Below are 72,089 nucleotides of genomic sequence, written 5' to 3'. Positions count from 1 at the left end.
GTTACTTAAACTGTAACACGTTACCACACAAAGTTTTACGCTTAAGTTCGTAAATCAGAAGTTGTGAGGTATTACAACCTCTAAAAGTGAAATGCGTACATAGGCATATATGAAAAGAAGTTTAACTAGGAGCTTTGAAGAAAAAGCTGAACGAAACAAACAGAAGACTCATCGCATCGAAACGGTTAAGCGTAAAAAGGGATACATAACATCGTATAGTAAAGATAATGTATGTATATATATGAAATTCCAAAAAGATACAAGTAGCAAGCTCTTAACTCGACCTGCGAAGCAAAGGCCGATTAGAGGGTAATTATATATACATATATATAACCCAAAATATTTCCAAAAGACGAAGTAAAATCCTGTCTCTCTAAGTTAACCTCTAGGAGGGACAAAATACAAATATACACAAGGTGGAGGACCTATATACATATATACATATACAAGATACAAAATACAAAGCCCAAAAGTAGATCGATCTTCGCTTTAGCAGAGCCTTCAGCATGCTCAGCGAGGTACCTCGCGTCCTACATTTGAAAAACAACAATATATGTATGGAATGAGAATCGGGGGTTTTCAGTATGAAAAACGTGCTCGCATAGATAATAAATAATGTCCCGAAAAGTCAGAGGCATTCCAAAACTCCAACAACCCATAATCGTATCCTAAAGTTTTCACTAAACCAGAATTAAGGTGACTATGTCTAAGGGATCTAATATAATTTAACTCTTCATTTCCTTTCTCAGCAATCCTCCAAACTCTAGGTGGAACAACACTCATGGTCTCCTCCACCCGCCAGAGGAATCTCTCAAAAACAAACACAGGCAAAACAAATAAGAAAAGCAATTACAGCAGATAGATCAGATAGCAGTTAATTATGGTTAAGCAACTAGACAAGCCAAAACAAATGCAAACTCAAACAAAACATACAAATACATATGATGCATGCCTGCCCTATGGCTGATGAGTCTCATCTGTCAGTTATCCAGCCAAACCCGACATGTCCGGTAGTGAACCCTGGCCAGTCCCCGACATGTCGACCAAAATTTACAAGCCAATTCCACTGCATCTTCTGAAGCCTATTCTTCATCATCAGTAGCACCACCTCCATCAACTTTGCATAATTCTAGAGCATATTTCACTCATCCAACTGCTACATCAGAATCATCTGCATGGTTCTCAGATACTAGCGCCCCGCACCATATAACATTAAATTAGTCTAACCTCCTTTCATCTTCTGACTTTCAAGGTTCTGAACAAGTAGTATTAGGTAATGGTTCAAGGTCCTCTATTGCTTATATTGATTATCCCTATCTGATTTCTCATCTTGAAATATTGTTGCATGCCCTTAATATCTCTAATAACTTGATCAGTGTTTATCAATTTACAGTGAAAACTAGATGCTATTTTGAATTCCATTCTAATACCTGATATGTTAAATCACAAGACACCCACCAAATTCTGTTCCAAGAATGTCCTAAGCAAGGAGTGTATGAATTTGAAAGGATGGCTATAGCAAAAACACCAACTCTTACTTCTAATCCTCTAGCTTTTACAGTTTCTTATAAAGACAATTTTCATAAATTGCATCAAAAACATAGACATTGTGCTCTTAAAATTGTCTTTTTGATTTTCAATAAGTTTAATATTCCATTTGTTAAAATGAATAATGAAAATTTTCTAAGCAAATATTATTGTGTCTCTAAAATGCATCATTTACCCTTCAATCTTGATAATCATCAATTCTCTCAGCTTCTAGAAATAGTTTACATAGATGTTTGGGACCCTTCTCTAGTTCTTTTCTATCATGGCTTCTCTTATTATGTATCATTTATTGATGCATACACCGAATATTTGTGCATATACTTACTGTCCTCCAAATCACAAGTTTTTGCTGCCTTTTAGCAGTATAAGTTGCATTGAAAAGTTTACAGGTTTTAAAATAAAATAAATTTACTCAAATCATGGACAAGAATATTTGTCTCGCAACTTTAGAAAATTCTTAGCTAACAATGGTATAAGTCATCCATTCTCCTGTCTTTACATACATCAACAAAATAGACGAGCAAAGAAAAAATACAGACATATAGTAGAAGTAGGCTTAGCCATGCTATCTACAACATCAATCCCCCTAAAGCATTGGAACGATGCCTTTTATAATTTTATCTGCTACCTATGTCATTAATAGGTTGCCATCTACTGTTCTCTCCAATAAACCTCCAAATGAAATGCTTAATAAATATGTTCTAGGTTACAAATTTTAAAGGTTTATGGTTGTAAATATTATCCTCTACTTACACCCTACAATTCTGCTAAATTTTCTTATAAATCAGACTTTATGTCTTTTTGGGATATGCTCCCTCTCATAAAAGTTATAAATGTTTGAATTTAGAAAGAAAGTTTTTTATAACTAGAATTTTTATTGGATGAGCAATTGTTTCTGTACAATTCTATGTTTTCTACTAATATTACATCAACTACAAAGAAATTCACAACATCAACTATTCTACCTATTCCTCTCATTACTTTACCAACAATCGATTCATTTGATAATCCATCTCTACACCATCTTTTCCATCTTTCACTTTACAACCACTATTACGACCTGAAACACCTAACTTGCAATTCATTGATACCTCCAACACTAATTTAGATACGTCACCACAATCTGAAATTCCTCCTATACCAATCTCTGGTATTGAAATTCATTTACCCCTATGGAATCCAACTCTAATACTAATATTCATCATATGGAAACTCAGTCTAAGACTGCATCCCTCGGGTCCAAAATTTTTCAAACAAGCATAAAATCACCATCAGACTTAGTCAATGAAGTGTCTACATTAGTCAAACAGGCTCTAATAACAACCCGCTGGACACAGGCAATGGAAGAAGAATTAGCAGCACTGCATAAGAATCAAACGCGGATAGTAGTTGATCCTCCTTCTAGAAGCATTGTGATTGGATGTCGCTGGATATATGCAATCAAGAGGCATCCCAATGGCACTATTCTTGAATACAAAGCAAGATTAGTTATCAAAGAATTTCATCAAAGTGAGAGAATTGATTATGATCAGGTATTTACACAAGTTATAAAATCAGCAACAATCAGAATTATTCTCACCATTGTTATTACAAAATTATGGCCAATTTGCCAATTTGATTTTAACAATACTTTTCTTAATGGTGATCTTCAAGAGATTATCTATATGCAACAACCACCAACCTTTCTTCAAGGTTCTTCAAATTTCAACTCAATAAATCTATTTATAACTTAAAATAAGCTCCAAGAGTTTGGTTTACTAAATTGGCATCCATCTTATCACATTTTGGATTCAAAAATACAAAGTCAGATCCCTCTCTCTTCCCTCGAATTACTGCAGTTTTAACTATTTATGCTTTTGTTTATGTAAATGACATTTTTGTTACCTCTAATGATAATTCAGAAATTACAACTCTTATACATCAATTACACTCTCTTTTCGCACTTATGTACTTAGATGAATTCAATTATTTTCTAGGAATAGAAGCTACTAAAACTATTTCAGGCTCATATATCATATCTCAATCTAAATACATTAGAGATCTTCTCACTCGAGCTCACATGCAAGAAGCATGCCCAATGTCAACTCCTATGATCACTATTACTAAACTATCTATTTATGGCAGTGATATTTATTAGAATCCCACTAACTACCGCTCCATTGTAGGAGCTCTATAATATGCTACTTTGACACAGATGGATATAGCATATGTTGTGAACGAAGTTTCATATTACATGCACAATCCCTTACTGTCCCATTGGAAGTGAGTCAAATGCATATTGAGATATTTAGCTGTTACTAGTAATTAAAAAATTCTATTTCAACCCTGTACTGACTTAAAATTGTTTGCTTTTATGAATTCAAATTGGGGATCTGATTTAGATGATAGATGATCTACCACTAATTTTCGCATTTATTTGGAAATCAATTGTGTATCTTAGGCTAGCAGAAAGCAATATTCAGTGAGTAAATCAAGTACAGAGGCTAAATTTTAAAGCATTGTAGTAGCTGAAATTGATTTAAAATGGATCTTAAATCTTCTTTCTGAATTGAATATCAAATGATCCAATAGAGTAGTGATTTATAATGATAACATCAGTGCAGTTATGCTTACAGCTAATCATATTCTACACAATAAGACAAAGCCCTTTGATTTGGACCTTCATTCAGTTAGAGAAATGATCAACAGACAGCAACTAGTAGTTATGATTAGCCATGCTACCCACAAAATAGACGAGCAAAGAGAAAACACAGACATATAATAGAAGTAGGCTTAGCCATGCTATCCACAACATCAATCCCCTTAAAGCATTGGAAAGATGCTTTTTTATCTACTACCTATGTCATTAATAGGTTGCCATCTACTATTCTCTCAAAAAAAATCTCCAAATAAAATGTTTAATAAACATGTTCCAGATTACAAATTTTAAAGGTTTATGGTTGTGGATGTTATCCTCTACTTACACCCTATAATTCTGCTAAATTCTATTATAAATTAGACTTTGTGTCTTTTTGGGATACGCACCCTCTCATAAAGGTTATAAATGTTTGAATTCGGAAGAAAAGATTTTTATAACTAGAACTTTTATTGGATGAGCAATTGTTTCCATACAATTCTATGTTTTCTACTAACATTATATCAACTACAAAGAATTTCACAACATCAACTATTCTACCTATTCCTCTTATTACTTTACCAACAATCGATTTATTTGATAATCCATCTCTACACCATATTTTCCATCCTCCACTTTACAACCACTATTACAACCTGAAACACCTAACTCACAGTTCATTGATACCTCCAACACTAATTTAGATACATCACCACAATCCGAAATTCCACCTATACTAATCTCTGGTATTGAAATTCATTTACCCCCATGGAATCCAACTCTAATACTAATATTCATCACATGGCAACTCAGTCTAAGACTAGATCCCTCGGGTCTAGAATTTTTCAAACAAGCATAAAATCACCATCAAACTTAGTCAATGAAGTGTCTACATTAGTCAAACAGGCTCTAATAACATTCCAGTGGACACAGACAATGGAAGAAGAATTAGCAACTCTGCATAGGAATCAAACGTGGATAGTAGTGGATCCTCCTTTTAGAAGCATTGTGATTGGATGTCGCGGGTATATGCAATCAAGAAGCATCCTAATGGCACTTTCCTTAAATACAAAGCAAGATTAGTTATCAAAGAATTTCATCAAAGAGAGAGAATTGATTATGATTAAGTATTTACACCAGTGATAAAATTAGCAACAATAAGAATTATTCTCACCATTGCTATCATAAGATCATGACCAATTTGTCAATTCAATTTCAACAATGCTTTTTTTAATGGTGAACTTCAAGAGACTGTCTATATGCAACAACCACCAGCCTTTCCTCAAGGTTCTTCAAATTGCAACTCAATAAATCTATTTATGGCTTAAAACAAGTTCCAAGAGCTTGGTTTACTAAATTGGCATCTACCTTATCACATTTTGGATTCAAAAACACAAAGTCATATCCTTCTCTCTTCACTCGAATTACTGCAGCTTCAACTATTTATGCTTTAATTTATGTAGATGACATTTTTGTTACCTCTAATGATAATTCAGAAATTACAACTCTTATACACCAATTACACTCTCTTTTTGCACTTATGGACTTAGATGAATTTAATTATTTTCTAGGAATAGAAGCTACTAAAACTGTTTCAGCTCATATATTCTATCTCAATCTAAATACTTTAGAGATCTTCTCACTCGAGCTCACATGCAAGAAGCACGTCCAATGCCAGCTCCTATGATCACTACTACTAAACTATCTATTCATGGCAGTGATATTTATGAGAATCCCACTAACTACCGTTTCATATTAGGAGCTCTATAATATGCTACTTTGACACGAACGGATATAGCATATATTATGAACAAAGTTTCACATTACATGCATAATCCCTTAGCTTACTGTCCCATTGAAAGTGTGTCAAATGCATATTTTGGGATCTGATTTAGATGATAGACGATCTACCACTGATTTTCGTATTTATTTGGGAACCAATCTTGTATCTTGGGCTAACAGAAATCAATATTCAGTGAGTAAATCAAGAACAGAGGCTGAATTTCAAAGTATTGCAGTAGCTAAAATTGATTTAAAATGGATTTTAAATCTTCTTTCTGATCTGAATATTAAATGATCTAATACACCAGTGATTTATAGTGATAACATCAATGCAGTTATACTTACAGCTAATCATAATCTACACAATAAGACAAAACACTTTGATTTAGACTTTCATTCAGTTAGAGAAAGGATCAACAGACAACAACTAGTAATTATCCACATCCCTGCTACAGGTTAAATGGTAAATTTATTAACCAATCCTCTCTCCTCTCCTAATTTTAATAGGTTCAAAACCAAATTCAGGATCTTGTCCAAACTGACCATGAGTTTGCAGGAGGTGTTGAGTATAAAAAGTATAAGGGATGTAACTTAGTGTGCAAGAAATTCAAAAATGAAAAATGTACACTACAATTCTGTTAATCTGTTAGTTTCGGTTTCTATTAGTATTAGTCTTCTGTTAGGAACATTGTTGTATATAATAATATCTATCTCTTGTGTAAAGTTAAGTTCTGTTTGAAAAAATCATTCAATATATTTTTACTCTACATCTCTTCTTCCTTCTTAATTAGCAGAAAATAGACACCAAAAAAAAATTAGCAGAAAATGAATTCTGTTTGTTCTAATTTTTACAGCAATCTATTCTTCTATTCCTTGATTTCTGGTACCTATCAGATCAAATAATTTTTTATTTTCCTACGTAGTACATTCAAGTGGGACAATCAATCTACTGAATAATTCAATCCCAGAGAGTGAAATATTTGTCTCTCAATAATATTTTTTAATTGTTGCTTTGCTGTCCATGACAAATCTCGTACCATGGGTTTAGACAGCTTTGTATTTAATAACATTTTATATATATATATAAGTTTTCAAAATTCGTCCAATCTAAAAGTGTTGTTATTGGTTACGCGTCCCCCTCTGAATGTTCAAATCACAAGAGTCCCCAAATATATTTTTAATTTTATATTCCTATCTTTTAAATAGAAAATGTATGTACATCCGTAAAATTGAAGTCATTATTTTCAAAATTACATGTGAAAAAAAAAAAGCGAATCTAATAAGTGCCTTGAATTTCAAACACATGAATAAATAATGTAGTAAATTAATAAACACACCCCTCAAATTAAAGCTTTAATTAGTGGGTGGACCATTCTAGCTAGTTGGAGCTAAGAAAAATATATTTAGGTATCTCCATATTAAATGTGTATTAGCTTTCAAAGTAATTAAATGTAGCTTTCAAAGCACACTTGACAATTCATGAAAGTGACTCTCACATCATAAAATTTATAAACAATTCAATCATATAGCATTTTCACTTAGGCGTGTTATATTCAATTATTCACCTACTTTGAAATCAAACTTCATGCAGTAAGAAACTGAGAATCTAGCTATTGTAACTAGCTAGGTCAGATTAGATTGTATTATGGCTCTCACAAAATTAGTGCTACATTCACTGCTATTTAGAGTGGTACCAAACCAATCACTTACCACCACGGAGAAGGTATTAACGGTGCATTATTATTTTAATATTTGTAATATAGAAAAATAATATATATATATATATATATATATATATTATGATATAAAAATAATTTTTTTATCTTTTTTTCTTTTTATTAATTATCTAACATTCATATATACTAGCTAAAAACTGAGTTATTATTTATTATGGTATATTTGGTAAAAAATGAGAAAAAAATATATAAAAAATTAAATGTGTTATTTTAAAAATTAAAGTCATTTATTAACTTTTTATTCTATTTTTACCTGTTAACTATTTATTAGGATGTAAAAATTAAAATAAAAGGTACATAAAAATCTTCATACATAAATTTGTACATATTTTCACATATTACATAATTCGTCTATAATATTTTTTATCCAATTTTAAGATATATTGTTATTGGGAGAAGGGGATAAAAATGGAATAAAAAATTTTAATGACATAAAATTTATCTGTAATAAAATTGTTTTATTTTAAGCAACTGATCTACTTCATATCAAAGTTTTATTGCCATCTAAGTCCAATTAAATAGGCTTAATACTAACAAAAATCACTCTTATTAAAAGAGCGTGTAACACCCGTCCGAAATTCCAAATAAATGTTACCTCTCGTTTCGTGCTCTGATATAAAAAACCGTTCACATCTTCTACTCAAAATTTCAACAAAAAAATTTGAATTTTTTTTCAAAATCTCTCAAAAATCTTTCAAATTCTCTACGAAAATTACAGGAAAATTCGGTTCTGCATTTGAGATCATCAACAAAAAACATAGAAAAGGAACAACAAAAATTTCTCAAGGTACTAACGAAACTACTTGTTCATTATGTTTAATGTTCTCCTTCACATTTCTCGTATTTCTATTAGTTCGGTTTAGGATTTAGTGGAGCGAATTCGTTTATTTAGTAGATCGAGTTTCTCTGATTCAATTTTTTCTTGTTTTTCTCTGCAACTAGGGCATCGTAAATAAATTTAATGTATTTTTGTTGATGATTGAGTTTTTTTATTGCTTGTTCAAATTTGAACTAATTTCGGTTCATTTGTGAATTAACTGAGGTTCACTTGATGCTGCTGTTAAGTATTGACCAAATCTTTTATTCCTTAATTTTCTCTAGTACCATCATTAAATAATTTTGGTTTATTTCTAGTTTTTTTGAGATTCATTTGGATCCAGAAATGAATTTAATATGTTTTTGTTGATGATTGAGTCTTTTTGATTGCTTGTTCAAATCTGAACTAATTTCGGTTCATTTGTGAATTAATTGAGATTCACTTGGTGCTGTTATTAAATATTGATAAAAAATTTTATTCCTTACAGGTAAGTATCATTAAACATAGTTGATTCTCTACTTCTAAAATTAATACATATTAATAATTTTTTTCAATTGTAGAAACAAGTTGATGTTTTCAGCCATGAATATAGTCCAACCATTCTCTTGGACAAGATAAATAAATTGAGACAAAATCATTGAGGAATCTAAAGGCATAAGAATCTCAAAGCCATTCGTTGCTCTCTGAAATTCTTTTTGTAGATTATCATATGAAGATATAGAAAGTAAATAAATTCAATTTTCTAAATTGTAATGAATTTCTATTGACATTTTTTAACATTATTTTGTAAAAAATTATAAGAGGCAAACACTTGTTTGATTCTTTGTAAAAAATTTTCTATATATATATTTTTAAAAATATTTTCTTAAATTTCTTTTGATTTATTTGTTGAAAATACCTAGATTGTATTGAGATCATATTAATTTGAATGAATTTAGGTTCACATTGAATAGATTGAATGTGTTTATCAAATCTCAACAGCAGCAAAAATACAAATGAACCGAAATTTAGACACAAATGAACCGAAATTTATTTTAATAAATACCTAAACTGTTTACCACAACACAATTGTAGAAACTAATTTGAAAAATTAAAAAGTGACTATTCAATAAAACATAATACAAATAAGAAATTAACCCTCATTTTCATCAAGTGTCTTGAAAGTCATCTCAATTTTGGGACAAATTGTTCATTGACAACACACTTGGACTACAAATGAACCGAAATATAATTATAACAAATGAACCAAAAATTGTGCATTGTATAAATTCAAAAACTTCTGCCTTCTATCCAAATTCAAATTCATAAACAACACAAATTTTAGATGAGAATGAAATTATTCATTATCACTTTATTTAATTGCATTAGATTCCATTCCATTCCATTCAATTTGTCTTGAAAGTTATCTCATCTTTTGGGACAATTTTTTTATCAACAGCACACCTAGACTACAAATGAACCGAAATATGATTATAACAACACCATTGTGTAATAACAAATGAACAAAAAATTGTGTGTTCTATAAATTCAGAAACTCTTGCATTCTATCTAAATTCAAATTCATAAACAACACTGATTTTAGCAAAAAAGAATGAAATTATTCATTATCACTTTATTCAATTGCATTAGATTCTATTCCATTCCATTTAATTTAAAATTGTTGAAGAATGAAACTAGACAAAATTAAGAACGATCCAAACTTCGTCCACTTGATTCGATTCAGAAGAATAATCTAAATCACCCTCAGTCAACTTATTTAAATTTGAATCATTCATTGTTTAAGAACTCGCAAAATGTAAACGATTTTAATTACACTATTCGATTTCAAAAATAAAAATAAATGCATATAAAAAATATGAAGAAAAAGAGAATAAAATCCAAGGATAACACAAGAAAATTAAAGAAGAAAACGAAAATTTAAAGAGAAAGAGACAATAATCAAATAAAAATATAGAGAAATCAGAGAAGAAGAAAATGTTTCCATTAAAGAAGAATGAATAAGGAGAAGTTTATGTTAAAAATCTATTATAAACGACGCATAACTTTAAATCACTTGATTAAACTTAATTAGTGAAATCACTTGAATATAAAGTATTTTTGTTTAAGCAAACATATCCATAATAAGGACACAAAATGTGGAGAAATTACTATGAAAGAGACTAATATATAATTTTACAAGTAAATCTAATTCATAGAAGTTTTCATAACATTTTTACAAATGAACATTATTTGAGTTTGGGATAAGGGTGATATTGTCAATTCCTCAGCAAGAGTGAGAATGGTCTTTTCATGCATGAAACAGCTGTGATAAGGTCATTTTTTTCTACAGCTCAATTCAATAATATGATGAATATATGACTCTTTCATAAAGCAGCCATGCATGGTACAAGAATAATGCATTCTTCTATCCATACACATTTGATGCATGTCCAATAATAAAAGGTGTTTTTAAATTTAGGGGGGAAAAAGAAATTTATATAAATAGCATGCATCATACTCGATGAAAAGAAATTAAAAATTACTTGAAGGTAATTATTTTTAAGTGAAAACCAATCTATAAATAGAATATTTTTTATGACCGAATATAAATTAATTTTTTAAAATAAAATATATTTTTTGTAATTAAAATTTATGAAAAAATTTAAAAATATTTTAATTTAATTTAATTTTACTTTAAAACGTTTTGAAATAAATTTTATTTATATTCTTGTCATTAATTTTTACAATAAACATTTTTTTTTTCAATTTTATTCCGTCAAATAGATGAAAAAAATCAAAATTTTACGTAAAATTGAAATAATAAATTAAATATGTAAACCATAAAATTATAACAAAATTTAAATCATAAAATTATATTATTTAATATAAATATTATAAAATCGATTGACTCATTTAAAACAATAATATAAAAAAAATTGGTAAAATTATTTTAAAAGACCGTTAGAAAGAGTTAATTATTAAAAAGGACTTAATACTAAAATTATTAAAAAAGACTAAATTTTTTTATAATATTTATTTAAAAAAAGAACCAAATCTTTTTATAAAGAAACAAATATATCTTTAACTATTTTTTTATTTATTTTTTATAATATTTAATATATGCTGTTTAATTCTCAACGCTATATATATATATATATAATATTCACTTGGGATTAATTAATTAATTAATTTAAAAAAATTACTTTAAAAACTCATTAGAAAGATTTAATTATTAAAAATAATCTTTAATATTAAAATTATTAACAACAATGAAATCTTTTTATAATATTTTAAAAAAAAGACCAAATATTTTTATAAAGAAACAAATATATCTTTAATTATTTTTTATTTATTTTTTATGATTTTTATATTAACAATTTTTATTTTTTTTAAAATTTTAGTAATTTTTATTATTTATTTATTTATTTTACTTTTCTTATCTTTTGTCTTTTTTCGTTGGATAAATATCACAAAAATAAAAAAATAAATAAAAATAATTAATTAATTAATAAAAATTATTAAAATTTTAAGAGAAATAAATTTTATTAATATAAAAATTAAAAAAAAATAAATAATTAATTAAAAATATATTTATCTTATGATAAATTTTAATAATTTTAGTATTAAAAGTCTTTTTTAATAATTAAATCTTTTTAACGATCATTTAAAATAATTTTTCCAAAAAAATTAAGAAATAAACGAGATTTTAGCTATCATATCGTAAACAATCACTGCGATATCCACATTCATCTCCATCCTCGTCACTATCCTACTTCCACTGCCGTCACCACCACTATCAATCTTACCAACAACAAAAACAAATTGAAAACGACAATTAACAAACAAACACATGGCGGGGTTTCCGATTCTTCTTGCGGGATACATAGGAGATTTGTGGGTTGAAATTCTGTTTGTTGTAGTTGTTGATCTTGTTCTTGTTGGGTTGTGGTATTTGCATTTTGAGGGGGTGTGGTTTCTTCCATACCCAACTAGTTTGAGGGTATTACATACCCTTCCTACATGTTTCAATTAAGTATTGACAAATGTATTCATTAATTCCAGTCAGCAAATAATTTTTTAATTTTTAAAATTAAAAAAATTAAATTTAATACATGTATTATATACTTTATATATACATAACTTAATACACTCTACATACATTTTAACTCTGGTTAAATCAAATCACCATACATGGTAAACTTTAAATAAATTGAAAAAAAAAAGAAAAAAAAAAGAAAAAATTGGTTTTCCTCTTCTTCCCTAATCCTAATCCCTTCAACGGCACCAATTCCCCCTAACCCTAATCCCCTCAACGGCACCGATTTCCCACTGAGGCAGCAAGCCAACAACCCCTCCAGGTTCCAACTCCGCTGGCCGTCTCGTCGTCTTCATCTCGCCGGACACGGTGCGGCTTCGACGACCTCCCTGCACGTTGCGTTTTGGCTCGCAGCCTCGCAGGTCGTCTTCTTCATCGCAGCTCCTTGCTCTGTCGGTGCTTCTTCTCTGTCACTGCTGCCTCCCCTTCGCCATAGTCTGCTTCGCCGTGCTCGAACAGGTTGGTCTCCTACTCTCCTCACTTCTCTGCGTTGGTGAAGTGAAAGTGTGAAACCCACTATCTCTGTTTTTTTTTGTTATTCAACTGGATTTTAATTTAACTAAGCGAGTGAGTAACTGATTAATGATGTTGAATTGTTGATTATAAATCTGTTTATGTTATGTTGTTAATGGCAGATTGATGATGTTTATGTTATATCTGTTTATGAATCTGATTAATGATGTTGAATTGATGATTTTTGGCTGTGTAACATACATAGGTTAATGGGAGATTGATGTTTGTTTTCTGATTATTAGTGTTTATGGTTCATCCTCAGGGTAATAAACAATAGAATCTGGTAATGGAGGCAATGATGCTAGGCTGAGAACACTCTCCAGAAATGCATGTAAACAGTATGCTGAATATGTAACATGCTATCCACCTTCTTGAACAATTACAAGGCGTCCATCACTGTGCTGTTTTGCAAGATCATGAACAATCTTTCCAATTTTTCTATAACCCTCCATTGTTAAGCATTGCCTTCCATTTGGATCAAACTGAGGCACATAAAGTAAGTAAAGATTCTTTATTGTTAGATAATGAGGGAAATAGTAAAGATAATGTGATTTGACTACTGTTAACATTGTCATGTTCCATTCAATTGAAGTTTGTAGAAGGAAATTTTACACAAGAAGTATTTTTTTAATATCTTATTTAAAGGATTCAATTGTGAAAGAAAACTGACTTTACTTCTGCTGTAATTGATGAGAACAATCTTTTTTGTGATTGAAATGAAACAGATCATTTCTAAGGGTATATTTGGTTGAGGGGTTAACAATAGGTGAAAATGCTAACTATGACAAGAGTATAAATCATGAACCTAAAGAAAATGATAAATAGAACTTACTGCACTGGAGTCTAGTCCAATTGTCAAAACAAACATATCAGGTCCAAATTTCTGGATTGATGGAATAACCAATTCATTGAGTGCATAAACATATCCATTGTCCCCAGTTCCATTTGATTTTCTTTTTCCAATTTTTTCTCCTTCGATAGCATTAATTTAGAATTACAGAAACAAAGAGTACTTCAAAGAGTAGTAGAAAAAAAAATATTATAATATGTATTATTATACTGTTTAGTATTTTAATTTTTTAAAATATGTATTATTATTCCAATTAGAAATGATAAATTAAATAAAAAATTAATTATAAATAATAATAAAAATATAACTTGTAAAAAATTAGAATCTAAAATAATAATAAAAATAAAATTAAGAGTACTTAAAGAGAGTACTAAAATATGTTATTTTAAATATTTTTTAATTTAATAAATAAATATTATTTTTTACTATAAAAAATATTTAAAAAGTTGTCAATTTTTATGTGATTTTTAATTTCATAAATAAATATTCATTTTTATTATAATAATAAAAAATTATAATATACTAAAATAGAGTACAATAAAAAAATATTATATAAAAAATACTAAAAAAATATAAAAAGAATTAAATACACTTAAAAAAATAATATTACATTTTTTTAGTAATTAATTAATTATTTATCTAAAAGTAATTTTAACTAATATTATCCAAATAATATTTATTTTATCAAAATCAATTTTAGTAAAAATTACCAAACATAAATCATGTTAGTACAAAGTCACTTCTACCCAAAATTAATTTTACAAAATCACTTCTATTCAAACTCCAATTTGCCCAACGTAAATCCAAACACACACTTAATCGATATTCATATAAAAGGCTGTAACGTTCAAAAAAAAATTAAACATACTTGCTGTGTTTTAAAGATGCTAAAGCAAACACTCCCTTAATGGATAGATGCATAATTTTAAATCTGTCATGTGATTTGCTTCCGGAGTTGAAGCATAAAAGAATCAAGTGCCTCATAACTTGACCCACCTTTGGCCAACGATTTCAACGCACTCTCTTTGACCTCTTTGACTCTCTCTTTCACCGCCTTCCTTTCTTCATCCTCCATTACACACTCTCACCACTCTCCCTATTAATAGTACCTGTTATTTTGCTGGTGTCACAAAAGTCAAAAACTCAAATGTGATTTTGAAATGCTTTTAAGACTCTACTTTGAATAATGTGAAGATATATATGAACTAATAACTATATCACAAGGATAGGATTATTATTATCATTATTATTACCTGCTATAAGTTGGATGAACATGCCATGATCGTGAATTCAGGAGTGTTAGATTTGAGATTTGAATATTGTTCGAGAACATGAATTCAATTGTAGTAGTACGACTAATTTTATGGATTGTTATTCTTATTGTGTCAAATTAAGATACTATTGTAGTAGTACTAACTAATTTCATGTCTATTTTTGTATTAGTTATCTTTAGAATTTGAATGTTGGTTGTTCTTAAAATGTTGGTGAAGATATTATTTTAAATTTTATAAGTCTTTGACTATTTTTTATTTTTTATTTACGTGGGTCCGATTTTACTGGTTCAACCAGTGATTTATCGGTTGAACCAATAAACCAGTGAACCAGTAGCTTGATCGGTTTGATCACTGGTTCGGTTCTTACAACTATGAATATAGTTTTTAATGGGAAGTTTTGAAAAATCTAAGCTGCTGTTTTATAACTTTGAAAACTAAATATTGCTTAAAACTATCGTCATAAACTTATAAACTTAAAATTAATTAATACATAAGTGCATTTATCACAAATTTTTCTTATGTATATCTACATCTGTTTATTATTTTTTGATTACATTGATTGATTGTGTATTATTATTTATTGTGATAATATTTTTTTTTACTATTCAAATTTCCTTAGATGCAATTGAATAGTATTGTGCTCATTCATTTTTTTTACATTTTATGTTAATAATAGACTTACAACACAAGTATGGGGAGCGTTCACAAAAATTCAACAAAGAGTTCTGTTGAATTTGATGATTTGAGTTTTGAGTATAGTGGTTCTAGTGAAGAAAATGATATAAATATATCTCAAAAGAAGGGTACAATTGATGAAGCTATGAAAATGGTCGATCGTGGAGATGGATTTGGTGAAGTTGAGAAGAAGTTAACTGAGTTGACCAGGGATGACATTTGGGGTATTGAGCATGATAGTGTAGAGCAGTGTGTTCAATTCTACAGAAATTATGCCAAAGTACATGGTTTTGTTGCAAGGTGTGATGAAAAGGGTTATGATTTCAACGGCAACCTTAACATGAGACAAATGGTTTGTAATAGAGAGGGTACACGGAGAAAGAAGTATCTGGAGATGGAGAATAGGAAAAGAGACCACAGGCCGATAACACGTGTAATGTGTCAAGCGAGAATTAGATTTCACTATGATATGAAATTGAGGAAGTGGAAAGTTACTGCATTTGAAGAGACTCACAATCATGACCTTATCCCACCTAAATATATACAATTTGTCCCCGCATATCGCGTAATGACCGAGGCCGACAAAGCGCAAGCCAACAGTCTACATGATTATGGTGTGAGAACTTGCCATATAATGGGGTTCATGTTAAAGCAAAAGGGAGGACCTGGAAAAATTGGTTTTACAAAGAAGGATTTGTATAATCATTTCGACAAATCAAAGCGTGCTAAAGTGAAAGATGGTGATGCATATGCAGCATTGAGTTACTTGATTTCTAAGGCCGATGAGGATCCATTGTTGCAAGGGAAATTTACTCTAAAAGATAATAAACTTGAAAATTTAGTATGGGCTGACGGAGCTAGCATAATCGATTATCAATGTTTTAGTGATGTACTAGCATTTGACACAACATACCAGAAGAATAAATATAACAAGCCATTGGTTGTCTTCTCAGGAACTAACCATCACGGGCAGACATGCATATTTGGTTGTGGCTTGCTAGCAGATGAGAAGCATGAGACATATGTATTAGTTTTGAAGATGTTTCTTGAAATAATGGGTAATAAATATCCAACAGCAGTGGTGACAGATGGTGATCTTGCAATGAGAGGAGCAATTAGAGAGGTGATGCCAAATGCAACGCGTGTGAAGCTATCAAAAATTCTGAGTTTCTTCATGGATTGAAGCACCTCATGTACGGGAATTTTTTTCCGGATGAGTTTGAAGATAAATGGCATCGCTTGGTATCAAAATTCAAGCTTTCTGAAAATAAATGGGTGAAAAAAACATACGAGATCAAAAGGATGTGGGCTTCTGCATATTTGAACGACACGTTTTTTGGTCGAATTAGGACTACGTCACAATGTGAAGGAATTCATTCGTTGATAAAGCACTATATTGGTAAAAAATGTTATCTTTTGGATTTGATGCATAATCTTAACGAGGCAGTGAGGCAATATCGGACAAATGAGCTATTATCTGATTTTAAGTCATTGTTCTCAAGTCCAGTTTTAACTACATGTTTCGAAGACATCGAAAAGGAAGCAGCCAATATTTTTACCCATAATATGTTTAAAGAGGTAAGAAATGAGATACTAGAAGCAAGTAAACTAAACGTTATCGGCCATTCAATTGACGCTAATATCATTGAGGTGAGAATGAACAAATATCAAGAGCCGGCTATTGAATATAAGGTTCGGTACGATAGAAGCACTAACAACTTTGCTTGTGATTGTCGATTATTTGAGAGCCGTGGTATCCCTTGTTCCCATATTTTTTGTACTATGAGACATGACCATATTGTCACTATTCCTAATACTCTTATTCACAAGAGGTGGAGGAAAGATGCTAAAAAAGAATACATTAGTTCACTTACCGCCGAGGATATTGAATCTGAAAAGATTGCTGGTGTTAGGTACGGTGCTCTAGCGACGCTTTGTTTTTCACTATGTGATAAAGCATCGAAACATCGAGATGACTTCATGGAAATAAGAGAAGACATTTTTGGATTGATTATGAAACTCCATAAAAGACACAATCCAAATGAGAAGCTTCCTTCTACCGCCAACTTGGTAGGTGACCCAAGTGTTGTGAAGACAAAAGGAGCCCCACGTCAAACAACCAAGACTGCTAAGGCCCGTAAGTGTTCGCATTGTAAACGGATTGGTCATACGGTTCGTAGGTGTCCAAAACTATATGGTGGAGAATGCTCACTAAGTTTGAACGAAGATAAATTGAATACTGACAATGACCAATCAAGTACAGAATCAAATAGTGTTACGGTAATATCTATTATTAATTTTTCTTTGTTTAGGGTGCATTCTTTTCTGTACTACCTATTTCTTTTAAAATTTATGTGTTGTTGGAACATATTGTATTACAGGATATGTCTGCTGAGGAAACAATACACCAATTTAACAAAAGACGTAGTGATTTATTTGAAAATATCCAGAAAAAAGTGAATAAGCCTCATGTCCAATCTACAGAAGTTCAAAGCAACCACTACAACGATAACAGAACAGAAAAGCCTAGTGCACAAACAAAAATAAATGCACCTGAAGCTGCTTTTGAGGTATATAACTGTGTATTATAATATAATTTGAACTGCTAGAGATTTTTTGATAGTTTTTATAATTTTGCATGTAGGACACAAAGAAAGATAGAATTTCAAGTGTCCAAAAGAGTAATAAAAGAAAGCGGTTAGATAATAATCGCATCGAAAAGGTTTGTTTGCCATGTTGTATTCTCATGTATTGATGGAATAGTTTATGAAAAATGTTTTTAATAATTTATTTTTTTTATATTTATTTAGCAGAGTAGAAAACCAAATAAAGAAGATCATCAAGAAGTGTCCACCGAAATTGGAACTTATGGTGCCATATCCTCTACAAAGGGTATTGAGAATTTTCAATACATGAATGGATTACCTATGTACCCCAATTTTAATGGATATCCCATGCCACCTTGTTATTCATACAGTGGAGGTGGAACACCCATGTTCCAGATAAATCCATCACACGCTAATGTACCAAATTACTACTATTATTGGAATGCAAGAGTTCAAGATTTTAACAAGAAGAAGAATTAATGCATTCGTCAATAATTATAAGTTGTGACTTGTGTTTGCTATGGAAGTGTATTACTGTACCCCAAACAAATTTTATGTGTAAGATCCCGGATTTACGAAAATTAAATAATACGTTATTTTACGATTTATTCTATTTAATCAAGAATATATTTTCAGAGATTTTTAGGCTTAAATATCAAGTAATTTCTTAATTATAATTTAAAGTTTTAGTAATTAAGAAATTGAAAATTTTATATAGCGTATTTTGAAATATTAGTTTCGAGCTTATTCTATAAACAAAGAAAAATTTATTTATTTATCTATAATTTTAAAATATAGTATTTAATTATAAATAATTTACAAAAAAAAATATAGATAACATTCTTAAAATTAATTTTATTGATTAAGTTTAGTTTTCAACTCATATTCTATTTCAATCCCTAAATTCCCAATTTAAACCCTAATTTCACTAACCTTAACCCCCTATCACTCAACTCACACACACCTAAGCCCCAGCTGTTTACCCCTTAGTGAGCCACGCTCACTTTCCACATGCCCTTTCCCTCTTACCCACACCCACACAAGACACACACATACACTAACAGTGGAAAGATGAAAGAAAGAGAGGGGAAGTCTGAGAAAAGGAAAACAGAAGAAGAGAGCTTTCGAAAAAGGAGGAGGAATGAGGGTGAAGCTGTTGCTGTGCCGTCGCGTCCAGCTCGCCATCGCCCGTGGACGCACCGCGTCACCGTCGAGAGTAGAAACGCGAGAGAGGAACGCGAGCCCATGGCTGCAGAGGGAAGCCCACTGCTGCGACGCCGGAGATGCGGGTCAGGGCCGAGAAGGGAGACGACGCCGCTGAGGCAACGAGCTCGACGCCATCGCCAAGGCTCTGTCATCGCCGTCACGCCGTGACCCGGTCGCCACTACCAAAGGCTCTAGTGCTAGCCGCCATTGTCTGTTGCATGTGCGAAAGGAGAGAGGGGATTTGAGTACAAGGAAAGGAGTCGTGTGAGGCTGGTGCCGAGAGACATAGGGTTGTTCAGCCGCCACCGCTGCTGCATCGTCAACGTTGCGGTTTCAGTGAAAAAAGGGGAAGCCGTCGAAGTACCTCTGATATGGTCTAGGTCCCTTCCTCTAATTTGCTCTTTTTCCATTCTTGCTCTACTGCTATTTTATTTGTTACCCTATTCTCGTTTTATTTAGTTTCAGCACATATAGCTATGATTTTTTATAATGTCACTGCTGTGATTGATGATGTTGTGTATTTTGATGTTAGTACTTGTTGATGATGATTTTGAGTATGGAATATTGAGATGGCTGCTGGAAATTTATTTGATGAATCATAACTTGAGATGCTAAAGAATGGATGATGTGATAATATGGTTATGTTGCACCTATGATATATTGAATTAAGAGTTCTTGGGCAAGTTTGGTTAGTCAAAAAGAAGTTAGAAATGTGGTTTTAGATAAATCCTAGGCTTGAATATATGATTTGGTATATGAGGTTGTTGGAAATATTTTGTGCAGAATTTCTGTAGAAATCTGCATAACTGGCAGCAGAAAGAATGAATTTTTGGGAGCAGTCCAGACCTAATTTTTAGATGAAATTATTTTTCTGTAAAATTTTAGTGTGTCTTGAATATTCCATAAAAATTTCAACGCACTTTGGCCAAGTGGTTTGGAAGATATGATTTTTTGAAGTTTAGTGGTTGCTGCAGATTTTTCTGGTTTTATGGTTCTGCAGTACCATCTTCCAGACGCTATAACTTTTAATTTAAATAGAATTTTGAGTTGATTTCAAAAGAATTTTAAAGATACATTAGTCTATTTTAAGTGAGTACAAGTTACATGTTCATATCAATTTTGTAGACTTAGATAAATCACTTGGAAGGTAGGTTGTTTGCTGGAAACTCTGAGATGGTTTACGAAAACAGGGCTGCACTTCCAATTGATAATTAATTAATCAAATGAAGTGATATGAACCTGAAACTTCTGGATTCTGAAACTTAGGGATGTTGACCATAACCTCACCAAAACTTAGAAGCAACGGATTAGAATTGAAATTATTATGGAATTCATAAAAAACATGGCTGCTGTCTGTTTTCTGAATTTTTTTAAATGCAACAGCAGAATTTTAAAGCTTGTATAAAATTCAATTCATACTGAGAACGTGTGGCTTTGTTCTCACTCCCAAGGTTTTTAAAAAACCTTTTCAGAGATACAGACAGGATGGCTAATCAAAAAGCTACGGACGAATGGAAGGCTTGTTTGCGTAGTTGCTTCTGGGTTTATTTTTCCTCGCCCTTGATGTTGTAAAGTGTTGTATTTTTAAAGAGGGGTAGGTTGTATTTAAGTCTTGTATGAATAATTATTATGTATTAATATTAATTACGTGAGTATATGTTTATCTGACATAGTTGAGTTGAAATATATACCAAACTAAAAGGAATTTTGTTTTTCTTAAAATCAGAGGACCATTTAACGTGTAGAGTTAAGCTGTTACATTATGTTTCGCCCCCAATTCATTAACCCTCAATAGACTCTACCTTACTCTCTGTCTGTCTTTCTACATAATTTCATTTGGTTGAAACCCTTTGCAAATGACAGCTAGTCCAATTGCATGTTGAAAAACATGTTCAATGAAAATTTTTTTGACATAAATAATAGATTTTTATGATTGAATCCATATCTTATCTATCAATACGATAATTTTTATACTTGATTTGTGGTTTATCACTAAAAATAAAGTTGTTTATGTTCATAATATAAGTGAAATAGTAAAAACTTAGAGATGGTCATATGACGAAGATAAAGAAATGCTAAAAAAATGTGATTAATCCTATGGCGAGAAAGCCTTCAATAGTTAATTCACAATAAACTAAAAACATGAAAAAGAATCATTGCAGTTTACAAATTCCTAACAAATAATATATTTTATTAATGAGGATTAAAAATACAACTTTGTATGATATAACATAAAATAAAACCAGGAAAACTTGCTATGTGGGTAAAGTTTTAAAGAGCATTGATGTAAATTATATATCAAATTTTATGTGCTTAATATCTTTTATTATTGAGGTAATTATTAATTAATGTTTTAAAATACTATGATACTTGTGCTTCTGGCCGTTTAAACGTAAAGTAAAATTATTTCTAAATCATTTAATTATATTTAATAGAATATTATTTTTTAATTAGACGGTATAAAAAATGTATGCTGAATACCCTAATCACAATTAAATGAAGAGGATGCAGAAGCAACTTTTGGACGTCTCTTCTCACCCTATAGTATGTTTTCTATCTTTAACTCATCCCTTTCATCTTCCGTCTTTCACCCCATAGTAAATTTTCCATCTTGTAATCACTCCTTTCATCTTCCGTCTTTCCTTTTTCTTGTTACAGAAATATGAGAAGTCAGGCTTTATGAAAAATTACTTCAGAAATAATTGATGCGAAACCCATATACATGATGACCTTTCATGTATCCAATTTCCAAATTTCCTATAAATGGATGAAATTATTTCCAGTTATCACCGTGGAATTCGAATGTCTTACAGACATATATGCATATTGCTTTTTCTACTTGTAATTATGTCTTCAAGAGGAACTAACAACTCCGTTTCAAAAAAAGTCATAGCTGAAAGCAATCACACACCTCAATCACCATCTGATGACATTGGGGAAAACCTTGGCAGCGCTCAACAAAAATCAAATGTAACAAAAGCACAAGTGAAGAACACTCTGATGGAGGCCATCGAAATTTCGTCTAGGTTGGAATACACTTCAATTGATTCTATGAATTTTAAATTTTTTTCCGTATTTTTCTTAAGAATTTTGATATTTACTTATGTATTTATAATGGTTTTCAGTCTCAATGAGGGCGTCAAGACGGTAGAAAATAAGGAGGAATTAAAATCTAAAGAAGTGGATGTGCCAGGTGAAACCATCTTTAACAAGGTGATCTCTAATCTCTTCTGAGATTGTTATGTTGAATTCACTTAGTATTGGTCAGTCTTCAATTAATTCATCTGATAATTAGTTGATTAAATGTCTATAGCATTTCGTGGAATACTAATGTAATCATTTTCTTATCACTTTCCAAATATTTTGTAGGAGAATAAAGGTGAAAAATATGATGCGCTCAACTCACAAATCATAAAGATGCAAGAAGTTGTCACTAACTTGCAAAACATGGCCTCTGTCAATCAATCTATGATGCCAATGATGCCTTACTTTCACCCCATGCCGTCACAATTTTATAATCATTTGGGAGGATTTAACCCAAGCTCACCTCCTTATCCATCGCTTTCAATGCCAATGACCATGTCTCCATATGCAAGTCCCTTTGAAAACCTTTCTTCTGAGCAAGCCATGACAGACACGATAATAAAAAAGTTGGCCACTCCCCCGGTTAAAAAACCTTCTTTTGACAGAAAAAAATCTTTTCTCGGTGTGAAGAAGACTAATCCTAAAATTTCTAGAGCCCAGTCATCGAAAAAATTACATGGTAAACAATTTTGTGTCTCAGAGACTCCATCAACTGATGTTGTCAAATCATTGCTGAGTAACGCATCTCCTACTGGTTATCATATAAATCAGAGGATGCCAGGGTTTACAAAACTCCAACCGAGAAATCTTGGGGTTGAAGCTCCATTTGTGAGTGTCAATTGCTTAAGTTTTATTCGTCCAAACACTTTTGAAGATTTTCTAATTCTTGAGTTATTTTAAATTTCGAGGCTTAATTTTTGTTACCTTTTATTTTTCTTAATAGTGGCTACCAGTATTGTTTGCACCGCCAACTACCATGGAATTAGATGACACTGAAATCATGGTTGCAACCTACATATTTGGAACAAATAAAGATAATGAGTTTGGGAGGTAACTTATTTTAAAAAAATATTATTTTTGTACTTTGTCATCTTACGATCATATTAGAACAACAATGCTAAATTATTTTTTTTATATTTAATCAAATTGTAGGCAAGAGATATTAGCAAAAGGATGCAAATTTGATGCAACCAGAGATTCTTTTTTTAACTTAATTCCAAAGGGTTGGATTGACCAAACTGTAAGTTATTTTAGTTGATTTAATTTTGGATATCAATTCAATCTCATTATTATTATCATTATATAACCATGTCTAATATGCATTTAGATACTGGACGTATATGCTCATATGCTAAATGATGAGGAGAAGACTACTTCCGGAGTTTTAAGACATTGGTATATGCCCACAGTCTTTTCGGTAAGCCACTTGTAATTTATAATAAATTTTTTTAATCAACATTTCAATAATTGTTAATATTTGTCACACTTGCTTGTATAACGTAATATAAGTGCTCCAAATGCTTATATTATATAAATAACTTGAAATTTTTGTACCAAAAAAAATATATAATTTTCATCCTCATTCTGTGCAATATTTATATGTAATATTAGTTTGGCAATTTAACATTGATAAAATTATATTTTTCTCATTGTATAGCAAATGGCATTGTCGGGAACTATCCCAAGTAGTCAAGTTCGAGAGGATTATAAAGAGGCATTTATGGGCAAAGTGGAAGTCCTTAGAAAGGTAAAATCATATGATATAATTTCATTTCTACTAAATAAATATCTGTTCCTCTATTTGTTATGCATGCTTAATAAAGAAAATAATTATCTTTGGTTTGACAACTTTTTTCATCAACATGTAAAGTGTTGAATCTTGTGATAATAAGTTTGTTTTGGATAATAAGTCTTATGACTATATGAGACTTCACATTGAAGTCACTCCCGTGATAGAAATTTTAATACTCTTCATAAATAGAATTATATTTTTTAACCATCACACTCAAAACATAATAATTATTTCTTGTATATATGTACAGATTTATGTGCCTGTTAATGAAGATAATCTTCATTGGTATCTTGTTATCTTCGACATGAATCAGTGTCAAGTAATTTTGTTGGATTCCAACCCAGATCCTAAGAAGAAAGCAAGTAAAATATTCAGCATTAAGCAATTGGTATATCATTTCTGTATTCAAACATTTATGGCATCAATTTTACATCTTCATTTATACTATTTTTACCATTTATAAAAACACTAATTCAATGTTAACCACTTATTAGGCTTTGTACCTTGAAGGGATGCTTCAACATGACTCTTTCTATGATTTTGAGAGTACAATTAGGCCTAAGGTGTCTGAGTTTCCCATTTTGGAAGCTCTCGGAATAGGAAGACAAAGAAATGACTCGTAATTTTCTAGCTCTTTATTTGGTTCGTCAAGCAATCTTTTTTCTTTTGTCACATTGTCTAACTAGTACTTTTTTTTTTCCATATAAAATTTAACATAGCTTTGATTGCGGTATTTGGGTAGCAACTTGGATGAAGAACTGCATTTGGATTGATGATTACAACATTTATGTAAGTTACATTACATGATAAATTTCTAATTGTTTAATTTCTAATTACATAAGTGTGACTTACTACTGGTTTTATCATTTGAAGGTTGATGATGCAACTAGGATGCGCATTGCTATAGATTTGATCATGAAGTCATACAATCTGAAAAAAAACACCATTATCAAGGCAGCTAAGAAGAACTACAAAAAATTTGAGGAAAAGAACAAGAATTTAGTTAAAAAATAAGAGTATATGTTACTTCTGATTGCATCAGTTGGAAAAATTCTAAATAAATTATGTTAACTATAAATGATATAAATAAGTCATTTTGGTGCTAGTACTTTTGTAATGAGACTTTTTTTTGTGGTAGCTATCTATTGTTATAGAATCTTTCTATATATAAATTAAAATCTATAACAATCCTATATATTTATATTTTGGAATATTGAATTTTCTTTCTTTTTGTAAGAATGGATTTTGTTATGACAGATTTTTTTATAGAATGTTTCAACCATTTTTATCATTCAAAGAAATTTCTATTGATTAAAGACTATAAAAATCAACAACAAATAAGGGTATGTTTACAAATTTTTAATGTATATATCACTTTAAATTTTTGGTAAATTTGTGTACCAATTTTTATTGATTGGTTAAGCTGCTCGAAATGAACATCACATCTATATAATCAAGTATAAACTAATAAATCATAAACAGGAGATTATAATCATCAATACCGAAAATTTTATATGAGCTATAACCTGTATCTATGTTGTACGATTATTAAGAATTGTTACTATTAATTTTTTTTTCTACTACTCTTTGAAGTACTCTTTGTTTCTGTAATTCTAAATTAATGCTATCGAAGGAGAAAAAATTGGAAAAAGAAAATCAAATGGAACTGGGGACAATGGATATGTTTATGCACTCAATGAATTGGTTATTCCATCAATCCAGAAATTTGGACCTGATATGTTTGTTTTGACAATTGGACTAGACTCCAGTGCAGTAAGTTCTATTTATCATTTTCTTTAGGTTCATGATTTATACTCTTGTCATAGTTAGCATTTTCACCTATTGTTAACCCCTCAACCAAATATACCCTTAGAAATGATCTGTTTCATTTCAATCACAAAAAAGATTGTTCTCATCAATTACAGCAGAAGTAAAGTTAGTTTTCTTTCACAATTGAATCCTTTAAATAAGATATTAAAAAAATACTTCTTGTGTAAAATTTCCTTCTACAAACTTCAATTGAATGGAACATGACAATGTTAACAGTAGTCAAATCACATTATCTTTACTATTTCCCTCATTATCTAACAATAAAGAATCTTTACTTACTTTATGTGCCTCAGTTTGATCCAAATGGAAGGCAATGCTTAACAATGGAGGGTTATAGAAAAATTGGAAAGATTGTTCATGATCTTGCAAAACAGCACAGTGATGGACGCCTTGTAATTGTTCAAGAAGGTGGATAGCATGTTACATATTCAGCATACTGTTTACATGCATTTCTGGAGAGTGTTCTCAGCCTAGCATCATTGCCTCCATTACCAGATTCTATTGTTTATTACCCTGAGGATGAACCATAAACACTAATAATCAGAAAACAAACATCAATCTCCCATTAACCTATGTATGTTACACAGCCAAAAATCAACAATTCAACATCATTAATCAGATTCATAAACAGATATAACATAAACATCATCAATCTGCCATTAACAACATAACATAAACAGATTTATAATCAACAATTCAACATCATTAATCAGTTACTCACTCGCTTAGTTAAATTAAAATCCAGTTGAATAACAAAAAAAAACAGAGATAGTGGGTTTCACACTTTCACTTCACCAACGCAGAGAAGTGAGGAGAGTAGGAGACCAACCTGTTCGAGCACGGCGAAGCAGACTATGGCGAAGGGGAGGCAGCAGTGACGGAGAAGAAGCACCGACAGAGCAAGGAGCTGCGATGAAGAAGACGACCTGCGAGGCTGCGAGCCAAAACGCGACGTGCAGGGAGGTCGTCGGAGCCGCACCGTGTCCGGCGAGATGAAGACGACGACACGGCCAGCGGAGTTGGAACTTGGAGGGGTTGTTGGCTTGCTGCCTCAGTGGGAAATCGGTGCCGTTGAGGGGATTAGGGTTAGGGGGAATTGGTGCCGTTGAAGGGATTAGGATTAGGGAAGAAGAGGAAAACCAATTTTTTCTTTTTTTTTTCTTTTTTTTTAAATTTATTTAAAGTTTACCATGTATGGTGATTTGATTTAACCAGAGTTAAAATGTATGTAGAGTGTATTAAGTTATGTATATATAAAGTATATAATACATGTATTAAATTTAATTTTTTTAATTTTAAAAATTAAAAAATTATTTGCTGACTGGAATTAATGAATACATTTGTCAATACTTAATTAGAACATGTAGGAAGGGTATGTAATACCCTCAAACTAGTTGGGTATGGAAGAAACCACCTTTTGAGGGGCTTTAGATGGGTAGTATGTGAGGGTTTGAATCACTCATAACATACATTGTTTTGAGTTATTGAGAGAGGAAGAGAGAGTGAATGCGACAGCTCGTTCACTGTGATTCACTATATACCTAATTTTTATAAAATATATATGAGGTGTGGGTAAGGTAGGGTACACCCTAAACCTGTACTCTACCCTATCCGCAAGCATACCCTGATCGTACCCTATCATATTTGTAGCGGATTGGGTAGTCTATCCTACCCGAACGAATTGGACCGGATTGAATACATGCGGGTAGGGTATGAATTGCCAGCCTTAACTGTGAAGTGTGAAGATTTATTTTTTTGTAGTTTGGGTAAAAGAATGGCTTTTTTTTTCATTTAAATAAAAAAATGAGAAAATTCCACTCCGCTTTCCTGCGAAATGGTAAAATGACACTCTCATCCTCTCTATTTATAAAATGTACATTTTTTTCCCTTATAACTTTTAGAAAATCTCATCTTTAATCTATTTTAAATTTTGTGTTAACTAATGTTAACTTTATCTATTTTTCAAGAAAAAAATTATTTTTTACAAAAATACCCTTTAGCAAAAATTTTATTTTTTTGTTATTAAATTTTGCTTACCAAAATACTCTTTAATAAATTATTTTTTTATTAATTAAATTATATTTTTACCAAAATATTTTTTAAAAAATTTAATAATTAAATTATTTTTTTTTAAGATATCTTTCTATAATTTTTTAATTATTAAATTATAATTTTATCAAAATTTTTGTTAACATTTTTTTTATATTTTACTATAAATTTTTTTATATCAATGTATATTATTTTAACATTAAATAAAAAAATTTTACCATTGTTAATATGTATAACAATTAATATTGAAAAATAATTTTACTAAAATTTTTTTAATATTATAATAATATATATTGATATCAAAAAATTAATAGTAAAATATAAAAAAATATTAACAAAAATTTTGGTAAAATCCTAATTTAATAATTAAAAAATTATTGAACGGTATCTTAGAAAAAAATAATTTAATTATTAAATTTTTTAAAAATATTATGATGAAAATATAATTTAATCAATAAAAAAATTTTTATTAAAGGATATTTTGGTAAGCAAAATTTAATGACAAAAAAATAAAATTTTTGCTAAAGAGTATTTTTGTAAAAAATATTTTTTTTTTGAAAAATGGATAAAGTTAACATTAGTTAACACAAAAAAATTAAAATAGATTAAAGAGAAGGTTTTTTAAAAGTTATAAGGGAGGGGAATGTACATTTTATAAATAGAGAGGAGGGAATTGTCATTTTAGCATCTCGTAGGAGAGTGGAGTGGAATTTTCTCTAAAAAAATTATTTATCCATTTAAATTGGAATATTCATTTGTATATTTAGTTTTATTTTTGCAGTAAAAGACTGCAAAAGCTGCTAGTGAAAATAGATAAAAAATTTTGTCTCATATTTTTTTATTACTACAAGTGAAAATAGAAAAAAATTGAATCTTTTTTCTTTTTTACCATTTTCGTTAGCAGTAGTTGAAAAAATGTGGGAGAAAAAAATTAATCTATTTTTTGGTAATAGTATGTGTAAAAATAAAAAATTAAATCTATTTCATTTTTGCTGACAGTCACCAAAAATTATAGAAGAGTAGTTAAGGACGACATAAAATGCAATGGTAATAATATAAGTAATAAAAGAAAAAAGATATAAATATTTTTAAAAAAATATAAATTAGTAAATAATTAATTTATTTTAATTATTTAAAAAATCAAATTAAATATTAGAGGTATTTTAACAATTTTAGGTAATTTAAAAGACAAAAATATATTTTACTCTTATGATAATTATTTTTATATATTTTTTTCATCTCTATTATTTAAAAATAGGATAATGTATATTTTCTATCATTTAAATTTGGTGATTGATTCGATAAATTCATACATACCGCTACGAAAAAAATTTAAACAAATAAAAATAGGATATATGAAATATATTATCCATATCAACATTTAATTTTTTTTAAAAAAATATATATTATATCATTATTTTTACGAAAACATCTTTATAATTTAATAGAAATAAAAATATTTTTATTTAATTTTATAAAAAAACATAAATATCTTTACTTTTTTTATTAGACAAAAATACTCTTTTAAATCAATTAAATTTTAAAATTAAACCAAATATATTTTTAAATTTCAAATAATTTAAATAATAAAACAAAAACATATTTGAGAATAAAAAAATATCAAAAGATTGTTCTTCATCTAAGATTCTGATGGTAAAAAAGAAAAAGAAACCCTCTCTTTAAACACCATCTCAAAAAAAAAAAATCAAACATTTTTCTTCATTTTCTCAAGGTTTTCCTGTATTATTCTTCTCTCATCTTCCTATCTCTCTCCCAGGAGCTTGATCTCTCTCATCTTTCTCACTGAAGCGTCGCACTCAAGCTCTCTCCCTCTCTCGTCCCCAGTCTCTTTCTGTCTCCGTGACGGAGGAAAAATGTCGGTAAAAATTTTTACAAAAATTATCGCGTTGTAAGTATAGTCTAAATCGACAATTAAACCTCAATCAATATTTTAAATTGTTTGTCACTTAAGCAAACTCAATAAAATTAACCGAAGTATTTAAACCTCAGGTCGTCTCTCAAAGAATTGCAGAGAAGTGTACTTATAACTGGTTATGGAAAAGTATATTTTTGAATTTTATAATAAGAAACAAGTAATGTAAATAATAAGGAAATAAAATAACAACTAAGAAAAAATCCTAGCAATGATTGAGAATTAGAATTCATATCCTCATTATCATCATCAATTATGATGGTAATTACAAATTGCTCTTATTTAGTTAATCTCTAACAATTGAAGGTAAATCAAGTGAGCAATTCAACTTGAGCTCACAAGTTTCATCAAAGATAAGAGTTAGTGAATCTCAAGCCAACTAACAACTTTCAATCACCAATCAACAAAAAAATTTTGATAACTCAAGAGTCTCTAATTGATGAATCCAAATTAAGAACATAAAAATCTAATTTAAAATCCAACCAAACATTTTATCAAACACTTGGAAAGCATAATATAAAAACACAGAAAACTAACAAGACATAGCAAAATCTAAGACTAACCAAAGCAAGGAAATAACAATAACAAGGCAATTGAACAATAAGAACCGTGAAACATAAATTGCATTAATACATGTTGAGAGTAACACGAGTTCATAAACTAAATTAGCAAAATAAAGGAATCAATAAGAGAAGTAGATAACTAAAATGTTGGAACAAATAAGAGTAGAAAAAAACTAAATTAAAGCAAGGTAGAATTCTGAAATTGAAAAGAAACAAGACTAAAAAACTCTAAAACCTAGAGAAAGGAGAGAACCTCTCTCTCTATAAAACTACATCTAAACCTAAAATTATGTGAATGAAAGTGTGAATGAATGATCCCCCCACTCTGCAGCCTCTAATCTTCATTTTCGGGCTTGAAACTGGGCCGAAAACACCCCAGAAATCTCCCCCAGCGTCTTCTGTTTGATGCAGCATGTGACACTCTGTCACGCGTACGCGTCAACTACGCGTACGCGTCAGTGAACAAATTCCTGGTCACGCGTACGCATCGCCCATGCGTGCGCGTCGTTACCAGATGCTGAAATTCTTGATTTCTTGTGTTCCTTCCACTTTTGCATGCTTCCTTTCTATCCTCTAAGTCATTCCTGCTCTGGAAAACCTGAAATCACTTAATGCACATATCACGGCATCGAATGGTAATAAGAGAATATTAAAATTAGCAAATTTAAAGCCAAAAAAGCATGTTTTCAATCATAACACAAAATCAGGAAGGAAAATATAAAACATGCGAATTATATGAATAAGTGTAAGAATAATGGATAAAATTAATTCAATTCAGTACAAAATAAACCGTAAAATAGCGGTTTATCACTCCAGTCTCGCACTCAAGGTCGCCATTGCTCTCCGTGTCGTCAGTCGTCGCCGTCTCGCATTCAGAGGAGGGATTGGAAGCAGCTGAGGTACTTAATCAAACTCTTACCATCATTGGTTTTACTCCTTGATGACAAGAGTTTGATTAAGTACTTCAACTGCTTCCAGTTTCTTCTTCTCCTCTCATTCATCCTCCTCCATGTGTTTCATTACTTCAACAGCTCCTCTCAGACGCACAATTTCCAATTCCAATGCTTCTTTTTCGTCAAGTTGTCATTATAGTTCATGAATTCTTCTATCCAGTTTTTCCTTTTCCCTCTAATATTCAACTCCCAAATGGCACAATGAATAAATTGGACACACGAAACTGGATTAACAATAGTAGACATCCAAATGTATTTAAAATGAGAAAGGGAATAACCTTCTGTTGTTCGGCCTTACGCATCATTTTCTCATCAGCCTTGTTTTTGCTCCATTATAGCGTTGGTTTCTACTGCAGAATAGTATTTCAATTTCTGTATTATATTTAACATCAAAGAACCTTAGTCCTATGAGCTCACCAATAAGACGTATTCTTTACTTTTAGGTGCATAAACGACAATTACTGTGTATAATTGAATACATGAATATAAGTGGTGTTGATTCTTTTAATAACTGGTAATATGAACTTTGAAGGAATGGAAAATCTGATAAATAGAAACTCATGGATTATATCAATTTAATGGACATTAAACTACAAATGCTTGACATTGCATAGGTGATTGAGAGATATACATTTATGCAAACTATTGAAAATAATTATTGTAATTGCACAAAGATGAAATGTGCAAGTTGGGAAAGAGTTACATTTTCCTAGACAGATATTCTTCATTTCTTCTCATCTAATATTAATCCTAACTAATTTACAATTTATATCCTTGTCATGATGTAACCTCCTGTTTGTAAATTGATAATCAGTTAACAATTTCATGATCCATTTTCACAGAGAAGCCTACTTTTAGACTTTGAAACTCAACTAGAAAGTCTTCTGGCCACTGTTTTCAAGAATTATAAAAAGAGAATATATAAAATCAACTAAACTAACCAGCCAAATAAATAAAAAAAGATCATGCAAACTATAAATAAACAAAATATATGATGCAGCTTCAACATGAGAACTCTATTTTGTGTTAAAAAATTGGTGGGCACTAAGGGAACTTTCAAGTAAATATATTCAGCAAGAGAAGCTCTCTTAACATTTAAAATAATGGTATAACTTCAATATATTTAGAGTTATATATACAAAAGGAGTGTGAAGATAACATAGGTGACAATCTACTAGAAAATCAAAGATAATGCTACCATTTTATGCTATCAACCACAGACTAAGGTCTTAAACATTCTTGAACAGATGCACTTATTAGATTCTTAACCTTGTAAGCAAAGCATGTTTTCATTATGTTAAAGTCAACAAGAACAAGTTTTAGAGACAATGAATGTGCAAACATCCGGTCCTAATTTGGAACTAGCAAGTCGACTATATTCAACAATAAGTGATATTAGAATGCTGTCTTAACCTCTTTACTAAACTAATTTATAAATCACCTTCAAAATTCCACCAAAACTAACAAGGCAAGAGAAGCCCTCATCTAAGAACATTCCAAACCAAAAAAGCAACTCACAAATCGATCGAAGGGCTCTCTATCCTTGATGATGATGAAGGTTGGCAGGGCCTCAATCCTGTAATTGTGATCGCAGTTTACTTCTCAGAATCAATCTTGACTACCTGGATCTTGTCCTTAAGGCGAGTGCTCACTTCATCAAGAATGGGAACCATGAATTGACATGGACCGCACCTAGTATAAAACCATGCCGTAACTCAAGTCACTAACTAGTAGTAAGGAAAGGAGGAGAGAAAGAGATCACCTCCTCAACATCCATGTCTATTTCAAGTCATTTCAATGCTTTAACAATAACTTCCAACTTCACCCAATTCAAGTAAACATCAGAATCATCTATCAACATACATATATACTGAAGTGGAGATCCAAGGTGATTATGGGTACTTACATCTTCTTCACTAATCTATAGTATACTTTAGAACAGTTTAGCATTCAAAAGCAAAATAAAGAATACAAATTATTTGAGTAAGACAGCAACAAATTCAAGGTCCAGTGATGATAATCAGTAACAATTTCATGTCAGTGATGATTTTCAGCAACAAATTATTTAAGGTTCAATGATAATCAGTAACAAATTCATGTCAGTGATGATTTTCAGCAACAAAACCCTAGTTCAGTGATATTTTTAGCAACACATTCAACGTTCAGCAACAAGATCAGAGTGCGGTGATAATTACAGCAACAAAACTGTAAAAGAAAGAACAGGTAAATTTGTTGGAACTCACCAAATCGGAAAGCAGCTTCTGGTTACGCGAAGGACGAAGACCGCGGGGAGGAAGCTGACGGTGAGGAGGAAGTTGACGGCGACAACGACGACCAGCCTGGGACCTGCTGCTTCTGCCGCCGGCGACGACGAGCGCCACAAAGGCGCGCGACTGAGTGCAAGACAACGATGAGACAGAGAGCGACGACGACCAGTCCCGGGACCTGTTGCTTCCGCCGGCGATGACGAGCGCGACTGAATGCGAGCATTCAAACTGGATGTGCAGGAAAAAGAGGAGGAATTGGAAGCTATACAGTTACTAAATCAAACTCTTGACACTCATAGCTTCCAATTCCTCCTCTGAATGCGAGAGGGTGACGACACGGAGAGCGATGACGACCTTGAGTGACAGACCGGAGACAGAGAGAGACGAGAGAGGAAGAGAGCTTGAGTGCGTCGCCACAGTGAGAGAGATGAGAGAGATCGGGCTCCAGGGAGAGAGGGATAGGAAGAGGAGAGAAGAACACAGGGCAACTTGAGAATATGAAGAATGTTTGATTAGGGTTTCTTCTTTTTTACCATCAGAAACCTAGATGAAAAACAATCTTTTGCGTTTTTTTTTTTTGTCGGATATGTTTTTATTTTGTTATTTAAATTGTTTAAAATTTAAAAGAATTTCGCTATAAAATTAATTTCAGATATAATTATTTATAGTCAATTAATTTAAAAACATGTTAGCTACATAAAAAAAAAATAAAACAACTTTTTACTATTTTTATTTTTTAGAATTTTAAAATTAAAAACAAAAATTAATTAAATTAGCTTATGCTATAATTAATTCTTTAAAATTTTTTAATTTAAAAATATAAAATTAAAATCGGTTGAATTTTAAAATCTGATTAATTTAAAAAAAATATTTTTGTCAAATAAAAAAAAAAGAATATTTATGTTTTTTATATAAATAAAAAAATATTTTTTATTTCTATTAAGCTATAAAAATATTTTTGTAAAAATAATGATATAATTTATATTTAAAAAAATAAATATTAATGTGAATAATAAATTCTACGTGTCCTATTTTTATTTGTATAATTTTTTATTGTACCAAAATAATCATCTTTAAATTTTCATCAAGTTTTAAAATTATTTAAAACGAGAAATTTTAGATAGTCATTAATATAATTTTTTTTATTTTAAATTTAAACCAATACTAACCAACTATTTCGTATATTTTTTTGGTGATATTATATGTATAAATATTTTTGTAATTAAGTCTAATTCCAACAAAAAAAATGCGCGTATGTATCACTATTTTTCTTTTTTTTTTTCACTTTTTTAGCACCAAATTTTTTGTTGGAGAATATTAAAATTTATTGACGTACCACAAAAATTTTTACACGACACACAAAGTTTTATACATAGCACAAATTCATCGATATAAGATAACAGACAAATTTTACACATAATACAAAAATTATTGTACATAGCACATAAATTTTTGCTCTGAATGTATGTTATTAATTGGGTGAGTCAATTGTAATCTTTTAAAAATTTATGTGCTGAACATCAAATATTTATATGCTGTTCATAAAAAATTTCTATGTTATGCACCAAAATTTTGTACTATATGTATTTTGTTGGTTAGGTGTCAATACTTTGGACATATAATCTTTCAAAAATTATGTGCTATGCATTAAAATTTTTGTGTTGTGCACCAAATTTTATGTGATATATATAGGGCTGGAAGTGAGCCGAGCTGAGCCGAGTTAGACCAAGCTCAAGCTTGGATCACGAAAATTGAGCTTGGCTCATGGCTCGACTCATTAACAATCGAGCTTATTTCTTAAGCTCAAACTCGGCTGACCAAAAGCTCACGAGCTGGCTCAAATAAGAGAAACATATATACATAATCTATAATTTTATATCAATAAATTATAACTTATATATTTTTAAAAATATTTGAAAAGATCAATTTTATATATTGTTTATCTATTAATAAATTATAAATTTTTTATTTATGTCTTATATTAAAATTACATGTAAAAAATAAATATAAATATTAAATAATTAAGATTGTTATAATATATATATAATCGAGCCAGCTCACGAGCTAATGAGCTGAGCTTATCCAAGCTCAAGCTCGACTCATTTAATTTATGAGCTCAATTTCAGGCTCAAGCTTGGCTCACCAGCTCACGAGCTTAGCTTATCGAGCTGTTAACGAGTCGAGCTTGAGCTGGCTCATGAGATGGCTTGACTCACTTCCAGCCCTAGATATATACCAAATTTTCTGTGTTGTATGTATTTTGTTGGTTGAGTGTCAATACCTGAGTATGTGGTCCTTTAAAAATTTGTGCTGTGCACCAAAATTTTTGTGTCGTGCATCAATATTTCTGTGATGTGAATAAAAATTTATGTGCTCTAGTTTTTTCAATATATATAAAAAACGAAGAAGATGAAGAAGACGACGATGATGTTGATGATAATAGAGGAGGATGAGGAGGAAAAAGAAGGAGGACAAGAAATCAAACAATGACGACGATGACGATGTCGTTGTTGAAGAAGAAACACAAAGAAGAAGAAACGTGTGTATAACAAGCGGACTTAGTTTAAAAATCACTTGGCCGTCTAGTCGTATTGATATTTCTTATCCTAAAAGCGTTGATCCCTAATAAATAGAGGAATCTTAATATAAGGAGCAATAAAATGTATTAAATTATATTAATAAGTACACACGGATGTAAACTATTGGTAAATATAGGCACAAATTGTATTGATCTTATTCATATGTGTAAATTTTAAAAAATACGGATGAAAATTATAATGTGTTGATTTATATAGGTGTAAGTTGTATTTTGTGATGGGTGTAAAATCTTATAAATGTTAATTCAAAGGTAAATATAAAATGTTAACATATATTTTAGGAGAAATTTCTTAAAATACTCATTATATATTATTAATTTTATGGTAAAAATCTGTTATATGGTATTTTTAATTGCAATTAAATTGAAATTTTATCCTCCAAAATTAAAGAGATTTTTTTTCCTTCTCTTATTTATTTTTTTCCTCTTCCATTTATATTATTACTAGTTACTAATTTAACAACTAAAATTATCATATGATATTTTTTCGTTATAATTGAAATTAAAAGATATTATATATTATTAATTTGACAATTAAAATATACCACAATAATGTATTATTTTCATTATAATTAAAATAAAATATTTTTTTTTCAAAATTAAAAAATTATCTCTCTCTTCTCCACTCACTTTATTTCTTTTGGTTTTTGAACCAATATGCTACAATTTCTAAAACTTATTACTAAAATACCACTTGTTCTGTGGGTTACCTGAAACGTTGATTTGGGTCTGAACGTGAGGTCCAGATCCTTTTGTGTGGCAGCGCCGGACTTGATATGCCAAGGTGCCGCCTGTTCGAGTTCCTCGTGAGGAGGTGGGGGGTGGTATCTGCAAGAGATTCCGATACTTAAGTTAGCAAGGACTTTAGGCAGATTTTTAGTAGAGTGAATTTGAATATACCTGAGGGGTGTGAGTATATTTATAGTAGAATAGATAACCACCTTTTGGAGTAGTTCCACCTTTGTTGGTGGATAACCATTTCCTTTACCTTGGGAGTTGTTGAGATCTTCTTTTGTGTTCCAACTTCATGTAGAATGTTGCCCTTTGTTTTTCTTTATTTATGTCAATGGGAATCATGGCTTCTGTACCATGTGCATGTCAAAGAGAGATTCTTCAGTGGTAGTTTGAGTTGTTCCATACGCTTATAGTATTTGTGTGAGTTTTGAAAAGTCTGTCAATAGAAGCTAGCTTGTAATATCTTTTTGCCGGTGACCTGCCCCAGATAAATTCCACAGATTTCAATTTGATTTTCGTCTAGAATCTCATATATTTGAAGTTGGGACGCACTTTGATAGAGGTATTGAGATCCCTCTTTTATAGAGAATATTACAAACTAATTAAGGTATAGTGCTGAGCTTCTTTCATTAATCTCCTCGCGTTCCTTTATTCTTGAAGAAGGATGTCGAACTTGATATATTCAACGGTTGGAGTTATCCATCCCTAAATTGTGAGGATGTCCGTCTTGTTGACTTCTTTTGACATTGAAGGTGACTGTAGTGTTTGTTAGATCAGGATTTTATTATTGTCCCCGACTTTGTACTGGCTAGCTTGAAGATTTACTGTTGAAGTAGACTGAAGTAGACGAGCAGAACTAGGTAGGAGATGAACTTTACTCTTGTCACAAGAATTTTATGAATTCTTCGAAAGCTTGTTTACATTCTGGGTTTACGACGCCATGCCTCTTTCATAGTAGAGCTTTCCCCTCTTGTTTTCTTGCTACTTCTTGATTTTGTGTTAGATCTAAGTATTAATGGTTCACTGAATCCTACTATAGCCTCTGTTGGATAAGACTTGTTAGGCGATTTCTTTCTCCAGCACCCTTCTACTGTTGGAGTATATTCTTTGTGGGATAATATTTTTTTCGTTATATCCTTCCTCTTAACAGGTTGACTTTCTTCTGATTTTTTCCTTCCTCTTGATGACTTTGATGCCTCTTTCATGAAAGTGATTATCCACAAGGAAGATTTGCATTCATGTTGTCTTCAATTTCACTGTCATTGTTTTGTTGTGCGATTGCATTTTTTTGTGCTAGCAAATCCGTCAAACAAAGTCCTTTTACAAGACTTTTTTTTTGTAGATTTTGCCATTAGGTCTTTAATTAGACTAGTTTTTTCTTCTGCCGGAGTAGCAGGAATCTTGTTTACTCTTTTTCTTCTCACATATTTTTTCTTGCCAATTGAGTTTTCTGTTAGTTGAATATTTTTTTCTTCAGTTGGCTTTCGAGTTTGTTTTAATTTGCTTTCCACAATGACTTTAGGACGGTGTTTTCTTCTCCTTTGTTTTGGTTATGGTGTGTTTTCTTCCTTGATGCCATCCATTTTGATTGGTGTGTAAACATCATCAAATTTTACAACAGAATTATTATTATTTTTTTATTGGCACTGATGACATGGAGGAAAATTGAAACGCAACTTGAGCGGGAGATCCCGGATTCGAGTAGAGTGAGTCGGTCCTTGAACATTTACGATTTCTTTGCGTTTCTTCAGAGTTGTTCAACCTAAAGAATCGAGAACCTCCGAGACCATGGAGGAGGCTTAGGAGCGTCAAGGGCTGAGACGCCGTTGTTGAGGGGTCGAAGAACCAGCTCTTCCTCTTTCCCGAATCCTCATTCGTGGACGTCATCTCGGAGCCGACAGTGTTAGCTTCCTCCTCAATGGCTCCGTTAAAAGGAGACGAACAGATCAGGAAGCTTGATTGCGTGTGACGCGGTTTGATGGCGTCGAAGAGAAGGGCGACCATCTTGCGGTCGTCACTGAAAGATGTGCAACCAATGAATCCCATGAGGATTTTCGATGTTATTCACTACTCTGTTTTAGTTAATCTGTGAATCCAATGAAAAAAATTGAATTCATCAATTCATTGTCCGATTGGGTTGCATTCAAATTAGCTGATGTCGCATTTTCTGGCATAAGGTAAGAAGAAAGGTTTCATTATTTTTACCAATAATGTTTTCCATTCCTCCTTTAATTACTTACCAATATGGGACATTTTATTTATTTATTTATTTTTCATAAATTAGAACATGCAACTGCTCCATTACCATGAGTGGATATCATGATTCTTTCCGAGGTTGTAAGTCGGCACAGATGTCATTGTCCATCCTACTCCATGAGGAAATTGGGATCAGTCTCGTACTCTCGTTCCCTTTTCCCAGCCCCCTTTTTATTTTTACGACGGTGATGAATTTGCAGTTTTCAATCCACCATGGTTGGTGTCTATGAGTGCATTATCTTCGTCTCTGCCGTTTGGTATATTTAATCCAATTTAGCTGTAGAAGAAGAATCATCATCCCTATTTGATATCCTCTGTCTATTAGGAGAAGTTTTTACGAGATTTCTGGTATCCATAGAAACTGTATTCCAGCTTCTTTTTAATATACTTGCATCTTATTCATGCCGAGTAGTTGTCTGACCATCTTGTTAATCATTCGCCATTATCAAGGGTTGAGCTCCAGGTCTCCGGCAATGGTGCCAATGTTCCGTGGGTTACCTGAAACGTTGATTTGGGCCTAAACGTGAGGTCCAGATCCCTTTGTGTGGTAGCGTCCGACTTGATATGCCAAGGTGCCTCCGACTTAATATGCTAAGGTGCCGCCTGTCCGAGTTCCTCGTGAGGAGGTAGGGGTGGTACTTGTAAGAGACTCCGATACTTAAGTTAGCAAAGGCTTTAGGCAGGTTTTTAGTAGAGTGGAACGTGAATATACCTGAGGGGTGTTTGTGAATTTATAGTAGAATAGATAACCACCTTTTGGAGTAGTTCCACATTTGTTGGTGGATAACCGTTCCCTTTATCTTGGGAGTTGTTGAGATCTTCCTTCTAGATAAATAGGAGATATCTTAGGAGTCAGTTACTTATTTAGATAAGTGGGATCGAACTCATGTTGTTGTGTCTGACATCTATGAGGTTAGGTAGGAGTAGATCGAACGGTGTCTGTATGTTGGGCTTTATTTATTTTGGACCTGCCAGTGTATGAACACCACTTTTTTCAAACAATTTATTCAAATACTACCATTTTGCCATAGTAACACCTTTTTTTTTATCCTAACTAAAAAGCGCCTATTCAAAAAGTGGTTTTAATAAAAAAAAATGTTAACCTATAAAGTGTTCACTATATAAGAATAGCTAAATCAGAACACAAATTTCATATCTCTTTTTTTCTTTTTATTTAATAAAATTTTTAATATTTATTATAAAAATATTAGATATTATTAATTTTTTAATTTTTTAATTTTTTAATTTTTTTTTTTGAAAAAAAGGAGCTCAACACACTAATGTGGAGCAAGTAGGTAATCAAGACAAATGAAATTAAGAACATAAACACGGTACAAAGAAACTAATCCGTTGTCATCTCCGGCATTGCCATCAACAACCAAACGGATCAACCCCGCACCATTCCCTGTAACTCAAAAACGACCTATTCTTAATAGCATCAACTCCTGTCACAGAGTTCTGAAAAACTCTGCGATTTCGTTCCAGCTAAATATTCCAGACAACTGCAAAGAATCCTACCAACAACTTCTTTTGTTCAGAATTACCATTAGGCACTTCATTCCAACTCTCAAACAGCTCTTTGACCGTCCCTGGAACTGTCCAAGCTCTATCAGCACTTGTCAACCACGCACACCACACCTGCCATGTAAACTCACAGCCAAGAAACAGATGATGCACAAATTCTATTTCCTTTTTACACAAGACACAAATGTTATCATTATGATGTATAATGCCTAGTCTACTCAGTCTTTCTTTAGTGTTGACTCTACCTACTAAGACGAACCATGCAAACAGTTTAACTCTTGAAGGAACCAATCCTCTTCATATGGTACTAGTGAAGCTGTAGCTCGTGATATCCTCCGAAAAAGTTTCTTTCTGCAATACCTGCATAAAGGAATTAGTAGAAAAGACACATGTCCTGTTAAATTTCTATATAATTGTATCCTCTCTATCAGATGCTAGTCTGACTAGCCGTAATCTATCATGAAGTTGATTGAGTAACTCTAGCTCCCATTGGAACAATTCTCTCCTCCACTGAAAGTTCTATATCCACTCTAACCCATCCCAGAACCCACAGCCTCCTATGACAGATCCTTGTTGATTTGAAACAGAGAAGAGTTTCGGAAAACTACCTTTCAAGGAGCCACTTTGTAATCAATCATCCTGCCAGAATCTAATACGTCTGCCATTTCCCAACTCCATAGACAAACCACTGATCATCGTATCTCTTACTTCTTATTCTCTAATATTAAGTTGGCAAATATCTTTCTACGGGCCACCTCTTGACGGTAAAGGCTATTTTGACAACATTACAGATGGGTTCAGCTGATTACATGAACAAACAACCTTCTTCCACAACGAGCAATCTTCCTTTGAAAAGCGCCACCACCACTTGAACAGAAGCGACACATTTCTAATTAAAGCATCCCCCACCCCTAAACCGCCCAACTTTTTTGGAGCTTGCACCAATTCCCATTTCACAAGAGGTATACCATTATTCCCATCTTCTTTACTCCATAAAAACCTTCTTTGTAACCCTATAATCCTTTCTGCAGCCGCCTTTGGCATTTTATACAAGCTTAAGTAGTATACTGGCAAGCTATTAAGAATAGATTTTATGAGAACCAACTTACCAGCTTTGTTGAGAGACTTCGCTTTCCATAGGCTTAGCTTATCTTCCACCTTGTCAATGATGGGTTTCCAGGTTTTCACCAACCGAGGATTTGCCCCTAGAGGTATTTCCAAGTATCTGATAGGTAGAGTAGCTTCAACACATCCCAACAGACCACACATATTCGTCATCCATTCCTTCTCACAGTTAACCGAAATCAAGCTTGACTTATCAAAGTTAATGCTCAGGCCAGACATCAGCTCGAAACAACGCAGAAGTCTCTTATAGTTCACTAGTGTCTCCGTTTCCTGTGGGCAAAATAATATGGTGTCATCTGCAAATTGGAGGTGCGATAACTCTATGCTGTCACTCCCCACCAACAATGGAGAAATGCGACCATTCCTGACTGCCTTGCCCACCATCCTGTGCAAGACGTCAACGACAAGAACGAACAGAAACGGAGAAAGAGGATCTCCTTGTCTAAGACCTCTCTCCATCTTGAACGGCTTGGTTGGTGACCCATTAATCAACACTGACATAGACATTGTAGTCACACATTCCTTCACCCATGTCCTCCATCTAAGACCAAAGCCCATCTTCTGTAGCACAATATCCACAAAGCTCCATCTCACCCTGTCATACGCTTTCTGAAAGTCCAATTTGATAATTGCCGCCTGCTTCTTGCGTAATTTCAGCCAATGGACCGTCTCACAAGCAATGAGAGCACCATCATGATTTTGCGACCTTTTACAAATGTAGACTGAGTCTCTCCCATTAAGCCTGGCATCACTGGACGCATCCGTCTCATCAGTACTTTGGATATCACCTTATAGACACATCCAACCACGCTAATCGGCCTTAGGTCTTTGATTTCCTTAGCTCCCACAAATTTTGGAGCTAACACTACCCATGTTACATTAGCGTCTGTTGGTAGCTTTGCACTTTGGAAGAACCCCAACACAGCTGTGATAAATTCTCTACCAATCTCATCCCAACATTTCTTTATGAAGTTCATATTGTATCCATTACTACCCCGCATTTTGCTAGACTCACAATCCCAAACTACCTCTCATATCTCCTCCGGTGATGGCATCACTTCTAACAATGCTGCATCTTCGTCATCAATCAGCTTTACCAACCCATCCTGGATCCCAATCCTAGGAGCAAATTCCTGCCGATACAACTCTTTATAAAATTCTGTAATAGCAAGCTTTATTCTGACCTGGTTTCTCACTAATCTGCCATTAATTACTAGGGAATCGATTATGTTGTTCCTCCTTCTAGCCGATGCTAGGTTATGGAAGTACCTAGTGTTCTTGTCCATATCTCTAGCATGTTGAGAGCAAGACATTTGCTTCCAATTGATCTCCTTTCTGGCATACCACTTCGCACAGCAAGTCACAAGAGCCTTCCATCTGGCCTCCACTGTTCCGTCATAGCTACCAGCACTAACCATATCATCAATCTTCTTAATCTCCTCTTAAAATTTCTTTATCCTGTCATCCATCCCACCAAAATTGTCCTTATGCCATCTCCTCAGCGATATCATCAAGGCCTGCAGCTTATTAGTGAAATGAGCCTCACTCAAATTCTGCCACTCATCCTTCACCATCCTCAGAAACCCTTCATGTGTAAACCAGGAATCCAAGCTTCGAAAAGGTCTAGGACCCGCATTTAGTCTTGTATCTTCTAGAATCAGCGGGTAATGATCTGATAGACCTCTTGGTCCCCCTTTCAATCGAGTATCTGGAAACTCCTCAAGCCACTCTATACTGACAAGAATCCTATCAATGCGGCTACAAGAACGACCTCGAATCCATGTGAACTGCCGATCAGTTAATGGTAAATCCACTAACTGTGAATCTTGCACCCATCCCTTAAAATCTTCCGCCGTAGTCGGCAAACTAACAGCGCCTTTCCTTTCCTCTAACCTTAGTATCTCGTTAAAGTCCCCCATGAAACAAAACGGAACTTGACATAAGCCCACAATGTAGCTTAACTCCTCCCACATTATCAGTTTCTCCCTTCGCGTATGTGCTCCATACACCAAGCAGAATGCACAGTTCAAGTTATTTTTTGTCAACAAACCTTCAATGCATAGCCAACCATCACCTTTATAACAGTTCGACTGTTTAAACAACAAATCGTCCCACATTAATAATAAGCCACCAGACGCACCTACTGATTCTACATAGTCCCAACCCACTGTGTCACAACCCCACAAACGTACTACATCAAACTTAGTCATTACCTCCCTCTTAGTTTCAATCAAACCTGGCATATTTAATCTATACTTTTTCTTCAACTCTTTCACCATACTTAACTTCCCATCCCCTCTTAGGCCTCTAACATTCCAACAACTATAAATCATTTAAACGAAATTTTACACATCTTGTTATGTTGTTTAGGCCTGCTCCTCCTAGCTTCCTCTTTCTGTTTTGCTATCTTTCTCTTTGCTGCAAGGTCTTCATTTTGGCTTTGTAAAATCGCCATAATGTCTTCTTCTTCGTCTTAAAAAACCGCACCAGATTCCATGGCTAACTTCCACGTTTCCTTATTTTCGGCCATCTGTCCTTCCTCCGTAAACCCCTAGTCAGCAATTTGATTTGTGACTTCTGCTCCTGTTTCAGATCCAATATCCTCAGTAGCCCGTTCTTTGACGTTCTCATGTTTCATGGCTTTGTCTTCACCTGCTACTACTACCCCATCGTTCTCCTGCTCTTGCAATTGCAATATTTGGCCCCTTTGGTTTGCCCGGCCCATTCTTCCTTCAGCCAATTCCTCCACGTCCAGCCCTTGGTTGTACCCTTTCACCATGTTTGGCACTACCAACCTCTCCTCCATTATAGTACAATTGCCCCCTGCTTAGCTTCCAAGCCGTGCAAGCCTTGAACACGCATCACGCCACCTCGCAGCGCTAAAGAACGTGAGGAACTATCCTTGGTAGCGGCGTGAACTTGGGCGCGTTAGGGATGGAGCGCTACGCTAGTGCACCGTTCAGCATTCACTAGGGAGGGCCCCACCTGCACCGAACCGGATCCCATGAGCAGCATTCGAACCTGCCCACCTTCAGTAGATCTATCTTGTTGAACGTGCAGGCCTAATTGGTTATGCTACGGTGGCCCACCAACCTGATGGCCCAGAAGGATCCTTGACTCATAACATTCCTTTTGAGCCTTGTTATTTGTAAAACACACACCCTTCTCTTCCTGTCCTTTGATCCTGACTTCAAAATTCTTGGACCCACTTCCTTGATCAAAGCAAACCTATGTAACCATTCTTTCCGACTCAATCTCCGTACAATCTTCAAAATTCTCACAATCAGCATCCCCATTAATTTCTTTAATTCTGAAAGAATCCGTTATCCTCTGCAATTGATACGGATTTAAATGCTCTTGATTGCATTCGTTCAAAAAAGTATATGATGTTACCATTCTACCCTTATCTTCATCACTTTCGTTAGCCCGTGTCATGATTAGCTCAGCCACCGGATCCCACATTGCCGCCATGGCCACCATTTCATCACCATGTGAACTAGAGCTTCCACACGTCGGCCCAGTGAGTGCATCTTCCGTCAAGCATTTTTTCCCATATATCTCACATCCCACCTCCTTTACAAAGACATCAAAGTCACTAGTGCCCACAGTGATATGTACCCATTATTTAATGTTGTCAAACACACAAGTGTCAATTAACACTCGGCCAACACTGAAAGATAAGGCGGACTTTGTCATTTCATCATATTTTACTACTTCCCCCCATAGGCCGCCTATCTTGTTGAATGTATCCACTTACCAAACGTGTAGGGGCACTCCATAGCATTCTAACCAAACTCTTCTAGTTTCACTGCGTTCTGATTCCTCCCATCGCCAAACGCTATGAAAAAATTGCAAAAAGCTATTCATTTTGAAGGTATACGCTTCCTCTGCGTTCTTCACAGAATCAAAAACTAATAAGGCTTTATATGCTCCAAGTTCTCTGACCTCAACAATCTGAGGGAAGTTCTTGCTGATCGCTCTTTCTAACGATTTGAAATCAATGGCCGTCGTCGTTCCTCCGACCAAGCTCCTCAGCAGCCAATCGAAATTCTCTTTTGCTATTGGAATTTCAATCTTCTTCGTCCAGCCATTCTCATGCGGGTCTTTGACAGAGGTATCCTTCTTCGTTTCTTCCACTCTTATAAGACTTTTTTCTCTCTGAGGTTGCCTACTTTCTTCAACAGATCTTGCAATGTCTTCCTTACATAGCCCAGTGTTCTTCCCTTCCATAGGCCTTCTATACTTAGACTCACCTACATAGATTGTCTTTCCCCTTATGCACGCTTGATGCATTTCTGATATAGCCTTCACAGCCCCCCTTTCGTTGTATAGCGAACAAACGCAAACAAAAGAACCTTACGAGCAAGATAAATATCATTGATTCGTCCTGTTTAATGGAACAAGTGATAAAGTTCTTTCTTCGAAATATCTTGTGGCAGATTGTTGACAAAAACTTATTATGAATAAAAATACTAGTTGTTAAAAGTATCGTTAATATAAAGACATTTAACCATTTAATCTATAAAGTTCTTTTTACTAATGGTCATTTGCATAAATTCTATTCAAGCCCACAAAAATATAGAACTATAAATTCTTCATTCAGGATTGGGGTTCAGCAAGTAATTGATCAAAGGTGTAAGACCCTAATAATAACTTTTAATATGTAAAGCTTTATTCTATTCTGATATACATAAGTTTCACCTAATTTATCACTTTCAATTAGTTTATTATCACATTAATGTTTTTAAAATGAGATAATTATCGTATAGCATTATAGACATTACAAAACAAACCAATTTTTTTTTAAAATAAAAGGAGCTCAACACAATGAAGTAGAGCATATAGGAACAAAGAGCACAATAAAGCACGAGACACTAAACACAAATAAAAAGGTATAATTGATTGTCATCTCTGACATTGCCATTAACAACCAAACAGATCAACACCACTTCATACCCTGTAACTCAAAAAAGACTTAGTCTTAATTTTTTAAACACCTGTCTCTGAACTCTGGAATATTCTGCTATTCCGTTCCAACCAAATATCCCAAATAACTACAAAGAAACCTATCAGCCACTTTTTTTGCTCAGACTTACAATTTGGTACTCCAATCCAACTCTCAAAAAACTCTTTAACAGTCCCCGGCATGGTCCAAGCTCTACCAGCACACGTCAGCCAAGCACACCACACCTGCCACGTAAACTCACAGCCAAAAAATAAATGATGCACAAATTCTATATCCTTTTTACACAAAACACAGATATTATCATTATGATTAATAATTCTAAGTCTACTTAGTCTCTCTTTCGTGTTGACCCTGCCAACTAAAATGAACCATGAAAAAAGTTCAACTCTTGGAGGGACTAAGCCTCTCCATATGGTACTAGTGAAGTTGTAACTTATGATGTCCTCCGGGAGAGTCTCTTTCTGCAGCACCTGTACAAATGAGTTAGTGAAAAAAATACCTTTTTTGCCAAATTTCCATATAACTGTATCCTCTCTATCAACCGATAATTTTACAATCAGTATCCTGTCATGAAGTTGGTTGAGCAACTCTAACTTCCATTGGAATAGTTCTCTCCTCCATTCGAAGCTCCATACCCACTCTAACCCATCCCAGAACCCACAGTCCCCTATTATAGATCCTTGTTGGTTTCAAACAGAGAAAAATTTTGGAAAACTATCTTTTAAAGAGCCACTTTGTAATCAACTGGTGCGAAATTTATAACCCATAAACTAACCGGCAAGTGCACCGGGTCGTACCAAGTAGTACCTCAAGTGAATGAGGGTCGATCCTACGAGGATTGATGGACTAAGCAACAATGATTGAGTGATATACTTAGTTAGACAAGTAGAAAAGAGTGTTTGGGTTTTAATTGCATTAAACAGTAAATTCAGGAAATTAGAAAGCAAGCAGTAAACGAGTTATGAAATATATGAGTAAAACAGTTAAGGTTTCAGAGATGTTTATCTTCCAGATTAACTTTTCTTACCAACTATTTTAATCATGCAAGATTCAATTCATTGCAAACTATGTGACTAAACCCTAATTCCTTAGACCTTTTTAGTCTCCTCTAACCTTCATCAACCGCCAATTCTTTGGTCACTTGATTCCGGTTAGAGGGTTAAGTTTAATTCTAGTTTATATGCCACAGAAACCCTAATTATCCAAATATAAGAGGATTATATGTCACATATCTCGTTAAGTCCAGATAATTAGTGATTTAGGAGAGTTTGTTTTCAAGCTGTTGTTTAGGTAAATTACTTTTCCAAGGTTTACAAGAACTCAAATAGAATAAGGGTCATACTTCCTTTCCACCCAGATTTATAAGATGAAGAACGAAAACAAATTCTTGAAATTGAAATCAATACATGAATTAAAATAGAAAAGCAATAGTATCAATCCATACAATAGACAGAGCTCCTAACCTTAACAGTGGAGGTTTAGTTGCTCATGGCTCAGAGAGAAAACAAGGATTCTGAAAAACTTTCAATTGCGGAATGAGGTCCGAGAGAAGAGAAGAGCCCGAAGGGCTGATTCTTTTCCCTTTTATATCTAATCTTAAGTAATGTAAAATATATTTTCTAGAACTAAATAATATCTTTTCCTATTTATAAATAAATTAAAGTTTTAATCAAAATTAAATAACATCTTCGTTGCTTGCTTCAATTGGCACTGGGACCACTTGGTTCTCTTAGGCTGGCGCCTAACTTCACAAATGTGAAGTTAGACTTGGATGAGGCAGCACGCAAAAAGGAGCTTTAACTTGCATCTGGCACCTAACTTGGGAAATTCCAAGTTAGGCGCCACCTTGGTAGCAAGCATATGGAGCTTTAGTTCTTCTTCCGGCGCCTAACTTGAAAAAAGCCAAGTTAGGCGCCAGTATGGCCATGTATGCTGGATAAGAAGTGTATACTATTATACATCGTTAAAAAGCTTTGAAAGTTGGCTTTCTAATGCCACTAGAATCACGTCAATTGGATCTCTGTAGCGCAAGTTATGTCCTTTAGAGTGCAAGGAGTTCATAGTTGATAACATCATTCACTTTCTTCTCTTTTTCTACAAAACTTCGTTAAATCCATCCGAATGCTACCTGAAATAAATAGAATTACACACAACTCAAAGGAGCATTCAAAGTGACTAAAAAGTATTTAAATCTTGATTAAACTTACAAATTCAAATGCAAATTTACTAGGAAAAGATAGGAGAGATGCTCACGCATCACAACACCAAACTTGAATTGTTGCTTGTCCTCAAGCAATCAAAACTATTGCAACTTAGGATGTGAATATGTATGAGAAGTGAGTATTCAATTAAGCTCCTGTCTCTTCTTAAAGTGGAGTTTATATACTGCAATTTTGAATAGGTTTGACATCTCACTATCCTTTGAATCAGAGGAATGTCACTGTCATTTGGAATTAGAATCAGGATAATATTATGAATTCTCTGGCCTTTTTACCTTGTGTTAATCCTTGAACACAGCAAAATTTCTTTTATTCTCTTTTCTTTGGTGCTTTGCACCTTGAGCCTAGCCGTGATTTAAATGCTCTGTCTCAAGCTTTACTTCACACAAATAATCTCGTTGCAAGTATAGTTTCAAACTGACAAGTAATGCTCAATCAAAGTTTAATTTTGTTTGTCACGAGTGCAAACCAATAAAAATACCGAGAGTATTAGATCTTGGGTCATCTTTCAAAGGAATTGCAGTGAGGTGTGCACATTATTGGTTATGGTATCCAAGGGATGGTTTGCAAATAAGGGGACAAGAAATTAAACGGCAAGAAAATAAAGCAAGTAATAAAGAGAGACATTCATGGCAAGGATTGAGAATATAGGCTTTCTATCCTAGTCATCAATCATAATACAATAATTAATAAGAGCTAATCCTATTTAGTCATCTCCAACATTGGAAGAAGGTATAATGTTATCTTCACATGAGAGAAAGTCAAATAAGACTAGTTAATCTCAATCCAAAAGTCCTAATCAACTCACTAATTGAATTAGCAAGAGATTAGAGTCAATATAAATAATATTAACTAACAACTCTAGATCACCAATCTAAATTGGATATTGATGACTCAAGAGCACCTAATTTCTCTTTCCAAGCCAAGAATGCTCAAAAACTACTCTAACATCCAACCAAGCATTTTGTCAAACACTTGGAAGGCATAAAAAGAAAGCATGGTAAAATTGCAAGAATAATAAAATCTACCACTACCCAATGTAAGAAATTAACACTAACAACTCAAGAAAGCAATAAAAGACATGGAATTGGTGGAAACATAAATTACATTAAAGAAAATCCAATCCAACATAAAAGAGGCATAAAAAGGAAAATTAACACTATAAATTAAGAGAATAAAGATGTAGGAACAAGAAATTGTAAAGAAATCAAGATAAAAACAATAATTAAACCTAAATCTAAAGGAGATCTAACCTAATTCTACCCTAATTCTAGAGAGAACAGGGAGCTTCTCTCTTTAGAAAACTACCTACAACATGATGCTAACCTAATCTAATTGCTTCCCCCTTTGTCCAATCTTGAATTCTGCATGAAATAGCCTTAGAAATGAGTTGGACTTGGGCCTGGAAAGCTCAGAAATTGCCCCCAGCGTATTCACTTTAATGAGGTCACGTGATCAGCGTCACGCGTGCGCGTGGTCGACGCATGCGCGTCGCTGGTAGATTTCCTCCTCACGCGTACGCGTGGGTGACGCATGCGCGTGGCCATGAATATCCTTCTCATGCGTACGCGTGAATGTACGCGTGGTCTTGAATTCTCCAAATGCTCGTTTCTTCATGAATTCTCCACTTTGCATGCTTTTCTCTTCACTTCTTCCATCAAATACTTGCCTTATGAACCTAAAAATCACTCAACAAACATATCAAGGCATCGAATGGAATTAAAGTGAATTAAATTTAGCTAATTAAAGGTCTAAAAAGTATGTTTTCACTCTTAAGTATAAATTTAGAGAAAATTACAAAACCATGCTATTTCATTGAATAAATGTGAGATAAGTTGATAAAATCCCCTAAATTAAGCACAAGATAAATCACAAAATTGGGGTTTATCAAACCACCCCACACTTAAACTAAGCATGTCCTTATGCTAAACTAAAAAAAGAAACAAAAGGTATCAATATTTATTCATTGCAAATAAACTATCTGAATGCATTCTATTTAAATGCATGCAATTACTTGGTCAAAATAAATCAATTTCCAAGAAAGCATATATGAACATGAGGGCTAAAGGTATTAACAACCAAGTCAAATCCACAATTGAATTGAGTTATTAAGAAGAATTTACAAACTTGAAAGAAAAGAGATAATCATGGGTGAAAACATGTAATTGAGCAATCGAACCCTCACCGGATGTGTATCCGCTCTAGTCGCTCAAGTATATAGGGTTGATCCTCTCAATTCTCCTCTAATCATGCTTTCTAAGATTTGTTTTTCATCTAACAATCAACAATTATTCAATGCATGCATACAATTATCATGAGGACTTATCCATAGGTTGTAATGGGGCTAGGGTCAAGGTAAGATTGTATTTGGTTAAGTGAGCTTGAAATTTGAATTTTTGATTAACCTAAGCTCTTACCTAACCTACAACCTATACAATTCAAAGCTAACCTAATTACCCATTCTTCACTTTTTCACAAAGTCATGAATTCTCTTTTTTATCACAACACATATGCATTGATTATTATTGAACTTTACTTTGGGGCATTTTGTCCCATTTTTATTTCTTTCTTTTTCTATTTTTTTTCTATATTTTTTTCTTTTATTTTTATTGTTTTTCTCATTTTTTTTCAACCAAAATATATACAAGAATGTCAATGCATATGGTTTAACATTTAATTAATACATGAGTATGTACCCCATTCTCAAAATTTTGACAAAAATATAAAAACACACTTTTATCTCTACCCAATGCTCCCAACTCTCCCACAATTAAATGATAAATATTCTCACTAGTCTAAGCTAATCAAAGATCCAAAAAAGGGACATTTATAGTTTTTCGCTTTAAGGCTTGTGATGTGCTAAAATTAAGAACAAAAGGGGTTTAGCATAGGCTCAAAGTTGGCTAACAACGGAAGATAAAAGGTAGGCTATTTGGGTAAGTGAGCTATTTGAAACAATGACCTCAATCATATAAGTGCATTCATACACAAAATAATGGACATAAAGAATCAAACAAATCAAAGATTACAATCATAGAAAGAGAATAATACATACAAGAATGGAAAATAAAGGTTATATGATGTAACCACACAATTAGGTTCAAAACTCACATGCTTATGTGTTCTTAGTTCAAAACATGTTCCACAATGTATAATTCAAGCAAATTCTAAATTTTTTTTTCAAATCAATTGGGGTGTCCTATAGATAAAATCCTTGAAAAATTTTATTATTTTGACTAAGTTTATTATATATATATGCAAAATAAGAAGATCGATGCAACAAAAAAAATCCTAAAAGAGCTAAAAATAAAATGCAAAAATATTGGGATTAGAAATTTGTCACCCATAAACGCCCGATCGGTCGGGTGACCTCCCCACACTTAAAACTTTGTACCGTCCTCGGTGCATTCAAAGATGAGCAAGGGGGTACGGCAACTTTGCGGATTGCCACCTTCAGCTGGTGGATCAACCGGTTGCTGCGTGTTCTTTTTCCCGCTTCCATTTTTTCTTATGACAAATCATACCGAGCAATAAGAAATAGGATATAATGAGACAGGTAAATGCACAAGCAAGGAAGCATAGATTGTTGGAATGAGATAAGAACCACCAGAATGGAGTGAGTGAATTAGTGTGACATTAAGGAAGAATAGTGTGTGAGTTCTAAGATTACGCACGGTTTAGAACACACACACTAGCATTTAAAGCTATGTCACAACTGCACAAAAGAAGCATGCACTTCACTCATTCTAGTGTGCTTGAAATACTTTAAAGAAAACTTATTGGTTAAGACAACCAAACAAGGAATGAAGAAGCATAAAAACATTTAAGCAAAAATCAAGCAATTGTGAATTGGATAATGAATAGACATTGATTGATGTGCAAGGTAACTTTAATGAACAAAATGAAATATAGAGCCCACACATCAAACAATGACACATATTGAAGTTTGTTTGCAACACTTAAGTGACATAGAGGTGGAACACCTAGGTGCTATAGAACTTAGGAAAAAGAAGATAGAAATTAAACTCAATCACATAGCAAGCATGGTCCACAAAGCTTGAAAAGCTCAAAAATATGCAATTAGGTAAGCTTACGATCCAATTTCATAATTCCAAAATCTCAATGCATGAAATAGGTGATGTAAATGAAGATCAATCATAAACAAGTATCACCTAACAAAAAATGCATCGATAATACACAAATTGCCTCATCATAGATAATGAAATCAAATCACATGGTGGCCAAAACATGCAATTCAAAAGATTTGTGAAGCTTGAAGGCAATGTACAAGTACTTGGTATGCACAAAATTAAGCATTAAGAACTCAAAACCAAGCAACAATTTATAACCTCAATAAAGAAATCCAACAATGAAAATTAACAACAATGATGTTAAAAGAACATCTTTAGTAATCAGCAACAATAGATAGCAAACAAGGTTAATAATCAAACACTTATAATGAAAAACAGAAAAATAAACATAAATCAAACTAATTAACTAACTAACTAACTAAAAGAGATGGTGATAGATGGTGATTGGTAGTGTTAGATGATGGTTGAAAAGAAGGAAGAAAAAGAAGAGAAGAGAAGAGAAGGAAAGAAATGGAAAGAAGAGAAGAAAAGAAGTGAGTGGAACAGGGCAGGGGGTCACGCTTATGCGTCATGTCACGTGCACGCGTGGATGGCAGAAATGAGGGGTGACACGTACACATCGTCGACGCGTACGCGTGGGTGAAGAGAGATAGGTGATGCGTATGCGTGGGTCAAAATTGTGCTAGAGGCACAATTTCAGCACACTACGCGCGCAACTCTCTGGTTTTTGTACTGGGCATGGAAAATTTGGGGGTCACGCATATGCGTGAGGTGTTGGAAACTTGGGGGTCACGCGTACGCGTGGCTGGTTGCTCTGTTTTTCAAAATTTTCCAATTCTTTCCACCAAACCAAGCATTCCAAACCTCTAAACAATTACCAAAACACCATAAAACCTTATTTAACATACTAGACTACTAAATAAACTCAACAAACCAAGCTAAACATGAAACTAAACTTATTTTACCAATATTTACAAAAAGAGAAAAGTGAAAAGAGTTTACCATAGTGGGGTGTCTCCCACCTAGCACTTTTATTTATTGTCCTTAAGTTGGACTTATGGGGAGCTCTCATCAAGGTGGCTTGTGCTTGAATTCATCTTTGAACTTCCACCAATGCTTGAATCTCCAATAAAATCCAACATTCCAAATCATTTACATCAAGCCTTGATGGAGTTCTTCACAAGCTTGGACCTTCCTAAGTTGATCCTCATCTTGTAATCCGGGATCCCAAACTTTGTTTTCACACCCGTCTTCAAGTTGATCATCATGATTCCATCTGGGTGGCAAGCACATAGAATTCTCATATAGGCGCCCAAACATCCTCCGAGATCCATGCAAATTGGTTCTACACCAACCATTGCTCCTTAACCTTGAGCTTTCAACCACAATGAACCGTGAATCATGATGCCTACCACTACCCTTTCTTGCTTTTCATTCTACAAAGAGCTTTAAGTTGACCATCCGTTTCAAGCAACCCATATTCAAGTGGAATAAGAAAGCTAAGGGATATGAATTTTACCCACTTGAATGGTGTAAAGGATGATGGTGACTTAGAAAGGGAGACCTCCCCACACTTTGACAATGCGAGGTTTACTCCCTTGTGCTCTTCTTTGGTTACATCCACCTCTTTATAAGCTTTTTCAATTTTAGCCTCTTCCTCTTGGTAGCTATCTTCCAATTCAATCTCTTCTTCACCAACCTCTTCTAGCTCTTCTCCATTCTTCATGTCACAACTTGGAGGTAATGTGGAACTTATCTCAACATCAACCTCAACTTTAATGGAAGAAGACTCCTCAAATACCAAAGGAACATGTGTTGGTGTGGAATCATCATAAAAAGGAAGATTTGTTGCTTTCTCAACTTCTTCCAATTCTTCATCATTCCCCATGTGCCTTAGAGGTTGCGCACCCTCCTTAACATTGCTTTTAAGTTCAATGGAAGAAGGCTCAATGGAATCTTCGAGGTGATTTGTTAGTGAAGACAAGAACTCATCAATGATTGAGTCCAATTCTTGATCAACCTCTCCTAATTCTTTAACCACTCCTCCCGATTCAATTGTCTCTAGTCCCTCCTCTTGTTGCACTTCTTGCTTCAACTTCTCTTCTCCACCTTGAAGCTCTAAATTCGCTCCCTCACTATGCTCCTTGGTTGATCCTCCACATTTGTCAATGGGAGTGTCTTGAATATATGAGCTTAGGTAGGAGGCCATATGGTTAGCGGCTTCAGTCATGGTAGCCACCATGCTTTCTATCTTCTTTAGCTCCTTTTGTTGCTCTTCTTGCCTTTGGATATAAGAGCTAATATCTCTTCGTTGTTCTTGCAAGAAGGTATGGAGCGCTTCATCCCTTGAAGGAGGTGGTGGGAGAGAGAGTTCATTGTTTGGAGGAAAGGGTTCATAATTGGAAGGTGGTTCATCTTAGTAAGGGTATGGAGGTGATGTATATGGAATTGATGGTTCTTGAGAATATTGATGTTGGAATGGTGGTGGCTCTAAGTATGGCTCATATGGTTGTTGGTATGGTGGATTTGGGTTAGGATCATATGGAGGTGAGTGGTGGTATGGGGCTTGTGAGTAGGGTTGATAACAATGTTGAGTAGGGGGTCCATAAGCATATGGTGGTTGTGGTTGATAACCACAAGGAGGTCCACCACATACATTAGATTGGTATGCATCATGGTATGGCTCTTGATTATAGTACATTGGTGGAGGTTGTTGCCATGAAGGTTGATCAAATACTTGAGGCTCCTCCCACCTTTGATTGTCCCATCCTTGATGTATATCCTCATTGTAGCGTCCATTCCCTACAACATAGTTAGAACCAAACTCATAGCCAAAGTGGTGATAATTCATAGTAGCAAGAAAAATGAAAACAAAAACTAACAAGAAACAAGAAAAATAAGATGCTACAACTAACAAAAACTAGCAAACAAATCAAAAATTAAACTATTCACAATATTGACATATATACAATAATCAATAACAAGCACACATTGCAATTCCCCGATAACGGTGCCAAAAACTTGAAATGAGCAAAACCACCGGTTAGGAATTTCACACAAATAATCTCGTTACAAGTATAGTTCCAAACCGACAAGTAATGCTCAATCAAAGTTTAATTTTGTTTGTCACGAGTGCAAACCAATAAAAATACTGAGAGTATTAGATCTTAGGTCGTCTCTCAAAGGAATTGTAGTGAGGTGTGCACATTATTAGTTATGGTATCCAAGGGATGGTTTGCAAATAAGGGGACAAAAAATTAAATGGCAAGAAAATAAAGCAAACAACTAAATAAAGCAAGTAATAAAGAGAGACATTCATGGCAAGGATTGAGAGTATAGACTTTCTATCCTAGTCATCAATCATAATACAATAATTAATAAGAGCTAATCCTATTTAGTAATCTCCAACATTGGAAGAAGGTATAATGTTATCTTCACATGAGAGAAAGTCAAATAAGACTAGTTAATCTCAATCCAAAAGTCCTAATCAACTCACTAATTGAATTAGCAAGAGATTAGAGTCAATGGAAATAATATTAACTAACAACTCTAGATCACCAATCTAAACTGGGTATTGATGACTTAAGAGCACCTAATTTCTCTTTCCAAGTAAAGAATGCTAAAAAACTATTCTAATACCCAATCAAGCATTTTGTCAAACATTTGGAAGGCATAAAAGGAAAGCATGATAAAATTGTAAGAATAATAAAATCTATCACCACCCAATGCAATAAATTAACACTAACAACTCAAGAAAGCAATAAAAGACATGGAAACATAAATTGCATTAAAGAAAATCCAAATCCAACAAGAGTTCATCAACATAAAAGAGGCATAAAAAGGGAAATTAACACTATAAACTAAGAGAATGAAGATGTAGGAACAAGAAATTGTAAAGAAATCAAGATAAAAACAAGAATTAAACCTAAATCTAAAGGAGATCTAACCTAATTCTACTCTAATTCTAGAGAGAAGAGGGAGCTTCTCTCTCTAGAAAACTACCTACAACATGATGCTAACCTAATCTAATTGCTCCTCCCTTTGTCCAATCTTGAATTTTGAATGAAATAGCCTCAAAAATGAGTTGGACTTGGGCCTGGAAAGCTCATAAATCGCCCCCAGCATATTCACTTTAATGAGGTCACGTGATCAGTGTCACGCGTGCGCGTGGTCGATGCGTGTGCGTCGCTGGCAGATTTTCTCCTCACACGTATGACGGAGGAAAAATGTCGATAAAGATTTTGACAAAAATTATCGCGTTGCAAGTATAGTTCTAAACCGACAACTAAACCTCAGTCAATGTTTAAATTGTTTGTCACAATACAAACCCAATAAAAATAAACCGAAGTATTTAAACATCGGTCGTCTCTCAAGGAATTGCAGGGAAGTGTACTTACTATTGATTTTGGGAAAACGTTTTTGGGGTTTTTGAATTAAGAGACAAGAGAGTAAAAATGGTAAGAAAATAAAGTAATAACTACGAAAGCTCTTAACAAGGAAAGAGGATTAGAAGTCCTATCCTTATTATCATTATCAATTGTGATGGTAAATATGGATTGCCTTCACTTAGTTAACCTCTAACCAATGGAGGAAGGTCAAGTGCATACAATCAATCTGAGTTCACAAATCTTAGTCAACTCATAGTGAGAGACTAGCTTTGGTGAAGTTCAAGCTAATCGGCAATGTCCAATTACCATTCAACAAAAGACTATTGATAACTCAAGAGTCTCTAAATAAAAGTATGAATGATTCATTCCCCCATCCAGATCCACTATGCAGCCTCTAATAAGTATTTTCGGGCCTAAAACTGGGCCCAGAGCAGCTCAGAAATCGCTCCCAGTGAATTCTAATATCTGCAGCACGTGACGCTTTGTCACGCATACGTGTCGGCCGCGCGTACACGTCGTCAAAAGAATTCCTAGTCATGCGTATGCGTCATCTACGCGAGCGCGTCATTTGTTTTCTGCACCAGTCATGCGTATGCATCGTCCATGCGTGCACGTCGCTACCAGCTTCTGAAATTCTCAATTTCTTGTGTTCCTTCCATTTTTGCATGCTTCCTTTCCATCCTCTAAGCCATTCCTGTCCTATAAACCCTGAAAACACTTAATAAACATTTCACGGTATCGAGTGGTAATAAGAGAGGATTAAAATTAGCGAATTTAAGGCCAAAGAAGCACGTTTTCAATCATAGCACAAAATTATGAAGAAAAATGTAAAACATGTGAATTGTATGAATAAGTGTGAGAATAATGGATAAAATCCACTCAATTCAGCATAAAATCTATCACGAAATAGTGGTGCATCAACGTACGAGTGGGTGATGCGTGCGCATGGCCATGAATATCCTTCTCACTCGTACGCGTGGATGATGGGTACGCGTGGCCTTGAATTCTCCAAATGCTCATTTCTTCATGAATTCTCCACTTTTCATGCTTTTCTCTTCACTTCTTCCATCCAATACTTGCCTTATGAACCTGAAATCACTCAACAAACATATCAAGGCATCGAATAGAATTAAAGTGAATTAAATTTAGCAAATTAAAGGCCTAAAAAGTATGTTTTCACTCTTGAGCACAAATTTAGGGAGAATTACAAAACTATGCTATTTCATTGAATAAATGAGAGATAAGTTGATAAAATTCTCTAAATTAAGCACAAGATAAACTACAAAATTGGGGTTTATCACACATTTACACCACAAGCATATGACTAGGAAAACAGCTCTTTGAGCTTTTAATCATATTTGACCTTCCTAGTCATTGATGCTCAGAGCCTTGGACCTTGCTTTTCTTTATTTTTATTTTTATTTTTTTGCTGTTTCTTTTGCTTCAAGGATTAAGCTTTTGTTTACCTCAGAGAATTCATAATAGTTCTCTAAATTCTTGTTCCTCATGCATCAACATCCTTTGATTCAAATTTAAATATGTACTGTTCATATCATGCATTCAAAATCATAGATAATACCATCACATTTAAGTAAATAAGACTACTCTTTAATATAAACTCAATTTCTCATGCAATACATCACTTATTTTTCTTTTTATCTTTGGATTCAAGCTCAGTGAGCGGTAGATGAGACAACTTTTTAGAACTAAAAGCAAATAACAGAATTAAAAATTACAAAATTAAACTAGAACCTAGGAATTGAAATAACCAAAGATCATGCAGAAACTAAGACAAAATAGCAGAAAATAGGAACATAACATAATAATAGCAGAATAAAATAGGAAGTGAATAAGGGACTAAACCACCTCAGTCTCCATGGTGGGGATTTCTCTCCTCTAACTGTGGTCCATATGGTCCTCTCAGACGGCCAAAGTCCTGTCTCAGCTGGGAAAGCTCTTGGCGCTGAGTATCCTGGGCTGCCCTCATCTGATCAAGGGTGGAGGTGAGATACTCCCAGCGGTTGTCTTGTGTCACCCTCATATGCTCCATGGATGAATTGAACTACTGCCAGTGGCTATCCTATGTTATTCTCATCTGCTCAATAGAAAAAACAAGCTGCTGCCAGTATTCTTGAGGCGGAAAGTAATGTCCCTGAGGTAATGGAGGATGGTCCTGTTGAGCTTTCTCCTCAACTTGATCTTCTCTGGGGACACTATGATTTTCCCTAAGATGCTCCATGGTCTTCTTAGTAATTGGCCTCTCAACAAGAATGGGAAAGTCGTTATCCACCTTTACCTTTACTGCTTCACATAGGCGGTAAATCAGATGTGGAAAACTAAGCCTAGCCTTCTTAAGAGGATTGGAGGCAATGTTATATATCTGTTGTGGAATAATGTCCTCTACCTCCACCACTTCTCTTTTCATGATACAGTGAATCATGACAGTCCGGTCCATAGTGCATTCGGACCGGTTGCTAGTTAGTATGATAGACCTCCGGATGAAGTCTAGCCATCCCTTAGCCTTAGGAAGAAAATCAGTGCTCTTCAGTTGGTTCGGTGTCCCTTCTAAACCTATTCTCCACTGAACACCCGGAATACATATTTCTTTAAGTACTTGGTCTAGTTGCTGATCTCTGTGCATCCTCTCACTATAACAGGTAGATGTATGATCCGGAGGTGGCAGATGGAGGGCCTTTCGGATGCTTCTTGGACAGAAATTAATGACCTTTCCTCTCACTTAGCTTTGATAGTTCTTTTCATTGACACCGTCAACATCCTTGTAAGTGACCCAGAGATTGCCATAGAATTCTTGGACCATTAATTTTCCAACCTTAGTGTCCGGGTTGCACAGAAATTGCCACCTTCTCCTCTAAATCTGAAATTGAATTTTCGGATATTCATCCGGTTGAAGCACAAACTTCACCTCTGGAATTACAACCTTCTTGTAAGTATTCTCACAAAAGTGTTCCTCATGGAGTTTGGACCGAAACCTCTGTGCATTATAAGAACTGGTGGCTAGCTCTTTGCCTTTCCTTTTCCTTGAGGACTCAATAATTTTTGGTGCCATTATAGTGAACAGAAAACACTACAAGCTAAGCAACAACACCAAACTTAAAACTTTGCTCATCCTCGAGCAAAATAGAAAAGAACAAAGAGGAAGACAGAGAGTAGAGGATAACGGAATCTGAAATAATGAAGTAAAATTAAATTGAATTTTTTTCGTAAACTGAATAAAAGAATAATAAAAATAAAAAGAAAATACGAGGGGACGGACAGAGGGGAGGGGTAATGAAAGAAGGGGGTAGTGATGTGTATAGAAGAGGGGTTGGGATTAATAGGAGAGAGGTGTTGTATTAAGAGATGGGACATGTGTATATAGGCAGGGGGTTGGGGACGAGGGATATAAGGATATGAGATGGGGGGATTGTGTCCGAAGGAAGTTGGAGAGGGTTTTGGAAAAGAATTGTGGAGTGGGAATGGAATGGTTTGTTGTGTGTTAGTGCTGTTGTGTGTGGCTTGAATGGTGGAGGGGCTTTATATAGAGGGATGTGGGAAGAGGGGGTTCGGTAACGGGTGGGCTTTAGTTTGGGGGATAATCTTTGGGGATTGAAAGAGGGAGTCACGGGTAGGTTAGGGGGGTGGGGGATATATGGGGAATGAAAGGGTGAAGAAGCTGGAGTCACGAGGAGGGGCTGGAAAGGGAATTGAAGACAAGAGAAAAGGGAAAGTGAAGATGTGCAGGGGTGGGGGATCGAATCACAAGGATTTGGTTCAAGATTCACGTGATTCGGTGAGGAATTAGGCAAAACAAAAAAGCTGGCACCTAACTTGGAGATCTCGTCGCCTAACTTCGCGTTTGCTTCTCTCCTGGCGCCTAACTTGAGAAGAGTGGAGTTAGGCGCTAGGCCTCCTGTATGATATGCCTCCCTTACAATAACTTGGTAAAACTCAAGTTAGGCACCACCTCAAATTTTTTTTTCTGGCGCCTAACTTCATAAAAGTGAAGTTAGGCGCGGAGCTGGCAGCAAGAAATCCTCCAAGAACGCCTCATGTGGCTCCTAACTTCAAGAAGGTGAAGTTAGGCGCCAAGCCTCTAGTAGAAAATTGCCCAAAAGCACGCACAACTGGCGCCTAACTTCAAGAAGTGAAGTTGGGCGCCACCCCTCCAGCAGCTTTCCTTCAAAATTGGTCTTCATGTGGAGCCTAACTTCACTTTCTGAAGTTAGGCGCTACCTTGTCCGCACCAAACTACTCCAGGGTGTTCGAAACTCTGTCTGAATGTACCTATTTCTATTCTAATAACTCTGCATGATCCAAATACACATAAAACAAAGGAAAAACATTAGAAACCCAAACAAAACTAAATAAATAAAAAATTAAAGTAAAAACCAAACTTAAGGATACAAAAACATCGGGTTGCCTCTCGACAAGCGCTTCTTTACCGTCACTTGCTTGATGGTCAGTTCTGGTAAGTCAGCAGATAAGTGGACCTCTGGCGATCAATTTTGCCTCCAAGATAATGCTTCAACCTCTGGCCATTTACTGTAACCTTCTGTCAGAATTCTCTTCCTGAATTTCCACATGACCATACGGTGATGCTTTAGTTACCACAAATGGTCCTGACCACCGGGACTTCAGCTTCCCGAAAAAGAGCTTGAGCCTTGAATTGAACAAAAGCACTCTTTGACCAGGATGAAACCCTCTGATGGAAATCTTCTTGTCATGCCATATCTTGGTTCGCTCTTTATAGAGCTTGACATTCTCATAAGTAGAATATCTGAATTCATCAAGCTCATTCAGTTGCAGCATTCACTTTATACCTGCAGCTTGGGCATCAAAGTTCAGAAACTTTATCGCTCAGTATGCTTTATGCTCCAACTCAACTGGCAAGTGACAGACCTTACCATAGACCAATTGATAAGGGGACATGCCAATAGGAGTCTTGAATGCTGTTCGGTATGCCCAGAGAGCATCATCAAGCTTCCTAGACCAATCCTTTCTTGAGATACTGACGGTCTTCTCTAGAATCCTCTTGAGTTCTCTATTAAAAATCTGAACCTGTTCACTTGTTTGAGGGTGATAGCGGGTTGCCACTTTATGATGGAATCCATATCTCTGCAGAAGCGAGTCCAGCTGTCTGTTGCAGAAGTGACTTCCTCCATCACTAATAAGTGTCCTTGGGATACCAAACCGGCTGAAAATATATCTCTGGAGAAAGCTCATCACCACTTTGGCATCATTGGTGGGCAAAGTCACATCTTCCACCCACTTAGACACATAATTAACTGCTACTAAGATATAAGTGTTGGAGTATGAGGGTGGAAAAGGTCCCATGAAGTCAATACCCCACACATCAAACAGCTCAATCTTGAGAATCCCCTGCTGTGGTATCTCATGGTTGGCAGGAAGATTCTTAACTCTCTGACATTTATCACAGTTCTTCACAAATGCTCTTGAGTCCCGAAAGAGAGTTGGCCAGTAAAAACCGCTCTAAAGGACCTTTGAAGCGGTCCTTTCACCACCAAAGTGGCCCCCATAATCAGAACTATGATAATGCCAAAGAATTTGCTGTGTTTCCTCATCTGAGACACACCTACAGATTATACCATCTGAGCATCTTTTAAAAAGATAAGGTTCATCCCAAAAGTAGTACTTTGCATCAGCCAGTATCTTCTTAACTTGTTGTTTACTGTACTCCTTGGGGGATGAACCTCATGGCTTTGTAATTTGCAATGTCTGCAAACCATGGAGCCTGCTGAATGACAAAAAGTTTCTCATCTGGGAATGTCTCAGTCACAGCTGTGGGTGATTGTATTCCTTCTTCAGGTTCAATTCTGGAAAGGTGGTCAGCTACTTGATTTTCTGACCCCTTTTTGTCCTTGATCTCAATGTCAAACTCCTGAAGGAGCAGCACCCATATGATCAATCTTGATTTAGAATCCTGTTTGGTTAGAAGGTACTTTAAAGCAGCATGATAAGTATAAACAATAACCTTAGAACCAATTAAATAGGACCTAAACTTATCAACAGCATACACAATAGCTAATAATTCTTTTTCTGTGGTTGTGTAATTCTTTTCAGTATCATGTAATACGCGACTAGCATAGTAAATGACGTGTATACGCTTGCCTTATCTCTATCCTAAAATAGCTCCTATAGCATAGTCACTAGCATCACACATTAACTCAAATGGTAAATCCCAATCAGGAGAAGCTATGATGGGAGTAGAGGTCATGTTTGCTTTCAGAGTTTCAAAGGCATGCAGACAGTTAGTATCAAAGATAAAAGGAATATCAATGGTTTAGCAATTTTAGAAAAATCCTTAATAAATCTTCTGTAAAATCCTGCATGACCCAAGAAACTCCTGATTGCTTTAACATTGGTTGGTGGTGGTAATTTTTCAATCACCTCCACCTTTGCTCTATCAACCTCAATTCTCTTGCTTGAAATCCAGTGTCCAAGAAAAATACCTTCTGTAACCATAAAATGACATTTCTTCCAATTTAAAACAAGATTTGATTCTTGGCACCGTGTCAAGAACAAAGATAAATGCTTAAGACATGATTCAAAAGAATTACCAAAAACAAAAAATTATCTGTAAATACCTCAATAAACTTTTTAACCATATCAGAAAAAATTAAAAGCATAAACCTCTGAAAAGTTTCCGGGGCATTACAGAGTTCAAACAACATTCTCCGGTAAGCAAATACTCCAAAAGGACATAAATCTGAATGCTATCTTTTCTTGATGTTGAGGGTCCACTGTAATTTGATTATATTCATAATATCCATCTAGAAATAATAAAAAGTATGACCAGCTAACCTCTCAAGCATCTGATCAATGAAAGGCAAGGAGAAGTGATCCTTCCTTGTAGCAGTGTTGAGCCTTCTGTAATCTACGCACATTCGCCATCCTGTGACGGTTCTTGTGGGAATTAGCTCATTCTTTTCATTCTTAATCATTGTCATCCCCCTTTTCTTGGGAACTACCTGCACAGGACTCACCCAAGGGCTGTCAGAAATAAGGTATATAATGCCGGCTTCCCATAGTTTCATTACCTCTTTTTGGACCACTTCTTTCATGGTTGAATTTAGCCTCCTTTGTGGTTGCACAACTGGTTTAGCATCATCCTCAAGAAGGATCTTGTGCATACACTTGGTTGGACTAATCCCCTTTATATCACTAATGGTCCACCCAAGAGCTGTTTTATGACTCTTGAGCATAGTAATCAGGCCTTTTCCTCCTCAGGTTTCAAGGAAGAGCTAATAATCACTGGATAGGAATCATTCTCGCCTAGGAACATATATGTCAAAGAAGGAGGCAGGGGCTTTAGCTCAAGCTTAGTGACTTCTCCCTCTACTTTAGGCTTGATTGTCATGTCCAACTTAGGTGGTGAGTCATCAATCTCAAGCAAATTATCTTTAGAGAGAGGATCCAGAACGTTATCAAGTGCCTCAGCTTCTAGCACCTCTTGAACAAGTGGTTCAACAACATCAACTCTCATACAACCCTCAAAATCATTAAGGTATTTAATAGCTTCAAACACATTAAGGACCACCTGTTCTTTATTTACCCTCAGGGTTAGTTCACCCTTTTGCACATCAATCAGAGCGCTACCTGTAGCTAAAAAGGGTTTTCCAAGAATAATAGAGGACTTTTTATCCTCTTCCATATCCAATATGACAAACTCAGCAGGAAAAATAAATGGACCCACTTTCACAAGTAAATCTTTAACAACCCCCACAGGAATTTTAATAGAAAGGTCAGCAAGTTGAAGAGAAATACGAGTGGGTTTTACCTCATCAATTTCGAGCTTTTTCATCACTGAAAGTGGCATAAGGTTGATACTAGCTCCAAGATCACACAGAGCTCTTTGAATAGTAACATCTCCAATGGTGCAAGGAATTACAAAACTTCCTGGGTCCTGCATCTTCTTAGGAAGGTTATGTTGAATGATGGCACTACATTCCTTTGTCAACACCACTGTCTCACTTTCCTTTCAATTCCTCTTGTTAGTCAACAGTTCCTTCATGAACTTAGCATAGAGAGGCATTTGCTCAAGAGTCTTAGTAAAATGAATGTTGATTTGAAGCTTCTTGAAGACTTCTAAAAATCTGGAAAAATGCTTGTCTTTGGAAGCCTTCTAGAGCCTCTGAGGGTATGGCATCTTGAGCTTGTATTCAAGAGCCTTAGGTAATGTAGGATGAGTGTCAAGAAAGGCTGGAAAGGGGTTATTTGCACGCCTAGGAAGGGCGTGTTCTACCTCCTCTTTCTTCTCCTCCTGAACTTCTTTTTCAACTGACTCCTCATTGACCTTGGTCTTAGAACTAGCTACTTTACCATTCCTCAATTGAATAGCCTTGCAGTATTCTCTTGGATTTACCATTGTATCACCAGGAAGGGTATTAGGAGGCCTCTCAGGTATTTGCTTGCTCAACTAGCCTACTTGCACTTCCAAGTTTCTGAGTGAAGCTCTAGTCTCCTGCATAAAACTTGCTATTAGTGCTTCCAGATTAGTATTTTTCTATGGTTAAGAAGTTGCTTGCTGAGGTTATTGTTGTTGTTGTTGAGATGACTGAAACTGACGGTTATTAAAATTATTCTGTTGAAAACCGGAATGAGGATGATTATTAGAATTCTGTGGTCTCTGAGGTTGCTCTCTCCACCCCAGATTTGGGTGATTTTTTCACCCCTGATTAAAGGTCTTGGTATATGAATCATTATTGGGGTTTCTAAGAGCATTCCCCATATAGTTGACATGTTCAGGAGGAAATTGAGCATATTCATAATTCTCACCTTGAATGTAGCCACCATTCATGTCATATGGAGCCTCTTGAGGGGTATTCTGAGTACTAATAGCCGAAACCTGCATTCCACTCAAGTGTTGAGTAAGCATATTGATCTGTTGAGACATAACCTTGTTCTGAGCAAGAATAGCATCCAGGGTTTCCACTTTCAAGACTCATTTCTTCTGAGGAGCCTCAGAGTTCATAAGGTTCCTATTAGAGGAGTAAAGATATTGGTTGTTAGCAACCAACTTGGTGCACGAAATTGTGATTACACTTTTCACAACTCCGTACAACTAACCAGCAAGTGCACTGGGTCGTCCAAGTAATACCTTACATGAGTAAGGGTCGATCCCACGGAGATTGTCGGCTTGAAGCAAGCTATGGTTATTTTGTAAATCTTAGTCAGGAGATTAATGATAATAGTGATTGAATTTATGAAAAATAAATAACATGAAATAAATAGTACTTGTGATTCAGTAATGAGAAACAGGCTGAGGTTTCGGAGATGCTCTGTAGTCTGAATCTCTACTTTCCTACTGTCCTCTTCTCCAAACACGCATGGATTCCTTCAATGGCAAGCTGTACGATCCTCTCGGATGAAAAATACCAGGTACGATCTCTGCACGGCTAATCAACTGTCGGATTTCTCGTCTCGGATGAAAAATACAAAGTACAGCTACCGCACGGCTAATCATCTGTCGGTTCCCACTAGTGTCGGAATAGGACCCTTGTCCTTTTGCACACTGTCACTGCACCCAACATTCGCAGGTTTGAAGCTTGTCACAGTCATCCCTTCCCAGATCCTACTCGGAATACCACAGACAAGGTTTAGACTTTTCGGATCCCAGGAATGCTGCCAATTGGTTCTAGCCTATACCACGAAGGTTTTAACCTCCGGACTCGGTCCGTAGATTAGAAACCCAAGAGATACGCACTCAAGCTGTCGCCCAATGACTACGTTGAGCTCAGATAGAATGGGAGTGGTTGTCAGGCACGCGTTCATAGGTTGAGGATAATGATGAGTGTCACGGATCATCATATTCTCCATATTGAAGTACGAGTGAGTATCTTAGAATAGAATCAAGCGTGATTGGATAGAAAACAGTAGTAATTGCATTAATCCATTGAAACACAGCAGAACTCCTTCACCCCCACCTATGGGGTTTAGAGACTCATGTTGTAGAAGATACAATATGAAGTGTAAAATGTCATGAGGTGCTAAATGAATCTCTAAAAGTAGTTTTTATACTAAACTAGTAACTTAGGGTTACAGAAAATGAGTAACTAGGTGTAGATAGTGAAGAATTCCACTTCCGGGGCCAACTTGGTGAGTGTTTAGGCTTAGCTTTCAAGCTTCCACGTGCATATGTCTCATATTGGAGTTAAACGCTACCCTGGGTGCCAAAATGGGCGTTTAACGCCGAAAAGTATGCCAGTTCTGGCGTTTTACGCCAGAAAGTTTTTGGTTGGATTTTAACGCCAGTTTGGGCCATCAAATCTCGAGAAAAATATGGACTATTATATATTTCTGGAAAGCCCAACATGTCTACTTTCCAACGCAATTAAGAGCGTGCCAATTGGGCTTCTGTAGCTCCAGAAAATCCATTTCGAGTGCAGAAGGGTCAGAATCCAACAGCATCTGTAGTCCTTTTTCAGCCTCTGAATTAGGTTTTTATTCAGGTCCCTCAATTTCAGCCAGAAAATACCTGAAATTACAGAAAAACACACAAACTCATAGTAAAGTCTAGATATGTGATTTTTGCATAAAAACTAATAAAAATATAATAAAAAGTAACTAAAACATACTAAAAACTATGTAAAAACAATGCCAAAAAGGGTATAAATTATCTGCTCATCACAACACCAAACTTAAATTGTTGCTTGTCCTCAAGCAACTAAAAACAAAATAGGATGAAAAGAAGAGAAAATACAACAAATTCCAAAAATATCAATGAAGATTAGTTTCAATTAGATGAGCGGGACTAGTAGCTTTTTGCTTCTGAACAGTTTTGGCATCTCACTTTATCCTTTGAAGTTCAGAGTGATTGGCATCCATAGGAACTCAAAATTCAGATAGTGTTATTGATTCTCCTAGTTCAGTATGTTGATTTTTGAATACAGTTACTTTATGAGTCTTTCTTTTTCTCTCTTTTTTTTTCGCCACTTTTTTCTTTTCTTTTTTTCTGTAAGCTTTTCACTGCTTTTTCTTGCTTCAAGAATCAATTTTATGATTTTTCAGATTATCAATAATATTTCTCCTTTTTCATTATTCTTTCAAGAGCCAACAATTTTAACATTCATAAACTTCACTATAAAAAATATGCATTGTTCAAGCATTCATTCAGAAAACAAAAGGTATTGCCACCACATCAAAATAATTAAGCTAATTTCAAGATAGAATTCGAAATTCATGTACTTCTTGTTATTTTGCAATTAAAAGCAATTTTTTTATTTAAAAAAGGTGAGGGATTCATAGGACATTCATAGCTTTAAGACATAGACACTAATGATCATGTAATAAAGACACAAAACATAGTCAAAACATAAAGCATAAAAACCAAAAACAGAAAAGAAAATAAACAAGGAGATTAAAGAATGGGTCCACCTTAGTGATGGTGGCTTCTTCTTCCTCTTGAAGAACCAATGGAGTTTTTGAGCTCCTTTATGTCTCTTCCTTGCCTTTGTTGCTCATCTTCCTAGAGGTTTCTCTGGCCTTAAGTGCCATTAATAGTTATGGAAAGCAAAAAGCTGAACTTTTCCACACCAAACTTAAAAGATTTGCTCGTCCTCGAGCAAAATAAGATAGAAGGGAGTAGAAGAAGAATGATGCAATTAATTTTGAAAACTTATTACTATATGCAATAAAAATTAAAAAGAGTTGAAAAGAATTTGAAAAGATATGTAAGTTTTGAAAACGTTTTGGAAGGAATTGAAAAGAAATAAAAAAAAGAATTAAAAAGAATTGGAAAGATTATTAATTTTTGAAAATAGAAATTGAAAGATGAACATTTAAAATATGTTTGATGCAAAAAAATTATGAATTAAAACATGAAAAATTGAAAAAAATCGAATTGGAAACAAAATTACCCCCCTTGTGTCATCCTAGCGTTAAACGCCCAGAATGCTATCCATTCTGGCGTTTAACGCCAACTCTACTACCTTTTCTGGCGTTAAATGCCAGGCTGATGCTCCTTTCTGGCGTTTAACGCCAGCCAGACACCAGACACCCTTTTCTGGCGTTAAACGCCCAGAATGCTGCCAAACTGGGCGTTAAACGCCCATTCTGCTATCCTTATTGGCGTTTAAACGCCAGTAAGCCTGTCCTCCAGGGTGTGCTATTTTTTATTCTGTTTTAATTTTGCAGTTGTTTTTGTGACTTCACATGATTATCAACCTAAAGAAAACATAAAATAACAATGAAAAATAAATATATATAATTAAAGAACATTGGGTTGCCTCCCAATAAGTGCTTCTTTACTGTCTTTAGCTGGACTTTTACTGAGCTGTTAATTTAGTCTCAGCTTTGAGCACTCTTGCTCAACTTTGCCTTCAAGATAATGTTTGTTCTTACTGTACTCTTTGGGTATGAATCTCACAGCTTTATAGTTTGCAATATCTGCAAACCAAGGTACTTCCTGAATGGCAAAGAGTTGCTCATCCGGGAAGGTTTCAGAGATCTCAGTAGGAGGGGGGGCGCCCCTGCTACTGGCTCTATCCGGGACAGGTGGTCAGCTACTTGGTTCTCTGTCCCTTTTCTGTCTCTTATTTCTATATCAAACTCTTGCAGAAGCAACACCCATCTTATGAGTCTAGGTTTTGAATCCTGTTTTGTGATGAGATATTTTAGAGCAGCATGGTCAGTGTACACAATCACTTTTGATCCTACTAAATAAGATCTAAACTTGTCAATGGCATAAACCACTGCAAGCAACTCCTTTTTTGTGGTTGTGTAATTCTTCTGTGCGTTATTTAAAACACGGCTTGCATAATAAATGACATGCAGGAGTTTGTTATGCCTTTGTCCCAATACTGCACCAATGGCATGGTCACTGGCATCATACATTAGTTCGAATGGTAATGTCCATTCTAGTGCAGAAATGACTGGTGCTGTGACCAGCTTAGCTTTCAGAGTTTCAAATGCCTGCAGACACTCTATGTCAAAGACAAATGGCGTGTCAGCAGCTAGCAGATTACTCAGAGGTTTTGCAATTTTTGAAAAATCTTTTATAAACCTCCTATAGAATCCTGCATGCCCTAGAAAGCTTCTGATTGCCTTAACATTGGTAGGTGGTGGTAATTTTTTAATTAACTCTACCTTAGCTTGATCCACCTCTATCCCCTTGTTCGAAATTTTGTGCCCGAGGAGAATTCCTTCAGTCACCATAAAGTGACATTTCTCCCAGTTTAAAACCAGGTTAGTCTCTTGGCACCTTTTTAGAACAAGTGCCAGATGGTCAAGACAGGAGCTGAATGAATCTCCAAATACTGAAAAGTCATCCATGAAGACTTCCAGAAATTTCTCTACCATATCAGAGAAGATAGAGACCATGTACCTCTGAAAGGTTGCAGCTGCATTGCACAGACCAAATGGCATCCTTCTGTAGGCAAATACCCCAGATGGACATGTGAATGCCGTTATCTCTTGGTCTTGAGGATCTACTGCAATTTGATTGTAACCTGAGTAGCCATCCAAAAAGCAGTAGTATTCATGGCCTGCTAGTCTCTCTAGCATCTGGTCTATGAATGGTAAAGGAAAATGATCCTTCCTGGTGGCTGTATTGAGCCTTCTGTAGTCAATACACATACGCCACCCTGTAACTATTCTTGTAGGAACCAGTTCATTCTTTTCATTATGTATCACTGTCATGCCTCCCTTCTTGGGGACAACTTGGACAGGGCTCACCCAGGGGATGTCAGAAATAGGATAAATAATCCCAGCCTCTAGTAACTTAGTGACCTCTTTCTGCACCACCTCCTTCATGGCTAGATTCAGCCGCCTCTGTGGTTGAACCACTGGCTTAGCATCATCCTTCAATAGGATCTTGTGCATGCATCTGGCTGGGCTAATGCCCTTAAGATTACTTATGGACCACCCAAGAGCTGTCTTATGTGTCCTTAGCACCTGAATTAGTGCTTTCTCTTCCTGTGGCTCTAAAGCAGAGCTTATGATCACGGGAAAAGTGTCATCTTCTCCCAGAAATGTATATTTTAGGGATGGTGGTAGTGGTTTGAG

At 34.3% G+C, this 72,089-nt stretch overlaps 3 protein-coding genes and 1 long non-coding RNA gene across 5 annotated transcripts; 2 read left to right on the top strand and 2 right to left on the bottom strand.

The window, feature by feature from the left end:
• Window positions 1-15,900: 15,900 nt before the first annotated feature.
• On the top strand, window positions 15,901-17,067 carry LOC112729798 (protein FAR1-RELATED SEQUENCE 5-like). Its single transcript, XM_025779948.1, has one exon. The coding sequence runs from the start codon at window positions 15,901-15,903 to the stop codon at window positions 17,065-17,067; it is 1,167 nt and encodes a 388-aa protein (XP_025635733.1).
• Window positions 17,068-19,527: 2,460 nt separating this feature from the next.
• Window positions 19,528-25,790, top strand: LOC112727063 (uncharacterized). Its single transcript, XM_025776663.3, has 12 exons — window positions 19,528-20,070; window positions 22,584-22,722; window positions 22,822-22,909; window positions 23,066-23,608; window positions 23,724-23,830; window positions 23,933-24,020; window positions 24,108-24,197; window positions 24,438-24,527; window positions 24,823-24,960; window positions 25,067-25,191; window positions 25,292-25,361; window positions 25,446-25,790. The coding sequence occupies exons 2-12, from the start codon at window positions 22,697-22,699 to the stop codon at window positions 25,584-25,586; spliced, it is 1,506 nt and encodes a 501-aa protein (XP_025632448.1). The 5' UTR covers window positions 19,528-20,070; window positions 22,584-22,696; the 3' UTR covers window positions 25,587-25,790.
• Window positions 25,791-30,977: 5,187 nt separating this feature from the next.
• LOC112727062 (uncharacterized) lies at window positions 30,978-34,692 on the bottom strand. 2 transcript variants are annotated; one of them, XR_011868352.1, is made up of 5 exons: window positions 34,501-34,692; window positions 34,144-34,429; window positions 33,419-33,592; window positions 32,179-32,250; window positions 30,978-32,075 (listed from the first exon to the last, which is right to left on the bottom strand). It is a non-coding gene; the product is annotated as an uncharacterized lncRNA (long non-coding RNA). The 2 variants fall into 2 exon arrangements; XR_011868353.1 differs by having other exon boundaries at window positions 34,647-34,689.
• Window positions 34,693-43,845: 9,153 nt separating this feature from the next.
• LOC140176654 (uncharacterized) lies at window positions 43,846-44,736 on the bottom strand. The gene has a single exon (XM_072208187.1). The coding sequence runs from the start codon at window positions 44,734-44,736 to the stop codon at window positions 43,846-43,848; it is 891 nt and encodes a 296-aa protein (XP_072064288.1).
• Window positions 44,737-72,089: the final 27,353 nt, after the last annotated feature.

The sequence above is a fragment of the Arachis hypogaea genome, chromosome 12 (genome assembly GCF_003086295.3).
Source record: "Arachis hypogaea cultivar Tifrunner chromosome 12, arahy.Tifrunner.gnm2.J5K5, whole genome shotgun sequence".
NCBI classification, from domain to species: Eukaryota; Viridiplantae; Streptophyta; class Magnoliopsida; order Fabales; family Fabaceae; genus Arachis; species Arachis hypogaea.
The sequence above is the reverse complement of the archived record's forward strand: the minus strand, read 5'-3'. Positions and strand labels throughout refer to the sequence as shown.

Coding starts and splice junctions, on each gene's coding strand:
- LOC112727063 (XM_025776663.3), top strand. CDS start 22,697: ATGGAGGCCATCGAAATTTCGTCTAG. Junction 24,961..25,066: donor TATTCAGCATTAAGCAATTG/GTATATCATTTC, acceptor ACCACTTATTAG/GCTTTGTACCTTGAAGGGAT. Junction 25,362..25,445: donor TTGATGATTACAACATTTAT/GTAAGTTACATT, acceptor TATCATTTGAAG/GTTGATGATGCAACTAGGAT.
- LOC112729798 (XM_025779948.1), top strand. CDS start 15,901: ATGGGGAGCGTTCACAAAAATTCAACAAAGAGTTCTGTTGAATTTGAT.
- LOC140176654 (XM_072208187.1), bottom strand. CDS start 44,736: ATGATTTATAGTTGTTGGAATGTTAGAGGCCTAAGAGGGGATGGGAAG.